Consider the following 71,316-nt stretch of genomic DNA (forward strand, 5'->3'; position numbering starts at 1 on the left):
GCGAGCCCGCGTCGATTCGAAGCCCCTGCTCCGTCGCGCTTCGCTTGCAACCTCATCGCGACCTCCGATTGGTGACCCGACGCCACGGATCCAGTGACCTGACAACCCGGGGTTGCTCTCCGCTTGGCTCGTGACCGACACCAGGAGATTCGAAGCTCCTGCTTTGCCCACGACGTTGCCCGCCGGTCTCACCGTGCCGCCCGCGACGCTCCCTGTTGCCTCACTGCCTCGACGCCGTCTCCGCCTTGCTTTTGCCCGCGCTCGGAGTCCCTTGCCCGCGACGCCCGCACCCAGACCCGCGATGCTCCTTGTTGCCTCGTCGCCGTCGTGCCGCTCCCGGTGTCCTCGCCGGCGATTCCCCCCAAAACCAGCAGCCAAGATTTCCCTTTTTTCTTTAAAAAAAAAAAGAAAAAAATTATTAGGTATTGTTGCTTTACTTTATTAGGCAAGTTTAGGTTTTTTCTGTATTTTTTAATTATTATCTCTTTATATGTTGTTTTCTTTGATTGAAATACCTATCTATGCATAATTGAAAATCCCAATATATCATCCGATTCGCATCATCGCAAATCGCGTTTTTATTTCATCTATAAAACTTTAGGTGAAATATATGATCAAATAAATAAAATTGATATTTTGATCTTTAAGATTTAAGATCAATTTATTGATTTTACTAGCAAAATATTATCCTGATCCGAACTATGATATATATTTGGTAATTTTGAATGGACTTGATTGCTTTATTTATCTTGAAATATGCCTTAGTTAGAATATTGCATGTTTTAGGGTTATTTGCATATTTAGGCTAAGTATTCTATTTATAATAAATTTTCGAAAAAAATCAAAACTCAAATAAATCAATTTAGATTGCTAGATTTTAATTTGGATTGCATGTTTAATTATTTGGCAATTATTAATTTCGAAAATTAATAAAAAAAACAACAACAAAAAAATCATCATGCATATGTCATGTAGAATTATGGCATATTTTGTACGTCATTGCATATTAGGGTTAAATTGCACTTAGTTTAATTTTAGATAATATTTTTTTCATAATTTATTATAAGTTTAGGTATTTTTAGATATATTGCATTTTAGGATTATTTTGGTTAAGATAATATTTTAGTTGAAATTAGGATTTGGCTCAACCTAATATAAATTAAATAGGATCTTAATTTAGTTAGGTAATTTTCACATTTCACCAAATTTGAATTTCATGAAAAATACAAAAAAATGTCATAGGCTAAATTAGTTTTATTATTTAGGATAAAATGCATTCTTTTTGGAAAAAGAAAAAATGTCATATGCACGTCATTAGGGTTAGATTCACTGAAATGCTCATTTAATTAGAAATTACATGTAATTAGAATTATGTTATTTAGTTAATATTGCACTGCATATTGCATGATTTTCATTAATTAAGTGAAAACAAAAAAAGAAATTGCGTGTTAATTAGAAACCGTTGATGTGAATTTTAATTTAACATTAACTTTGAGATAAGTTTTTGTAATTTATTTATTGTTTATCTAGATGTTAAATTGATGGATTGCATACCCGCATGAATTATCTCACATGTTAGGGAAATATATTTAAAATTGATTTAAGTTGTCGCAAAAACATTTTTGAAAATAAAAGAATTCAGAATAAAAGGACATTAGAAAATGGAGCTTTAGTTCCTTTCGGGAAAGGTCTGTAGTTCGAATCCCTCGCGTCGTCCGCCTTGTTGGAATGAACTCACGACTTGTCCGGGCAGAAAGGGTGATGGTGACTCTCCCGCTCCTCAGGGTTTACTCCGCCGCGAAACGGCGCACGGAGGTTCTCTAGGTACCAAAAAAAAAAAAATCTAGTGTAACCAAGTCCCCGTACTCCATAAGCCTCTCTGGTTTGTAGGAGTAAAGTAAACTCATGTTACTTTACTCGGGTTTCTAATCGACTCACCGAAAATAGATTAGTGGCGACTCCTAAATAAAATATATCTACATGTTAAGAATTTGAACATAAGTAGCGAATTGATATGGGTTTGGGAGAACCCGAGTTAAGTCTAAACTTAATAAGCCATTAGCCAAATTTTAGGTGGTTCACCCAAAATTTTGGTTGCGACATTTCTTTTAAAAATGCATGAAAAGTATTTCAAAATAATCAAACCTCAAAGCTTAAATAAGATTAGGTAATGTAAGGTATTAATTAATTGACTGATATAATCAAGTTTTCGATTCTAATTTTTCAATTTCGTAAGAGTAAAGTATTTCTCTTAATACTTTACATAGATTTCTAATCGACCAATCACAAATCAATTAGAGGTGACTTTTATGAAGATGATTTGTAGGTTAGACTTGGTCCATAAGTCACGAATTAGTGAGCTTAGAAGAGCTCTAGCTAAACCTAGACTTAGCAAGCCATTAGTATCCATGCCCACGGGAGTGTTCAAAGAGGTCGTGACAAATCTCACAAAAGAATTCACTTTTATCACTACAAGATTTATGAAGTTGAATATTGAAAGCTCATCTCGAATACAATTCGTGCACAAGGTCCACTTCTTATATGTACTACAATTTGAATTTGATCCAAAATAGGAAAATCCCTTTTGAGAATCCCACTCAGATTATAAAACCTACTTGCCTAAGGATTTCGGGGTTAAACTTGAGACCGTATTCAAGATGACGCAGCTTTCTCATAATTCCGCCGTGTTGAATTTTTCCACCAATTCTCCAAGAAAAGCTTAGGCTCCTCTAGGATTAACATCTCCAAGATCCTAGTTTTATAGGTGGTAGTTGAAGTTTGTGGCCAAGTTAAAAGCCCGAAAAAGATCTCCGACAAACGAAGAGATATGTTGCGTGTATAAGTCGATGGATTCAGCCCATAAATAGGAATGCCGTTCGGTCATGTATACAACAGAGACCAACCAAATTTTTTTTTTATTCATAAGCTTGTAATCCTTTCTCAATATTCCTTTTCACCCTTTGCTGTGTTGTCCCAAAACACTCATACACGCATTGTCACATCAAAATCCATATCAAATACTACCACGGATATCTCACATAATATGGAGCAAACAGAGACTGTAAACTAAAGGTCTGCTTGCATATATTACAAATCATAGAACTAAATTGTTGCAATTCGAACCCATATAAAACAGTGAACTCACACCGTGCTTCAAGCAATGCAGAAGAAGATAAATTGAAAGACTTCTAGGAAGAGCTAGTAAATGCGACAGGTTCAAGACGTAAGCGCTCGGTGGTTCGCTACTTTTGAAGCCGATGGACATGACATGCGACCATTCGGGCGTCAAAGATGAAGGCACGACATATGTTGAGATGGGCAACTTTGATGGGAGAATGGGTGGGGAAGCATCAAAGTTCAAAAAGGTTATCGCTTTGCTTATGGGAGGTTGTTCCTTAGGGTCTGGATGAGCACATTAGAGGCCTACAATTATCAAGCACTCCAATTGTCTCACGTCAAAATTTACATTGAACTTCGGATCTGCTGCATCAAATAGCTTTCCGATTCCGTAAAGGTCTCAGACCCATTCCATGAGTTGAATCTGGTGCTCTCGGTTCGATAGCTCTTCTTCCACATGCCTTGCATGTATAGATACATTCAGGGGCCAAATATCCCATGTCTCGGCCAATATGGTTGTTTGTGATCCTTTGGTGTGATCAACTATCCGAGCTAGGCCAAAATTGCCCAATTTAGCCTTGAATTGTGCATCAAGTAGGGTATTAATAGACTTTATATCCCTATGCACGACACATGGTTTGTTGCCATGGTCAACACGCCATAGGAGTATTTCTTGGGTCCTGTCGACTGTTCAAATCCTTCATCAATTGATTGAAAATCATCTTCTTCTCCATTTGGACCATTTCTATTTCTCCTTGGCCAATAACGGTACCAGCCAAATCCTGCAACGAGGAGAACCAAGACAGAAGAGCGTAAACCTAAGATAGCTCATACCCATGACCTGTTCTTTTTTCTTTGAATCGTACCACCCGTTGGTGTGTCGGGGACTTGAAGAGTGGAACTGAAATTCAATAAGAAAATAGTATGAGACTTGAAATATGTTCCCGTTGCAGCTGAGAAACCGAAATTTACCCATTCTGGCAAGTTGTCCGTCAGATGGGCTAGATGATAGTGGAGGTTGGTTGAATTATTAATAGAACCTGCGAAAACAACACTCAAAATTCTTTTCCGTAGAATTAAATGTCACCTGAGCATGAAGTTGTTCACCGTTGAGTATGCTGTACTTTACCCACGGGACACAAGCGTGATGGACAGAAACCAAGCTATCTACATCGATACCAACATGATAACAGCCTGGATCCAGTCCATTATTTGTGAAAGTATCGAACTCTACTGCAACAAATGCAAGACCGGAGTTGGTAGAGTTCGTGAGGCCTAGAGAGCCTCCTTTTGAGCCTTCAGGAATCTGTGATCCATGGGGGGCGAGAAAAAAAGCCAATCCATCAGCAAATTCCGTGCGGCTCTTAGAATCGATAGCAAAAGTAAATCTACTGGTGAAATCTACCACATTCCCTGTTGACCTATCCCACAGGTGCATGGATTGATCATAGAGAGCTCGACCGACTATTTCATTGCCCCTCATGGCTGCCTTGACTAAAGAACGTTCCATCGTGGAGCCCAGTGCACTCGCATTGCCCCGGAATGTTATGTTTGATTGGAAGGATGTGAATCATTAATTGGGGATGAAAAGGTCAAGCGCGCAATCTGGCGATGATGTCCATGAAAAGAAAATGTTTGAACAAAAAAATCTTTTTTAACTCATTAGATACGATATGCGGGGCAGGAAAGATTTGAAAGAAGCCATCTTCTAAGCGCTTCATCACGATTCGCGATCATTTTCACAGGGAAAAGCCAGCAAAAACCCATTTCAAGTGTGTCCAAGGGTGTACAGAAGTTAGTTCAAGTTCGAGGACTCGTTTCACCAATTATAGTCCAAGGAGTCATCTACCCCAACTTGCACAGCGCAGAGTCATATTCGCGATTTTCCCGGAAACAAATTTTGGGAGTCGTCTGGTTAGGAGGTGCATAAGAAAGAAAGAGAGAGTGCAGAGGTTTTATAATGAGATCACTACGAATCTGCAAAGTAAGGCCAAGATCTGCTTAGTACTTAAACAATATCAAATTGCCAAGCATTGCATTTTCTTTTGTTCATGGACCAAATGTTTCGGTCTTCTGTTCACTAAGAATATTTGCACAAGTACTAAATAGAACCATTTATCGTATTGCATTAATATTACCGCTTTAATCCTGAGATATGGACATGAATGACCTCATGCTATTAGGTAAGGCCAATAATAATTGTAAAACCGAACTCTGCTCCTGTTTAGGTCAATAGATTAATGTCGACAAGTTCAACTATCGAACCAACGAACCAACCATGGCCGATATTCAGGAGTTTCCTGATTCAATATTAGGCCGACATTCCTTACCGCTAACACAAAAATCAATTTAGGGCGTGCATGGAAATGCTCCAAAGAAACGTTTCTGGAACATTTCTGTACGGATTTTGTTAACAAAAAAAAAGAAAAACGTTTGGTTGCGTTTCTGTTTTTTTTTATTTTTGTTCTCGAACAAAATTAGAGTAAAAAAGAAACACAAAAAGTTGTTTTGAGAAAAGAAACACTTATTCGAAGGCAAAAAAAGAACAAAAACGAAAAGAACAAAAACAAAACCGAAACAAAATTGGAGCAAAAAGAACACACCGGCTGAAGCTTCTCCTTCGTGCGTGCTCGTGCTCTCGGCTGAAGCTTCGTTCTAGTGCTCTCCCTTTTCCGGCGTCTCTCCCATCTCTCCGGCGGCTCCCACTCGGCTGAGTCTCCGGCGACTCCTCACTCCGGTGACTCACTGGCTGAAGCTTCCGAATCCAGGTACGTTTCTGGTGCTCCTCCTTCTCCGGTCGACGATGGGCTTCGGCGCGGCAGATCTGGGACGCTTGCTTGAGGCTGCCGACGGCAGATCTGGGATGGCTCCTCGAGCCTCAAGCGAGCGTTGCTCGCCCAGATCTGCCGCAGATCTGGGACGGCTGCTCGCTCTCGAGCGAGCTCTCTGCCAGCTCGAGCAGCAGCTCGAGCTCAAGCCGCAGCTCGCTCGAGCAGCATCTCGAGCGAGGCTCGAGCGAGCTGCAGCTGTAGCTGCTCGAGCAGCAGCTCCAGCGAGCAGTAGCTCAAGCTGGCAGAGCTGCTCGAGCAGCAGCTCCAGTGAGCTGCATTAGATAGTTTTTTAGTCCAAAATGCTATCTTCTGTTTGAAAAATTCATTTCAAATCGTTATATTTGTTTCCGGTATCTGTAATGTCCAGTGACTGTGAGTATGCGATCTTCAATAGTAACTCGAATATTATAGAATGAGTTGCTATTCTGGATAATTGGTTCTGAATCACATGAATATGTGTGTGTGTGTGTGTGTGTGTGTGAGGGCCAGTTACAGTGTATTCAAGTTAAGAGGTCGTGGTGGTAATCATCTTTTGGTCCTTTAACGTCGAAGGATTGTTGTTAGAAATGAAATTTTACTGCAATTAACAACTCTCTTGCATTTTGATTTTGATTAATGCTATTTGCTGCCGATACATCCGGCAGGCTTAAGTATTTTAATTTTGATTCTCAGTGACGAGTTTGAGGCCAAAGAGTGCAGTGAAAGTCACCAAAGATTAAGATGATGATTTGTGGGGATCCATAGCGGCACCGGTTCCAAAGAGCGCCTCGAAACCTGACTGTAAAACCTGCCGTAACAACGGATGACGATCCATGGGCTGCCATAGCCACTCCTCCGCCTACCATCACTGCCAAGCCTTTATCGTCCAGTAGAATCTGAGGAGCTAAACCCACCGCTCCAAAATTGGGCGCACAGAATAAACCGGACATCTTCATCCGGAGTGTAAATCAGACAAATCAAGAAACAAGAACACTAGAAGAATCTGGGAGCCTGTACATTTTTGTCTTCGTGGGGGGTGTGGTCGACCAAATCAATCATAGCAAGAATCGGCACACATTTTGTTCGTGATAAGTTCTTCCTTTCTGGCAAAATTTATCATGTGTATCATTTCATTTGTAACCACTTGTAATGTGATGGCTCTTTTAGGCCGGACAAACATTAGTTACTCCTTAACGAAAGCGGGCGCACAAGTTGGTGCGTGTTTGCGACAATCTGAGTCCCTGTCTGTTCCTCCTGCGTACAGTCATTGAATCGCAACTGCGGTTCAGCTGCTTGCGTGAGCAGCTCTTTCGCGCATTTTGTCTTACGGCATGTGGTGTTGTGCGAGGTGAATTTGATGGAGATGTATACTATATCACAAGAGAAAGAGTTGACGCCACGGAAAATGTGATAAATTTATCGCAAAATAAGTTTTTGACCACTAAAACACAAATTGATACATCCAGTTGATGAGGGCTTGGAGATGGGCTTATAAGGGCACTTTTATTTGCAGTGGAGGGTTCACAAGAGAGCTCGGTATGAAAGCCATAGCCGATGGCAATGCAGACCTGGTATTTTCGTTTAAGGGCGCACATATGACCATGTTGAAAATATTTTTCTTCACTCACCATTTTTCAAAATTAAATTGATAAGCATTTAATGAGAATGAGAAATCAATATCAAGTTTATATGCTTTAAAACTAAAAAATAAAAAAGTACTTGAAAAAATTTGATACAAACTTTAATTACAAAATTTTCTACGAAATATGCCATATGATCATGTTAAAAATGTTTTTTTTTTTTTTTTTTTTTTGGTAAAGAGTTAAAAATGTTTGTCTTCACTAACCATGAACAAAATAAATTTAATGAGCATTTCATAAGAATGAGAATTCAATATCAATTTTAAACTTTATTTAAGAAAATGTTTAAAAAAATTAAAACAGAAATTTTTTTGTCGTTTACCAAACTTGTTTATGTTCTTTTTATATTCTAGGAACAGAAATTGACTGCAAGTTATTAAACGTGTTTCTGTTCTTTTTTTTCATTCCAAGAACAGTTTTTTTTTTTTTTTACACTTACCAAACGCGTTCTTTTGTTCAAAAAACTGCTTCCCGGAATGTAAACACTTTTTTATTTTATTTCTGTTCATAGGAAAAAAAAAGAACATAAGTGTTTCCATGCGCACCCTTAGCAGTTAGCCCATGGTACTCAATCAACCGATAACACTATCAAACAGATAATGTTCATTTGGGAACAAGAAATGAAGCAACGTAAGGCGACAGGGCACATTAAGGGCGCGCATGTTTTTATTTCTATTCCTTTTATGTTCCCTGGAACAGAAATAAATAAATAAAGTATTTATGTTCCGATGAACAATTTTTGAATAAAAACGCATTTGGTAAACTTGTTAGGAAATAAAAATGAATAGAAACACGTTTGGTAAATTTTATTCTTTTTTGTTTCTTTTAATTTTTTAATATTTTTATTTTATTTTTCATTTTTTCCTTTCTTTTTATTTTTTATTTTTTCGGTTGGCAGCGTCGCCAGCCACGGCGAGGCTCGCCGGCCCCCGGTGAGGTCGAGCCTCGCAGTGGTTGGGCGAGGCTCGGCCTCGCCTTGGTTGGGCGAGCTCGGGCTCGCCTAGATCCAGCGAGGCCGAGCGTCACCGGCCCCCGGGCGAGGCTCGACCTCGCCGCAAGACGCCGAGGTCGCCGACCCTCGACAAGTGTCGCCGGCCCTCGACGGGCCGATCGCCGGCCATGGCCGAGGCCGGCGACCGGTGAAAGAAAAAGAAGAAGAAAAGAAGAAGAAAAGAAGAAGAGAAGAAGAAGAGAGAGAAGAAGAAACGTTTCTTCAAAATTGTTTATGGAACAAGAAGTAAGTTTTTTTGTTTCTTTTTTTGTTCTTTTTGTGTTCCAGGAACAAAAAGAACAAAAAAATAACAGAAAAAGAACAGAAACGCAACCAAACGTTTCCAAGGAACAAAAAAACAAAAAGTGTTGTTCATTTTTAGGAACGTTTCCATGCAGCCCCTAAAAATGCAGAATTCTGCGACAACCCAGCAAAATGGCATTAAGAACAAGGAGAAGAGCATGCGACAAAACCGAGAATTCGAAATTAGAACAAAGTATTTCCTTTTATTGCCTACACATTTGGAGCTTGGATCGTGGATGTAGGACTCGTCACAACAAAGCCAATGGCCGCTTCACGGCGAGGACGAACAGAAATGATATAAACCAGGTTTGATTATGCCGCAGATACTTAAGTCAAATCGAGAAACCTAGGCAGTACATGACGGCCAAACCGAAGAAGAACAATCCGGTTCAAGGAGAAGAAATAGTGCTAAGAAAGAGTCTCCATTGAGTATCTTTCTATGGTTGACTGGAATTTTTGTGTCTTCATTCCTAATACATTTCTGCTTCTAGATAGCTATGTTCTTTTTTTCTTCTCGTAGAAAATTCGTACTCGCCCAACCGTGCCACATGTTCCTTTTTCTTTCTCTCTCTCTCTTTATATATATATATATATATATATATATATATATATATATATATATATATATATATATATATATCTTTTTATAGGGTTAATAAACAAAGTCTTCAAAGGTTGCTTGACCTAAAAGTCTAATAATAAAGGATCAATATTCCCTTTTTTCTAGCCGAAAGGCCATCTTACATTGAACGCCAATTAAAATGACATGCTCGCAAAAATTGATACTAAACTAATATCATATCATCATGATTCATCTTTAGGAAGAACATGGACATTCGTGGAATTTGTGAGACTTTTTCAGGAAGATTTTTTAAGATTTCGAAGGTTCAAAATTGAAAACTGAAATTTGTAAGAAATAAAAATTTAGTGATTAACGTTTTTTCCCATGTGATTAGTTGAAGATATTTGTTTTGCAAATAGTATGGATTAGTAGGCATAATTCATTATGTAAATCTAAATAGCTTCTAAATGTGTCCAACTCAACGTGTCAATTTTCACAATGTTAAAAATGATATTATGAGCTAAAGTTAGCCAAGTAATACCCGATGCTTGTCTATCCAGTAAATCTTAATCATTTTGCTTCATTGACTCTAGTTTCTTTCTAAGAGGGCTAAGCGCAAATTTCTCTAGTATAGATAATCCTCAATCTATACCTTCTAGAATTCAAAACTATTCCTATTAAACTTGTTGATTTTCACTTCTTCTTCTTCTTTTTTTCCTTCTGTCACCATTGACTTGCTTTAACTCAATTAAGTTTGGCTTTGATACCAATTATCGCAAAAACAAGCAATCAAACAATAAAATTTAAGAATGAGGAAATAAATGGAACATCATATTTATGCAATTTAGTCGGTGGGACTTACGACATAGGGATATCAGCACAAAATGTTCATCATAGATCAAGTGATAAAAGAGAAATCATAATTATATTCGAGTCACTTGAGCACTCTCAGTGTTTTCTGACCGCAATTACACCAAATGATTCATAGATTACTATATTTAACCCACATAATTCCTCGCCAATCTCACAAAAGAATTCATAGGTATCATGACAAGATTTATCAAGTTGAACACTAAAAGTTCATCTTGAATATAATTAATGAAGAAAGCCCTCTTCATACATGTATTGGAATTTGATCCAAAATAGGAAAATCCATTTCGGCAAATCCATTCAAACTATGAAACTCACTTGCCTCAAGATTTCATTACGGGGGTAAACTTGAGACATATTCTCAACATGATGCAGCTTTCATATAATTCTATCGTGTTGAAGTTTTTCATCAATTCTCCAAGAAAAGCTTAGGCTTCTCTAGGATTAACATCTACAAGTCTCTATTTTTTTTTTCAGGCACCATTACAAGTCCGTAGTTTTACACGTGGTAGTTGAAGTTTGTGGCCAAGTTAAAAACCCAAAAGAGATCTCCAACAAATGCAGAGATATATTGCATGTATAAGTCGGTGGATTCAGCCCATAAAATAGGCATGGCTGTTCGGTCATGTATACAACAGAGACAAACCAATTTTTTATTTATTCATCAGCTTCTATAATCCTATCTCAATATTCCTTTTCACCCTTTGCTGTGTTTTCCCACAAACACTCATACACCACATTTTCACATCAAAATCCACATCAAATACTGTTGGAAAAATATGGCTTCGAATCAATAGAGCAATCAAGTTAGACTTTGAAGTTTGATATCTCTTTCTTTAAGGATTTATTTGCCTCACAAATTGCTAATAGTCACCGGCAAATATCTTCCAAGATACGACAAAGTTCCAAAATAAGAATACTAGATAGCAATTCCAATATTACTCCAAGGTTTATTTAGGAAACAATTGAAAAAAGATGGTTGTAATTTTGGAAAGAAGACCCAAAAAGAAAAATGATCTCAAATTATTCTTCTGGAAAACTAACATGTATCTATAAATCGATTTGAAAGAACATAGGTAACTCTTCTTGAAAAATTGCAAAGTAAACGAAGGTATTCTTTCGAAAAAAAGTTGCCCAAATTAACAAAAGTATCCATTCGGAAGATATTGAAAATGAACAAATGCAACTCTTCGGGAAATGTTGCAAACTGAACGGGTATCATTTTCAAAGGTTGTCTTGAAAAGACATAAATAAAAATTCGGAATAAAAAATAAAAAATTATTATTTACTTTTTTTAATAAATAAAATTTTCAATTTTCATAATTTCTGAAAATTCTCAATAAACAAAAACAACCTTTGAACTAATTAAAGTTAATAATATAACCGAATGGAATAAAAATAAATAAATAAATAACAAAGGGGTTAGTGCTAAGTGTATCTAATAATCACACACTCGTACGCGGGTATGGTGGGTTCTAGTTCACACCTAATCTTTTCTTTAGATACACTAAAGAAACCCCACACTTATTAATTAGCCATTTATTCCCAGTTTTTCTTTCTAAGTGGGTGTGACATCCAGAATTTCTCAACCTATTTTCTACTGAATTAATCGGGCATTTCGTTGATGTGTTTATAGGGCTATTCTCAGAGCCGATCGCTCTTGAGATAACTAGACTGTCTGGGTAAGTAATTAAGAAAATTTAAGGCACTAAACTTGAGAGTTCGATCAAGAATCGGCTTCTCGACTGTGCTCATCTTTAGAGGCCATTGCGGCACAGTTAAAAATCGATTTAAGATCAGAGATAGGTCTATTCGACTGAGATGTATGGCCGATCGTGGGTGACGTCACTAAATTGGAAAATTCTCATCGACTGACACTAATTTGATTTTACTGTCGTTCTGGTACCCTGTGTCCGTAATTGAATCCTCAAGATTTTCACGACAATCGAGAGTCGTCATTGAGTCGAATGGGTTCATAGTGGTTCGAAGAAAATCGACCACGGGTTATTTGTCTTAAAAAGTTCTGAAAACCACCCGGTAGCCTAGGTTACGCTAAAAACGCACCAAATGGAAATTAACCGTCGATTTAAGTCCGATTTCAGAAATTGAAGGTTCTATCATGTCACAATAAATTCTAGGATCCACGACTTAGCCTTATAAGGTTTTTCTGATAACCGAGACTTTTGGGAAAAAGTCGTTATGGCCGTTTTCATTCAATTGAAGCCGGGAATTGATTTTGTTGGCGAAATTGAGAAGCATGGGGATTCTTGGATAAGGAAATTAATCAATTTGATAATGGAAATATCAATTGATTTTTTTGTGAGAGTTAATTGAGAGAAAATCAAGAGGGAATTTGGATGCAGAATCAAAAGTGGGGACCGAGTGCTCTAGTTGGAAATTCTTTTAGGAATAAATGAGCTAATTCAAAAGAAAATGGGATGAGAATTTCCTATATAGGAAATTCTTTTTAATTCCCTCCCATTTCCTTTTTCTCTTTTTCCATTTTTGGCTAAGCACCATTTGGTTCCTTTTATTTTCCTATTCTTCTTTTCCTTTGGCCGAATCTCTCTCTCTCTCTCTCTCTCTCTCTCTCTCTCTCTCTCTCGTGCGAATTACCCCCTCCACCAAATGCTTGGCTGTCCCCTCTTGGCTTTTTCACTTTGACTTTTCAAACTTCTTCACTCTTATCTCTCTTCTCTCTCTTTCCTTTCTCCCCCACTCTCTCATAACCGACTCCTCCTTTCTTGCTCGTGCTAACCAGCGAAGACAGCAAAGTAGAAGCAGAGCCACCGTCGTTTGAAGATCGGAGCTGCTTGCCGTCGCCGCCCATGCTCCGCCACTGCACGCCACCTCACCGAACCGCCAACCGCACCACCGCCTGGCCGTGTGTGCCGCTTTCCCCTGCAACTGTCACACCCCGATCCTCGGCACGCACACATCCTTCTCTTGGTCATTTTTAATATGCGATCCCAAGACTATATATCGCCAACCCTTTAATTTATTAAGCACATGCGAAAGCAGCTTATAACTCCCTGCACAATAAATCGATGGGATAGAAAAGCAGGGCCATATTTTTCATATTGAAACTTATAACCAAACTTTTATACAAAACACAAACTAGAGCACTTCACAACTTTTTACTCTAAACTCTATTCACATCAAAATGGAGATCTCAAAAGAAGATAGAATCTTAGTCCATCTGGGCTGTACTCAAGGCCCCTCTCGGGATTATCTTCTTCTTCCAAAAATCCTTCTCCTCAAGTTTCACCTCCGAGTTCTCCTTCTCGGACTCCTCCTCCTTAGCTCCTCAACGGGGTCCTGAAATGATTTCCCCAAACCAGGATGAGACTATGTCTTAGCTAGTTCTACCCCCACTAAGGCTCGATTAGTAAACTATTATACTATAGGCTGCCTAAACACGCACAGGGTAGAGGACTTACCTTAGTCTCAGATCCCACCTGCAAATCAGCACAATTCACAATAGGCACTCATTTACTCCAAACAAATTGAACTAATCGATTACATGTCACACAAATCATTCCCCACTGAGGAGTAATTAAAAGCTAGGCCACGTGCATTCTCCAGGACGACATTCCAAGTCTCCAAGCCACGTGCCTAGAACCTTGGGCCCACGTGCATTCTCTAAGGCGACCTCTTCGCCAAGGTGGTACATCAAGTCACTGAGCCACGTGCCCTTTTAGATGCTATTTTCGAATACTTGACCCACGTGCATTCTCTAAGGCACTAGTTCACCAAGATGGCGCATCAGATCACCGAGTCACGTGTCCTTTTTACGATGCCCAGGCCCACGCGCCTTCTCTTAGGTGCTAACTCACCAAAGTGATGCATCAATTCACTGAGCCACGTGTCCTTTTAGAAACCATTCAGGAACGTCGGGTCCATGTGCATTCTCTAAGGCACTAGTTCGCCAAGGTGACGCATCCGATCACCGAGCCATGTGCCATTTTAGATGCCAAACTCGTCACCGAGCTATGTGCATTCTCTTAGGCGATCTCTTTGCCAAGCTGACATATTCAACTACCGAACTCACATGCATTCTCCAGGTGATATTCCAATTCACCGAGCCCACGTATTTTCTTTCGGGTAATTACCAACTTACTTTCGATACCGACAACCAATGCCCAACGATTTCTCAATCAAATAATCAAATCAACTAAATAAAGACATTCTAAAATTCACAATTTAAATCAATTCCATACAAATTGCAGCTCAATTAAATAAATGGACTGCACCACAACAATCAGCACGAGATTCCGGCCGTCGGCCATCTCAATCTTAATTTCTGAAAAATAAATAAATAAATAATTAATTTCGAAAATTAATTAATAAATATTAATAATTCAATTTAGCTCAAAATAAAGCCCAATTAAGTAAACGGACTTCAACACAATCACCACCATAAAATTCTGGTCACTGGCCAACCTAGTTGAATTTTCGGAAAATAAATAATTATTTAATTTAATTCCGAAAATTAATATTTCAATACCAAAATTCCCCTTAGGCCCGAAAAGCCTAATTGGAGCCCACTAAGGGTTGGGAAAATCACGAGACACTTTCAATAAATAGTAGACCACGTCTCCTTGCCAATTGCACACTCAATTTGGCTAATTCGCATCACAATTGACTAATAAACACTAATCCATACTAATCTAACCACCTAAACCTAATAAATTAAAAGTAAACCAACCTTAAGCATAATTAGCCAACTAATCAGAGATTAGTGAGATTACTCACCAGAATTGTGCGCAAAATGTATCAATCTGACAGGGACGACACGAGGAACGATTTTTCCCAAAGCACGGCTCGGGTTTGGGGCCCGGAAATGGCCCAAAAGCGGGCCCGAAGGTGCTGGAAACGCACTTCGTGGGTTGCTGTTCTTGGCTGGCCGGAGCTAGTCCGCCGGCCAAAATAGCGAGGCGGAACCGGCGAAGGGTGAGGGGGACGCCGGGAGGTCTCGGCGGGGTCGAACGACGGCCGGAGGTGGTCGGACGGGGCCGGACAGAGGTTGGGCAGTGGCTGGATCGCACGGGGGAGCACGCTTGGGCGCGAGGGACGGCCAGCGGAACGTGAGGCAAGCGGCGGCTTCGGCGAGCTGCTGCTTTTGTTCTTCCTTAGCTTGCTGGTTTGCACACGAAGAATGAAGAAGAAGCAGAAGAATTCGGTCATGTGGGGTGGGAAGAAGAGAGTGAGAAGAGAGAGAAGAGGGAGATAATCATTGACCGGTCAAAGAGGGAAAAAGAAAGAGAAAGAGGGCAGGCGGTGGGGCTCGCACGAAGGGGGAGAAAATATTGGGTAGGTTTTACACTCCATGTAGGCGAAATGTAAGACCATAGAGAAGTCGACATGTGGCAAATTTGAGCCCACCGTCGGGCTCCACTTCTCCGTTAACGCTTCGTCTCTCTCCCCTTTACTCTCTCCTCCCCTCCGTTTCGCAACAACTCTCTCCCTCTTCTCTCTCTACTTCTTTTTTTTTTTTTTCTGCTTGCGACGCTCTCTCTCCCTCTTCTCTCACTACTTCTCTTTTCTCCAAGCACCGTTGGACTCGTCATCGTCCTCAAGCAAGACGATTGTCAAGGCGGTGGCGGCCACTGTGGCCAGCTCGCTAGTCGTCGCCACACCGTTCTTCTTCGCAATCCAAAGGCGGAGATGCCGAAAGGGTCCGGACCATGGATAGGCGAAAGCGGGAGGCTTCAGGTCGATGCCTCGTGGGGACTTTGGGCAATTCGGAGGGCATATGATCAAAGGGCTCACAAGCACGCCGACACTCATACATGGCTGTCACAACCGAGAAAATATTCAGTGGTTAGTGCGCGCCACGTCATCCGCTGACCTGGTGCGCACTAACCAATGCAATACCGCCACGTGTCCCCGAGCGGGACCCGCTGAAAAAGGAAGGTGCTGGTTTTTGATCTCGGCTCGGCTCGGCTCCACCGACGGTCAGCTTATTCCTCCCGCTCAAAATTTTTTCTCTCTCCTCACTCGAATTTGTAGGGTTTTTCTCCGTCTCCTCTCTCGCCTTTCTCACTCTTCCCTCCCCTCCTCTCTCTCTCCGACGAACAAGACGCCTCCGCCTCTCTGTGCCACCCCTCTCCGCCTCCTCTCTGTGCCACCCCTCTCCGCCTCTGCCTCCGCCTCCGCCTCGGTTCCTTTCCTTCTCCGTGCATCCCTCCGCCTCCGCCTGGGTCGCTGGTCATCTGCCTCTGGCATCTCGGTCTCGTTCCCGAGCGGCACCAGGCCCCCCGCCGCTAACCGGGCGCTGTCCTGATGCTGGCACGCTCTGTCGCGAGGGAGATCTCGGTGGACTTGGGCGGGGTCAACGGCGCGGCGAAGAAGGAGTGGCCTGCTGCATTTTCTCTCTTTTCTCGGTGATTTCAGGCTTGACGTCGAAGCGAGAGAAGGAGGAAGAACAAGAACGAGATGAAGGAGCAGAAGGAGAAGATGGGTCCTTGCTTTTCGCTTCTGGGTTTATCTCTTGAAGTTCCCTTCTACCATTTTCCGTCGGGTAGAGGAAAGCCACCGTTTTTCCATCTTTTTTCGTCCTTTTTGGTTCGTTGGTTTTTGATGGGAGGGACGGTGTTTGTTTCTCAATTCTGTGAATTTTTTTTATGTTTGGAGAGGTTGGGTGTTATGAGTTGCTTGTTTGGCGGTTGTTTTAGCGATGATCACTCACCGGTTGTTGGGTTTTGTGATTTGGAGGGATGCTTTGCGTTGGTTTGGATCGATCACCGTTGCTCGGCTCTCAGGTTGTGTCTGTCCGTCTGATTACGACGAGTTTGAATCATTGTGGAATTTTCCCAAGAGTGTGTTCTCACGTTCACTAAGTCTATTGCTGTGTTGTTCCCGTTGGATGGTATACTGAGTGTCAATGCCTGTTGGTGGAAACAAAGCTTGATTTTTGTGGATTTGTCTGGGATCACTCCTTTGTAATGCATCAAGTCTTGTTTTCTTTTCTGTCCCCTATCGCGATCTATCTTGGTTTGTGACACAATGGACTAGTCGAAAATGGTGATTAAGGGATGATGTATACCATAATCACAAATAGTGTTGCCTGTCACTTCTCTTTTCAGCTCAAAGTTCTATGGTTAATGGGGTTAAAAATATTCTTTCACACAGGTGAACTCGATGTCAAGGATGGTTTTCCAATTCTCGTTTTGAATGGAGATATGAGACTAACGCTTCTGCCACCGCTTCCTCCACAAAAAGAATCTCCTGTCCCGAGCCCTCTCACTCACCCCAAGTGCCCGCCCCCCCTTCTCTCTGTCTCGAGCCCTCTCACTCACCCTAAGCGCTTCCCTCCTCGCCGTCATCGACTTTCCAGCTGCGGCTCCAGAAATCGCCGGCTGCCGACTGGCCTCTCGACCTTCTGTCTTCTACTCCTTATTTGGTCCCCATTTCGGGCTCGAGTACGTAACCAAGGATTTTGAAGCAAAAGAGGTTTGCGAGGCTATATTGGTGGCGGTGCTAAGTTTTGGGGTTTCGGCGACGCCATGACAGCCGCGAGGGATATTGTGGTGGAGGAGAGAGAGGCGTATGGGTACTGTGAGACCTCTCTTTGTCCTTTGGCTTTTTTTTCTTTTCTATTGCCTCTGTTTCAGGAAGCATGGAGGCTTGGTGATAGTGGCTGCTTTGGCTTCTAGGTCGAGGCAAAGTTGGATAGCTTATCAGGAGGCTGAGGGGGAGAGTTCTTCATCGGCCCTTTTGACTCCTGAAGCAAGTCGTGTCCCGCCATTCCCACCGGAGTATGTTCTACCGTCATCTTTTTTATCATTAATCTAAGTGGAAAGTTCTAGTGTGGAGGGTTAAGCTTCTTATACTGCTATCTCTTCAATAGTTTGTGAGTTTATTAATTCCGTCCAATAATTTTCATCTGGATGATCGTCGCCGGATGGAAGACGGTAAATACAGGTTATGTTTGATCAAAACTTGATGGCTAAGGGTTGAAATTCTCCTTTTCGTTTTGTTTTACATGGGTAGACACTCAACTCGGTTAGATTGAAAGGCATACTAGCTGTGTAATTCCTTTTGTTTTTTTTAAGCTTTTGCTTGGAAACTTGAATAAGGTCATTATTTCAGTGGTGGTATTGAAGCTATGAATATGAGAAGTCCAAGATATTTGAGTGTTGTGACAGACCATTATTATTATTATAGCTTCTTATTGCATATTCCTTCCATGTGCATAAGTTATTAACACTTTTGTAGTTTTTCAATCCTGTGACATCCTGTTTGGAAGTAAGTTGAAGATATAAATTTGAATCAAACTTGGTCGCTTCACCCATAAGTTGGGAATTATGGTTGAATCTTGAAATTGTGTTATATCATTAGTTGTCTAGGAAGCCTGTACTAAACTGGCCATTCTTTTGATATCCTGCCCAGGTATCTCCCTCTGCATATCTTAAGTTAATTTTAGACTTGGTTCTTGCTAGAAGTGAAAATGAAAATTGTGCATCATGGTTGCTTGACATGCTGTGTTTTGACACTGCTAAAAACCAATTTTATGTATGTAAAATCAAGTAGCCGGAAGGTGTTGACTATGTTCTGATGGCATCCAAATTCTTCCTCTTCATAATCCTGCAATGTCACATAGGATACAGCTACTCAAGATCATTTGTTTATAGCACGGGTTGTCCAAAACTTTTGGCTGGAGTAGTCCATATGGATGCATGCAAACAGCCATGTCCATGTGCATGAGGGTACATAGACTTTTATTACATTTACATTGGCATGGATGAGAACTACTTTTGCTGGAGCAATTAAGAGAGTTGTGATTATATAACCATGGGCAATATGGTGTTCCTTTGCACGATTTTAAGGCAACGGAATAATTGAAGTTAACTATTAGTTTGGTCACAGGACTATCCAGAATCGGAGACATAAAATGCACTTAATAAAAGCAGATGGACACATATAGCAGAAACGTTTCTTGTTTCTTTCTCTCTCTCTCTCTCTCTCTCTCTCTCTCTCTCTCTCTCTCTCTCTCTCTCTCTCAATCTGAATGCCCCAAGCGCCATTCACACATTTTTCTACTGGAGCATCTGACCACCATGCCATAATGAGGATATTTTTCAGTGCTTTTGGAAATTGGTGTACGCAACAGAGAATTCTGTATTTTTCCCCTCTCATAAGTAGGTCTTTCTGTTAGAGGACAAGCTAGGTTGATTTGTCATGGAATAAACTCTCTCCAAAAGTAAGGGGTAAGGATAAGTACATCTAACCATCCCTAGAACCTACAACTTCAGAGCCTTGTGCACGGGGACATCTTAATTTTCCTCTTAAAATAAGTAGGCCTTCTGTTGTGTTGGTCCAATTTTTTAACAGGTTAACCCTTTAATTTTTCCCGCAGGACTACAATGAAGATGGGAAGCTCAAATTCTCCGAATTTTCTGACTTGATGAATGCTTTTGGAAATCAATTGGCTGCTGACAAGGTTAGAGTCAGTTGTTGAACTGCATCAATATTGGCAACTTTTTTCTCCATGTTTCATTTGTAGGACTCATAAACTTAAATTGTTTTCTGTGTCAGAATTATGTTTGGGACGGGAATTGATGTAAGGGTACTTATTGTGCACTAGCATACATACATATGTACTTGCATGCATATTTGTCTGGTTGCATATGTAAATGCATATACATGATGTGCACATAAAAGCAAAATGTGTGATGCAGCACACAAGCATGCATACATGAAAGAAATTGATGGACATATGCAGCGACAACAAAAAAGTTACTTGTTTTAGTCTATGCAACCATCCACGAGGATAACAAGGCTCACTTCCATCAAGAAAAAATAATTATCCTAAGTTTAAAACAAGTAACAGGGAATATTCTACATCAATATATGTATATAATTTTCATAGATTTGAGGTGTTTAGTATTAACAGTCAAATCATGAGCTCCACAAGCAATAACCATTGTAGACACGCCCTATAGAATATCTCTCACATTCTTAATCTAAAACCCATTTAGAACTGATCAGAGGCTGCATATTAGTATTTGATAGCTTGGCCAAATGTAATCAGTGCTTGTGCAAAGATATCTATGTTGGAAATCTGCCTACTAGATGAATTCACACAGAATGATTGTTCTGTAACTATAAGTAAGGAGAAAATATGGGCCTCCATCTTTCAAGATTCTTGCTCTTAATGTTTTTTATGATCACTTCTGTTTTTGTAGGTGGGAGAAATATCAACGTGAGGAGGAAGCAGCTCTTGGTTTAAGAAAGCGTGTCAGAAAAGTTGTTTCGTATAGAGAAGCATATGTAGCACATCCAAGTGAAATGGCCAACGAGGTGTTTTATCTGAATTGCTTTCTCTTATGCTGTTAGGGGTGGAAACTTTAGAATAAGAGAAGCGTATGTCGATTGTTCATTTGATTAAAAGTCACTTTTATTTATTTACTTCTTCCTAATAACTTCAGCTTTAAGCACTAACTATTGTTTTGGACAGTGCAGTTCAATATGATGCAAATTTTGGGAGAAATTTTAAAAGGTAAACTCACTTTCTTGGATAATAATTTTCATAAGAACTTGAGTGCAAGACACCCAAATTTCTAGCACAAAGGATTCAATCCATAAGAATAATTACATGACCAGCTCATTTTTGTCGCAGCAACACATTGTATCTTTGGAAACTCTTATGCTGAATTCATTATGTAATGGCAAGGTTGTTCATGGTGGTATGTTGAGCTTGTAGCTGGAGGAAGTAAAGTTCATGCTTGCTGCAAAACCAAGAGTCAGAACAAAAGTAGGAGTGACCCATATATAAGTGGGTATGGCATTTTCTACTATGACTGAAATATGCACATTTTACAATCTTTTGAAGTCACTAACTTACGTTTGTACAAATTTTTCGACAGATTATTGTGAGTATTCTGCTGCTAGCTCAACTTGTTCTAAGGATAAATGGGTATGACTCATTCTTTTAGAATTAAAGTTAGTTTTCCCTTTATCTGGCTTCTTTATATGATTGGATTTTTTCTTTGAAAAATTTGTAGAGGCCGCAGAGGATAATATCATTGTGCATAATGTTGATAAAGAATTTCAATTTAGAATTGGCATGACATTTGCTAATGAGGAAGAAGCATATAAGACATACAATGCATATGCAATTTCCAAGGGATTTGGAGTGAGAAAAGGAAAAAAGGCTAACAATAGTAAAGGAATATTACGAACATGCACATATCTTTGTAATTGTGAAGGACACTCTCCATTGATCCCACCTCATGAACAAAGAGATGTTTATAGGACTGTGAAGAGAACTGGATGTGAAGCTTGTATAAAATTCAAAATTGAAAATGAAGTATGGATAGTGGACAAGTTTAAGGATGTTCATAATCACCCTTTCATCGATGATAAACAGAAACACCTCATACGATCATACCGGCACATGACGAATACTAATAAAAGTATTTTGACTTCTATGGCTGGAGCTGGTATAAGGGCTACAAAATCATACTCCTATCTTAGTGGTGAAGCAGGGGGACAGGAGAATATTGGCTTTATTTTACGTGATTGTCAAAATTTCTTACAATCGAAGAGAAGGAACTTGATTAGTGCGGGTGATTGTCAAACTCTCATTAACCATTTTAATTGCTTACAATCAAATGGAAGTAATTTTTCTTATACATTTCAACTGGATGAAGAATAGAGATTAACCAACTTTTTCTGGTCTGATGGTGTATCGAAGCTAGACTATGAAAGTTTTGGAGATGTTGTGATATTTGATACAACTTATCGTACAAATAAGTACAATATGATATGTGCTCCTTTTGTTGGATTGAATCATCATTGGAAGAATCTCTTCTTTGGTTGTGCATTTTTATCGGATGAAATAATTGCTTCTTTCGTTTGGGCATTTCAATCTTTTTTAAAGGCAATGGGTAACAAAGCACCCAAGACTATTTTCACCGATCAAGATCATGCCATGGCGAATGCCATTAAGACTGTTTTTCCAAATACTAATCACCGTTTATGTGTATGGCATATTGGGAAAAATGCTACGCATCATATTAGGCATCTTCTTGGAAAGTCGGGTTTTCGTGATAAATATTGGCATAAACTTTTATATCATTGTGAATCTGAATTGGAAATGGAGAATATTTGGAAAGATATGTGTCAAGAATGGAGCTTAGGGGATCACAAGTGGTTGAATAGCATGTACCAATTGCGTAATAATTGGTGTCCTGCGTTTTGCCGAGATACTTTTTCTGCAGGAATCATATCCACACAAAGAAGTGAGAGCACAAATAATATCTTCCAAGATATGGCATGCAAGACTATGACTTTGTCTGAATTTGTCGGTCATTATGAGAAACAAGCAGAAAAAATGCGCAATTCTGAAGTTGTTGATGATTTTGAGTGCGCTCGAGGGAAGCCACAGATTGCAATCGGAACTAGTGGAATTTTGAAACATGCTGCAGATGTATACACACATGTCATTTATAGAAATTTTCAAGATTTCAAGATGCGTTCTTGCATGTTTTATCCGTGTTTATTTATAGATCTGAAACTGATGGACCATTGCACACTTATGTCGTGGCAAATGAAAATAGTGAAAAGAGGCATATTGTTCATTTTAGTCCGAGTGATTTAACCATTACATGTAGCTGCAAGTTATTTGAAATGCGAGGATGGTTGTGTAGGCATACTTTATGCATTTTGGCAAATGTTGTAAATCTTAAAAGTATTCTTGCACAATACATTTTGAAGAGGTGGACAAAAGCAACAAAACAAGGGGTTCATTGTGATGTTGGACAAAGTTCTCATGCTGCGGTAAAGTCTAAAACATTGCGCTTGAAGAGGTTGATGCAATTATCTTTCAGTGTTATGAATATTAATGCACATCATGATGTTACGGAGGAGCTTGCGACTACAACCTTGCTGCGTCTTTACTCTCATATCACAAACAAAATGCAATCTTTGACGGGTAATGATCATATTAATTTATTGGCAAGAAACAATGAATCTGAAGATGTAGAAAACAATGAAATTCAAATATTTGATCCTCTTCAAAGAAGACCAAAAGGTATACCAAATACTCGATTGAAGGGTAGTAGTGAAAAGCGAAAGAGAAAAGTGTCTTCATGCATTGGAGGCACCTCACATAAGGTATGATACTTGTTTAGTTTTATAGAATGATTTCATTAATTAAAAGCATGAAGTTTATGATACTCTCACTTTTGTGCAGGATTGACCTTCGTGACCTTCATCAAACAATTTTTTGGCTAACTTAGACTACACAATCTTTGTTAGTAGTTATCTATTATTTTTTGTTCCAATATCGGGATGAACAGCGAAGCTACTAAAGCTGCTCAAAGGTTTCTTTGTATCTTGTAGCGGCATTTTGATGTTTGTCTGTCAGCTGATGTTGTTGCTCTACTTAAAAAAACCAACAGTTTGCTTTCACATACATGTTCCATTGCATTTTAGGAGGTGAAGGATTTGTTGGCTAACATGGAGCAAGGAGCATCAGAACCTCTGCTAGATTCCTTTCTTCCAGTCATGAAGGCACTAATTTCTGATTCTCTTTTGAAACATTCTGTTGAGGGTATAAGAGTTTCTGTAACATGTTACCTCACTGAGCTTTTGAGGATAAATGCACCTCAAGAAATGTTCAATGATGACCAGATGAAGGTGCAACATCTGTTATCCTAATTTATAATGGCTATGTTGATGTGGCCAACACTATTCAAAGCTCCTGGTAGTGGGGGGAAAGATGAGCAATTATAACAATGCTGTATTAGAGGTATAATCGTAATTTTTGTAGTATAATTTGATTATGTTAATTGGTGCAGTGCTATATTTTTATTATCTTTTCTTCATTAGAAAGCCTTTTTTTTTCCCTTCAATTAAAATACTGAAGTATATCAGAAAGTTTCTATTGAACATTTCTGATGCAATAATCAAACAGTATCGGAACTGCTTCTGCTGCTATTATTATTATTATTAGTAGTAGTAGTACTAGTAAAACTGAAATAGTTTAAAAAGCTCCGCTGAATATTGTGGTTACACTAATTAGATAATGTTGACACGTTTTTTCTTACTTTTTCCTAATTACTACGTGGTTTAATCATTGTGCCCTTTTTTAAAAAAATTTATGTACTCATGTATTTTCTTAATAATTTTCAGGATGCTGGAGTGCTTGCTGAAGGATTAGTTGGACTTGGAATAAAGGCCTGGTGGCCATTTGATGAGATGTGAGCACTCTAGACATTCACTAGCAATACTTGATTTCTGTCTTGGTTGAGCATGTTATTTGTCAATCCTCATCTCCTTCTTTCACAAGGAACTGAAATTAGGAACGAACGCGACCAGAACAGTACACAAGGAACGAACGCGACCAGGATGGCGGACGTTGTCGAAGGCGGGGAATCTTCTCACGATGTTCAGTCCCTCCTGTCTTCTCCAGACAGGGACTTCCTCGTCCGGAACAACGGCGATCAGGTGAAACTCAGTTCTCTTCTTTCACTCTTGCTCTTTCACTGGATGAGGTGAAAGAAAAAGAATTATGGGTCAGCGTCCTTGTCCAAGTTCTCGTGGCCTTCGTCTTCGTGTGGGGTTGTTTCGCTGATCGGTTCTTGAATTTCGAACTGGGGAGTCTGTGGTGACGAAGCCGTCGGTTTGTGATGGCTAAGGTAGCGAATTTAGTTCAAGAGAAGCTAGAGTTGGTCTGATCTAGGATCATCATTTTTCGAGTGCTGTCCATTTGGTTCCTTCAGAAACTGGATGATTGGTAGTTGATGCATTACTTTTTAGAGAAAGACATGTTACTTGGAGTTGGATCGGGTGGGAGCAGTGTATATGGATCCGATATTGCTAGAAGTAATGCTCTTTAGTGTAATGCTCACACCTTCGGTGTGGTATACTTGTTTTGGTGGAGAAGACTGCTGATTTGCTAACTATTTAATGAGCAGTGCGTAAGGGAAGTGCTTCTGCAGTTGGCATTTGGATGTGTATCTTGAGCATTTTCAGGATTTTTGTGTGGTGGTCAAGTGATCTAGTGTGCCTTGAGCGCTGATTACTGTATGAAAGAACTCAAATTAGGAATCTTTTTGTTCTATATCAGGTTAAGGTCGATAGCTTGAAGGGGAAGAAGATTGGCTTGTACTTCTCCGCATCGTGGTGCGGTACGTGCCACCGGTTCACCCCGATTCTGGCGGAGGTGTACGATGAACTTTCCCCAAATGGTGATCTGGAGATCATTTATATCTCTGCAGATAAGGATGAAGGGTCCTTCAGTGGATACTTTTCCAAGATGCCGTGGCTTGCAATCCCCTTTTCCGACTTGGACAAGCGCAACAGCTTGGATGAATTGTTTAAGGTGAGGGGGATACCCCACCTTGTCATTCTCGATGGTACAGGTACGGTCTTAACAGATAGCGGGGTTGCGATTGTCCGTGAGTATGGAGTGGAAGGTCACCCTTTCATCCAAAGAGTTGAAAGACCAGGAAGAAGCTGCTAGGATAAATCAATCAGTGACCTCTCTTTTGGTCCATGGATCTCGTAACTTCGTAGTTTCGTCCAATGGGAATCAGGTAAACCTAAAAAAGATCTTCGATGCATTTGAAACTGATGGTCGCATGTGCTTATGATTCGGTTTTCCATCCTCCTTTTACTAATAGTTATGTGGCTAAACTAGGTTCCTGTTACTGAGCTTGAAGGGAAAACTGTGGGTCCGTACTTCTCGTTGTGCGTGCACAGGGCATGCGTCGATTTCACCCCTAAGTTACTGGAGGTTTATGAGAAATTGAAGGCCAGAGAAGAGAGTTTTGAGATCGTTCAGATACCTCTTGATGATGATGAAGCGTCATTCAACCAATCCTCTGGAAGCATGCCATGGCTTTCATTACCATTCAAAGACAAGAAATGCGAGAAGTTGGTGAGGTACTTTAAGCTGTCGACCCTACCCACTCTGGTCATTATCGGTCAGGATGGGAAGACTGTCCATCCCAACGTTGCCGAAACTGTCGAAGAGCATGGCATCACAGCTTACCCCTTCACTCCAGAAAAGTTTGTGGAGCTTGCAGAGATAGAGAAGAAAAGGGAAGAATCTCAGACCTTGGAGTCGATCTTGGTTTCAGGGGATCTGGATTTCGTCATTGGAAAGGATGGAACCAAGGTAAATTTGTTTTTTCCCCTAGAAGCTAATGACTAGGGAAATTTTTAATGTCTACAATGAGGTCCTAAATATTGTTGTCCCTGGGTTACTTGACCTGAGGAAAGGATTGAAACCAGGTCCATAACTAGGAAAATTCTTTCCATATATGCAGTTTTCACATGCCTTCTCCATTGATTGGCGGTTCATCTAAAAGGTCGTTTCTTAACTTTGATTGCAGATTCCAGTATCGGACTTGGTAGGGAAGACTGTCCTGCTTTACTTCTCGGCACACTGGTGCCCTCCTTGCCGAGCATTCCTGCCGGTGCTTACGGAGGCATATGAAAAGATCAAGGCCACAGACGATGCCTTTGAGGTGATCTTCATCTGCAGCGACAAGGACCAAACTGCCTTCGACGATTATTTTGCTCCGATGCCATGGCTGGCGCTCCCCTTTGGTGTTGAGAGGAAGAATTTCTTGAGTCACGAATTCAAGGTCAAGGGGATCCCCATACTTGTAGCCATAGGCCCAACGGGCCGACGGTGAGTAAAAAAGCAAGGGATCTTATAATGGACCACGGGGCTGATGCTTATCCTTTTACTGCCGATCATCTCAAGGAAAAGTTCAAGGAAAGTATAAAAGGCTGGCCAGAGAAGTTGAAGCATCCTTTGCATGAAAAGCACGAGCTCGTTTCTGCTCAGGGGAGAAGGTACATATGTGATGGCAGCGGTAAGGCAGGGGAGGGGTGGTCGTATTATTGCGAGGAGTGTGACTTTGATCTCCACCCAAAATGCGCTGTTAAAGAAGAGAAAACGACTAAAAACGAGTTAGATGAAAGACGATGAAGCAGCTGGGGAGGAAGCAGAGGAAGGAGGAGATGCCAAAGAGGGATGAATCTGTGATGGTGAGGTCTGTTATAAGGCCTAGAAGTTACTGTCTAGTAGTTTCGTTATATATGACTTCTTTGAAACAGTTCTTTTTTTTTTTTCTGGGTGGATGTTTCCGAGCTTGATCTGCAAAGGGTTGTATGTGAGATATATGGCGTGTATTATGACTTTGACAATTTGCTGTCGTAATATAATGTTCATCGTCGACTAGCCGTGTGCCAAACAGAGTGGTAGGCTTGAATAGTCCGTTTGTCATGCAAGTGTCTCCGTCTCTCCTTTTGATGATGCAGCTTCGAGATTTGCATGCACACTGGACTTAACAGAACATGTTTAATCAATACGCTTTGTATGGATCTTTCCTCAAGTCCTGGTGGTTAGTTCTTGTTCAGTTTATGGTTATGGTAATAGGTCCTCTGTTACATCAGCAGATGGTGACTCTACATCTGGATATGCTGATATAATTTGTGGCAATGAAAAGTTACTCATCCCGCATTAATTCTCCAAAGTCTTGCTTGATGATCCCATGCTCCCGGAATGCATATTGCTAGTCTTCTTAAGGAAGAGCGATCGTAAGAAACAAGACAGAAGAAGTGCTGCAAAAGTAGTTCCTTGCTGATACTCAATAGTGATACTACATGCTTATAGAAGCAGTTCGGTTTGCAAGAACTGTCGGCTTTTCTAGGCCGAATTGTGCAGCTCTCGTTCACGAAATAGCATCTGTGAGCAATGTCTAGTTGTTGGGGAAAGAAGATGGATTAATTCAACTTCCCCTTATATCAAACTCAAATGTAAATGTCAGGAGCATGAGACTTGATGTTCATAAATCTTCCACTTCGTCAAAGAGGTAAAATTTGCAGATTGAACCAGTACATTTGACTTCGATTGTGCCTTCCTTCTTTAGCAGAAAATGGAACTTGGTACATTCAAAGACACCGTATGCTTTCAATTTCAACATTTCCACACTTCTTTTTCTCTTTCTCTGGTAAGAACAAAGAAATGTTGGCATTAACTGCGTTTCAAGACTAAACCTAAATCTATAGATTTTGATTGAGTCTAGAATGTCGAGAAATGTTTGGAGTCCCATGTGATTTACCGTGGCTGAATCATAATCAAGAAAATGAACCAGTGGTTGAAGTTTATCCTTTTGAAGACATGACTCCATCACAATTTTAAAAATTGGTCATGTGTAAGGTTTTACTTTTCTTTGTACGGTAAGTGCACTTGAAATCTTAAATAACATTTAAATTAAGAAATCAAATTTGGATAAAAATAACACCCTTTTAGCTTTATCATTTTTGTTTTGACTACGTTAGCTCCATGTGAGAGAAAAAAATAGTAAAAAAGCTATTCTGTAGTCAAGGGCCAAAAAGAACTTGAACACAGCATTTTGATATTTGAATAACAAAGTTTTCAAGATATCTTCTAACAATACAAAGAGTGAGAATTAAGAACCACCTTATTCTTTATAACAATAATTACAAATTCAATATTGTTCTGATTTGCAAAACTAACTGAAAGTTAAGTAATGTCGATTTTGATTGTATATCTACACACTCAAAAGCTGCAGAAATTCTTTAGATCCTCTTTCTTGGCATATCAGCTTGGTATTAATCTTTGAAATGTGAGGATACAGATCCTTGGAGTTCCTAATCGTCCCCTCGGTGACTTCAGTAGCAAGTGATATATCTGCACAAACATTCGATTATTTATATGCATGTGCTGTCTCAAATGCCATTTACATATGCACCAATACGTAATTAGTTGTTTAAATTGAATAGAATTGGGGAAACTAATACCTTGGGCAACCAGGCTTGATGGTGCATGGGTCCTCTCCTGGGGACAGATCTGGCTTACCTTCCGATGGCTGAACTTCAGGTGTTACAACAGAATTCCCTCCACTCAAAGACCTCTTGCTTGGAAAATGGGAGCCACCAAGCATTCGAATACATATCCCAACCTGAGGGCTACGTGAAACCCAATACATATCCCCATCGAAATCCCCACCAGCTATTTCATCAGCCAAGGAGCGCAGTCCACTAGTAGGGAAAAATATAGCATACTTTGAATTTCCAACTTTTGTTTCCAGAGCTTCCACATATGTAGCGTTCAAAACAAGAATATCCCCGAAGTGCAAACCAGGATTGCAGTATACTAATACCTTCCCTGAAATTTGTCCACTGTCACTGCATTGATGATTCAAGCAAACTATTAAATAGTAAAGACACCCGAAACAGCATTATAACATCAAAGCCCAATAGGTAATTACACCTTTTCCCCAAAGTTGTGAATATCAAACTCAAACGTGGGTTAACAAGAACAGAACCAGAGATGGGTTGTCATCAAAGCAATATAACACCATTGATGTCTAAATCCAAGGACCAGATATGGAGGCATGTAACTAAATTAAACATCTAAGCCCCAGACAAGCATAGCTACAGTTATTCTTTAGCACTTTTAAGAATTCCTGTGGGATCGGCTGTCCCCATTAGATAGTAAGAATCTGGAATAGGAATCCTTCCTCCTTTCAAACTCTTCTTTTCATCGTTCATCAGGATGGACAGACGATTCTGTAGGTATGTTTCGTCCAAAGGAATCCCAGATAAGATCATTCTAGCTGCAGTCAAACCATCCTTCTTGGCATGATTCACCTAAACTGTTCATACGGTAAAAGAACAAAAGGAAAACACAAGGGAAAATGTTTACACATCAAATAGCAATTGAAGGAAATACGCACCTGTGGGAAGTAAAAGCAGCAAAGATGAATAGAGATGCATTTTTTACTTATGCATATTTCGAATCAAGAAAAAAAAAAAAAGAAGAAGCACATCCAAGTATAGAAAAAAAAAATTGGAGAGAAATCTCTTTTTGGACTGTTTTAAGAATAGACATTATTTCAACAGTCCAAATGTTCAGAAGAATACTACCTCTTAGAGCTGCTCGTTTACTAGAGATGACACTATTTGCATCTCCCAGAGCATTCTCCACCATGTCCAAAAGAAATTCATTAGGGACCCCGCCATAGCTTAAAAGTGCAATCAAAATCTTTGAAAGATATGCAGGCTTTGGTTTATTACTGCATCAATGAGGACCAAGGTCTAATCAGTTCTTCCGAAAAGGTAAAATTTGATGGCAGAAAAAGCTCCAAACAAAAAGCAATGGGATTTAGTAATTCACAAGAAAACATGTCCCATGTTCAAATTAAACTGCTGAAAGAACAAGAAAGCCGCTAACTTTTTAGTCTGTTTATGTGAGGGTCTTTTAACCAGCTAACTCCAAAGGAAAATCTTAACACAATGATCAACAAATCAATAGCCATAATATGCTGCTATCACTGGATGCAGTATGAACAAAGATGATATATATGTGCAGTAGCCAGCAACTACGTTTTAAGGGCAAACTCAGGTTTAATGAGATCATGACAACTAAATTCAAGTTATTTTGCCAAGATACCACCAAATTAGGAAAAACCAAACCTTTAAGCTGTTCAAACTGCACTCCTCACTTTTCAGTTTTGACAATTCTTGTCTTTTGCAAGAGCTACTTTAGCCCGTTCCACCTCCTGTTTACATATGGCAACACCCTCCTGGTACACAGCAATTTTTTTCTTCAGCTCATCTCGTGCTGCTTTTCCAGCTTCCCGACATGTATTCGGGCAGTTCACTTTATCACCGTATTCGTCACTCCCATCACAGCAGTCTGAGTATCATGGAGCAGGCAAAGAACATATGTTAGGAGGAAACATTAAGAGGAGGCAGAAAAAGAATGACCACCTGCTAGTTAACCTTTGTCCAGCAGATGCTAAAATCAGTGTTACAAGAACTAGAACAATCTAGTAATAAATCACAAGGAAAACTTGTATACTAGAATTGACTGTTCCAGTCAACTGTACACATCTGACGTATGGAGAGAGGACAATCAATACAAAAGAACAAGAGGTGGAGAGAGCTTGTACTGTACAATTTAATATTGATTCCATTATTTATACACGCATCGACACAACACATTGTCAAAATTGCCTTCTATTTCTGAGGTATTCTATTTCTATCTACACCTTCATGAGTAAAAGAAGAAAAAAACCGGCGGAGGCTAAAACCATCTCCCATTACCGATGCGCCTACCCAGAAATAGAATGCAGAGAGTTCCATACCCTCCAAATCGTGCATCAATCCACTAGTCATGTAGCTACTCCCATATGGGTCTCGTAAGTTCCTTTTTCATGGCGGCTTCTCTTGGATAGAACATAATTGCCAGCACCAAAGAGAATGTAAGGCCAACTATCCTGCCGAATGGTTGGAAAGGATGAGTCCCCGTTATCCAAATGGGGAAGTTGGGGTTGTAGATCAAAAAGCCACTTGATTGGAGAGTGCAACTTGAGACTAATATCCCTGTGCGGAGCCCAATTGGAACACAGGCTACCTTCACCGATTTGTCGAAGCCCGGCCAAGCTTAGTGATAAGAGCCACAGCCCAGGTATTGCCCATGGAGACCTGAAATGTGGCGGATAAGTCAATTATCTTTGATGTTGACTCAAAGGGAAGATCAAGTCAGAAGCAAATTGATCAAGTGCATGACGGAAACATGAACCAGGTTCCAAGCAGACGTTTTAACCTAAAAGGGAAAGGATGAAAGATCACGCTAAGAAGAAAGAACGTTGTCCTCATTGTAGCGGCTAAATGTGACATGACACAAACAGATCTAAGCCTTTCAAGAAGGCAAGTTTGGCAAGTCATAAGTTTGCCTTCATCGTCAGAATGTTTATTATGTAAACTTCTCTCGATAAAAAAACAAAAAATTTGCAAGCATGTTCAATCTAGAACCAAGATTTCAGTAAGAACAGGTTAGCAGTGTTGCGTGATTACTTTAAAATAGAAAAGGGTGGTCACCAAGTTAAAACCTGATTTCCAGGAGTGCTGATTTACTTGTCATATTTTGAGTAACATGCTTTTCCTGGCCCCAATAGACATTTTCCCACAACAAATGAAGAACAGAAAACTGAAGGAGAAAATCCAAGGACAAAAATGAGTTAAAAAGTTGGAAGGAACATGACTTAATTAAAGCAATGTACCTCCAGAACAGGGAGAATGCAAGCCCTGACAAAATAATTCCCGGGTGATATCCAAGATCAGCAGCAATGTCTTCAATTAACCATGATCTGAAAAGCAACTCTTCCACAAGGGCAACAGAAGTTGCTGTAACAGCACCTCGAATTTGCCCATATGACTTGAGCCTTGTCATGGCATCTAATGACGATGAATGAAGACTTGGAGGCCAAGAAAAACTCACACAGCCTAATAATGAATTAACATACTGTACATCATCAACAGGGGCTTTGCTTAAGCAACGAAAAAGAAGGCAAGGCATATATGCCTTGGCATGGACATACAACACCAGTCCAGCAACTGATGACAGCACAATTGTTTTTCCTCTAACCACAAACAGCACGATTTTTTGAATCATATAAAAATCTATTGAACAACTACAAGAAAACATATTTTTACTAAATCCAATAGACACAAGGATGGAATGGGTGCCCTTATGGCTTCAATACATCCATGACAAGTCTTGCCTGAAAGAAACAGATTCTGCAGCACCTTGAAGGCCCCTTTCTGAAATCTGAGGACAATCTTCCACCACAAGCAACTCTAACTTTTGTGATCCCACAAGTGGCTTCAGGCCATCATCGGTGACTCCTAGGCACTTTACCAATCGCAAGGTCCGCAAAGAAGGAAAGTGGATAACATGCTGCAGTCCCTCGTCACTTACCTCTTGGCATCTGACAAACTGCAAGAACTCCAAATACTGAGCAGAGCACAGTGCCTACGAGCTTGCTTTTCTACTTATCCATGTTTCTACCACCCCACTCAACAGTTTCTTTAAGTGTTCCCCATTCCTTGAGCAGCTTTAGGGCACCCGACAGCCCTAACCCCACTGCAGCTTCATGAATTGTCTCATCCAGAACAACTTCCTCCTCACCCTCATTAACAGGACCTTCATCATTACCAAATTCTTTAAATTCTGTCCAGCGTCCAGGCTCATCTTATACTTCATTATCTGCTTCGTCTTCATCCATGAAGACATCTTCTGTGTCAGGTTTATGAGAAACTGGAACGAGGGGTAATGGCACAATTTCAGTAACTCACTTGATAAGAAAATAACATCACATATTCTTTCAGACACCAAAGACCATATCAAGCAATTGGTGGATATAACACCGATTTGAAGAGGAAGTAACTTCAATTACATGAATGAAATCTCAAAATTGCAATGCAAGCCCAATATGCATGTCCCTCTCCCTTTCTCAGTAGAACCAACATCATTCTTAGCCAGCATATATCCTGAAAAGTAACCGTGGTTTTAAAACTAAGCAACTCCAATATGGCCAATACAGTTGAATAAGTCCACTGCTCTTCAAGACAGCAATCCCCTCGACCAGCGATTAGGAATTTAGTTTGGAAGTTAAAATGCATCCCAAATAAACAAGCTACTGTGACTGCATGAGCAACAAACTGCAAGTTGTATGTGAAAAGTTCACTTGTTTGCAAGTGGTCCAGGATGTTGTTCAATGAGGCGCATCAAGTGCACTGCTTGTTCGCACATACACAGAAGGCAAACTCTAAAATAAGTCACTTACAAACAATCTTTCAGTATGCATACAGTGAAAGAACAAGAAATGTTGCTCATTGACCATCCAAACAATACCAGGATTCTAAACTAAACAGCCAACTTAAACTAGTTTTGACCCAATAAGCAGCAATGCTACCCAAATTAGCAAAAGGCAGTAATTTGAAAAATCTGGAGAACAAAATAAGGGTTCCACGGTTCAGAAAGAAAATGTGATCGCAAATTGTCCAGGCCAACACAGAATTAATCGAATGTATACCTTCATCAACCTCGAGGCCTGAAACAAAACCTTCTATTTCTGTCATGACAACCCTGCTTTCCTGTGATTCTCCAATCACAACACTCTGATTTTCTGCATTGTGTGCACTGGGAATACTACTGGCATGAAGAGCTATCTCTTTAGGACCAGAAGCCCCCTCCTCTTCTTGCTTCTTTAGAGCCAATTTCCTGGCTCTCTCTAAAGATTTATAAAGATCTTCATCGTCATCAGCAACGACCATGTTTTCGTCATTCTCCGTCTTAACAGGAAGAGTTTGCTCCACCCGCAGTAACCTAGATGCCTCCTCTGCTTTAGCATAGGCCAATTGGTAGGCATTCTTTCTCATCCCAGCCTCAATTTTCTCTTGTTCCTCTCTGCTAGCCTGCCTCCTCCCATCCTTACGTGATCCAAGATCTCCAACACCCAACCGTGCTGAAACTGCTTCCACTTCAAGGGCATCTAAGTCCAACTTCTCTTTCTTCCGTAAGGATTTCTTTTTCTTGGGCTTTCTGAATCGAAGCAATTCTTATTGAGTGTATTAATTGGACGAGGTCTTGGCAGATGAGGTGAGATCTTTACAATGACTATTTGAAGAAGCACCCTGTAGCCTCCTTCTTAGCTGTATATGAAGTACATGAAACTTTTTTAGAACGACCAAGCAGACCCCATTCCTATTCTAACTAATGCTGAACCACAATATGCATAAAAACTAGTTACCTCTTCCAATTTCCTTTCAGCTTCATAGGTCAAACATCCACTTGAGTCAAGAGTTACTCCTGAAACCATCAAAAGAAGTGGGAACGCAATAGCTAGATATGACACTTGTAATCAGAAAAGAGAAAAAAAACTAACCTCATCTTGAGCCGGATCATCATATTGTGGTAGTACTTTCTTCTCTAACGCAGGGTCATCACTGAATCTAAAAATGACAGTGCTAATAATAAGTTGAGTGTATGCATATACCAATAGGGAAATCGAGATGCAAGTGTGGGACAAAGACATGTGACATGCAATACACAGTTAATGCACCTGCCTAACATCTGGTCTATGTTTGTCAAACATATGAACTTGATTGAATCCATACCTTCTGCATTGACATCAAATCCAGCCCATATTGCTTAAGGGGATATTCATACCCACCGATCCGCTTGCCCCATAACATAACAAGTATCGTAAGAGCAATGTAAAGGCCAAAAATGCAAGCAAAATCAGCAATTCCGGAGGAGCTATGCGACATCCAGCTCTGCACAAGTGTTGGAAATAGAGGAACAACAACAGGCGACCAGAGAACAAGAACCATGGCAACGAACTCCCCAATCCTAAGAATATACCGGCAAAAAATTGCTCAGAATATATAGCAAATTGCAGAATAGACTTGGGAACCCATTCAAACTACAGAAACTAGAAAAAGTGATATAAAGAACATGTGTTTTCAAAAGAATTCTAAGATATCACATTCCATGTGCAATATCTGTTCCAGGCCAGGGAAGATTATTGTTGATTTCTTAACATGTGTTACCTTTGCATCAAAAAATACAGATCTCTTATTTGAAAAAAACTATCTGGAGGAGCTGTTCAAGATGGGAAACAATGTGAGAATCTGACTAAGTTCCATGGATTATTTTGCCTGTCAGACCACATTTACCAGAAATCTTAAGCGACTAAGGGAAGATTATTGTTGATTCCTCAGCTCACACTTTCTGGAGCGACTAAGACAATGTTCACATTTACCAGAAATCTGACACAGGCAACTATGATAGCAAAACGATAAAAAAAAAAAAAAAAAAACACAAGGAACTACATCCTCTCTTACCACACGGAGAGCAACAACGAACGGAATTCCAGAACTGACCTTACCGCTGACCACGTCGGCAGCGAAATTACAGACGGCGTCGAGCGTGCTCTCAATCTGCACCTTCAGGATCCAGTTGGCGCGAGGTCCGACTTCCTCAACCAGTGGTGCCCGACCATGGGCCCTCGTCCGGGTTCGCCATCGCACCCTTCTCCAGCTCCTCCATCTCCTTGAACACGGCCTGGAACTGGGGCTCCATCTCCTCCATGAACTCGTCCGTGAAGCCGATCCGGCTCACGTCCAGGAAAAGCCCTAGCTCCCGGTGCTGGTACAGTCGGTTCACGTACCTCCTCCACAGCAAGCGGCAATCCTTCTCCAGCCCGCGCCTCTCCTTCTTCTCCGTGCCGTCGACCCCACCCAGGTCCGCCGAGATCTCCCTCGTGACCGAGCGGGCCAGCGTCAGGAACAACGGCCAGTCAGCGGCAGGGAGCCTGGTGCCGCTCGGGAACGAGACCGAGGCCGCCTCCCTCTTGCCGGAGGCCGATGGCTTCGCGGCAGAGGCCGGCGGGAATCCTTCTCCAGCCCGCGCCTCTCCTTCTTCGCCGCGCCGTCGACCCCGCCCAAGTTCGCCGAGATCTCCCTCGCGACCGAGCGGGCCAGCGTCAGGGACAACGCCCGGTCAGCGGCGGGGAGCCTGATGCCGCTCGGGAACGAGACCGAGATGCCAGAGGCAGATGGCCAGCGACGCTTTTGGGCAGGTGCAGGCCGAGGCAGAGGTCCGAAGCCGGAGCGAGAGCCGGAGACGGAGGCGGAGGAGGTGGGATGCGCGGAGAAGGAAACAGAGGCTGTGAGCGTTTTTTTTTCTTTTACGAGGAGAGGAGAGAGAGAATCCGCCCATTTAAGTGAGGAGAGAGAAAAAATTTTGAGCGGGAGGAATACACTGATCCTCTTTCGAGCCGAGCCGAGCCGCCCTAAAACCAGCCCTTTTCTCATTTTCGAGGGGGTCCCGCTCAGGACAGGTGTCGGTATGTGAGTGGTTAGTGCGCACCAGGTAAGCGGATGACGTGGCGCGCACTAACCACTGAATATTTTCTCGTCACAGCCTGTGCGGGGGGGGAACGCAAGGACTTGCTCCAGAAGATTAGACCCATCTCCCAAATGTTCTCTAGGACGACAACCGAACAGGTAGACGGACAAGGATAGATGAAATGAAAAATAAAAACCCAAACTTTCTTGAAGAATTTCAGCAAAGCGAGGTCGGACGCGGAACTAGGAGGAGGAAATGAGCAAATGGGTATTGTAAACGGACACGTAGGCATGTCGGGTCGGCCGGTTTCCTTATTTAATGCGATTTCATCACGTGGGTCGTCCTCGCCTGTTCTTGGGTATTGTTTTTTCCGGTCCACCATGGACGACACTCGCAGCCAACCATGGACAACACTCGCATGACCTCAAACTCGGAGCTTTGGTTAGCGCTCGAGTTTCGAGCTCGGCCTCAAGCCATCTCACCGCAAACGAAGCTCAATGAGGTCTCCATCTAGTAGCGCATTGTCCCTCCTCGACCTGAAGTGGCAATGAGCGGACTTGAGCTCGAGCCATGGCGGACGAGAAAGAAAGAAAAGAGAAGTGGAGAGAGAAGAGGGGGCGCCGAGGAGTTGTGCAGAAACGGAGGGGAGGAGAGAGAGTAAAGGGGAGAGAGACGGAGTTAAGGGAGAGAGTGGGGGCTGACAGTGGGCCCAAAATTTGCCACGTGTCGATTTCTCTATGGTCTTACATTTCGCCTACGTGGATAGTAAAACCTACCCAATATTTTCTCCGAAGGGGAGGAAAAGGGGAGAGGAGAGAGGAGAGAGAGAAAAGAAAAGAAGAGAGAGAGAGAAAAAGAAAAAAAGTAAATAATATTACGTCTCTTATTCTATTTTCTTTTCTCTTTCCCTTTTTATTTTCTTTTGGTCTTCAATAATTCCTCCGATAATTTCTTTAATGAAATTTTGGACTCGTCAATAATTTGACGGACGATGAGACAGATCCAAAAAATGAATTGTGACATGCTCGAATATTCGATTCCCGATACTAATTTAAATTTCATGGTTAGAATCAATCAAATGCGATTTTAGTCCAATCTAACCAATTGAGTAGCTTTTAGGGATTTTATGAGATACATCCCCTAATGGCTTCACCCAATAGGTTAGTTAACTCGTGAGTGATCGCATTTCGAGAGAAAAAGGACCATAGGCACGTTGACAACATGCCCATTTCACTTTATTGAAACGTGATCAAATTTCAGGATGTCACACCCACAAAGAACCCGCCCCCGCAACTTCGCTTGGCCTCCGTTCGCCCGTCGCCCAACTCCGACCGGCCGCCAGTGTGGACCCCGGAGCTCCGCCCATCCTTCTCGACCCCTTGCCGCCCCCATCCCTCTCTCTTTCTCTCTGTTTGCAGCCAAACCAACAACCCACCGAGTGGGTTTCCAGCCGGCTCGTGGGCCGCTTTGGGCTGTTTCCGGGCCTCGAACCCGAGCTGTGCTTTGGGAGGGATTGTTTCTCGTGTCGTCCCCGTTGGATTGATACGTTTTGCGCGCAATTCCGGTGAGTAATCTCACTAATCCTTGCTTAGTGGACTAATTGCACTTATGAGTTGTTTAGTTTTAATTAATTAGGTTTAGGTGGTTATATTAGTATGGATTAGCGTTTATTAGTCAATTGTGATGCGAATTAGATAAATTGAGTGTGCATTTAGCAAGTAGACGTAGTCTACTATTTATTGAGGGTAGCCCGGGATTTTTCCCGACCCTAATCGGGCTTCAATTTGATAATCCAGGCCTAAGTGGAATTTTTGGCATTTAAATATTATTTTTCGGAATTAAATTAATTAATTAATTATTTTCCAAAAATTCAACTGGGATGGCCAGTGACCGGAATATTATGCTGATGATCGTGGCGAAGTCCATTTATTTAATCAGGCTTTATTTTGAGCTAAATTGAATTTTTAATATTAATTATTTAATTTTCGAAATTAATTAATTATTTATTTATTTTTCAGAAATTAAGATTGAGATGGCCGACGACCGAAATCTCATGCTGATTGTCGTGGCATAGTTCATTTATTTATTTGAGCTTTGAATTGTGCCAAATTGATTTAATTGTGGATTTTAGGGGATTTTTCCCAAATTGATTTGATTTGAGTAATTGACCGTTGGACAATTTAAAGTTGATTGTCAGTGGCAGAGGCATGGTGGTAGACTACCAATTTCAGTAGAAATTGTGGAAATGAAAGAGAAAATGTGAGAGGTATGTTGGCTCGATGACCAAGAACGTCATTTGGGATGAATCATCATGAAAGGCACGTGGCTCGGTGAATAGTATATCATCTCGGAGAATGCACGTGGCTCGGTGATTTGGTATATCGCCTCGGAGAATGCACGTGGCTCGATGAATAGTACATCATCTCGGAGAATGCACGGGGCTTGATGATTAGATATGTCGTCTCGGAGAATGCACGTGGCTCGGTGACGAAGTGTGTCACCTTGGAGAATGCACGTGGCTCGGTGATTGGTTCTATCAGTTATGACTGAATAGCAATAGCTTGAATGACTGAGAAATGGTCAGGTCGACATGTAATCGACTAGGTCGATTGATCATTGCTTTGATTTGATGTTGTGAATTGATTGACTTAATGGAAATGACCGTGAGTGGTCTTGTTAGCATGTAATCGACAAGGTTGATTTGATCGATGTTTCGATCCGTGATGTGATCGCTTGGGTGTTTATTTGATCTCGTGCTCACATGCAGGTGGGATCTAAGGCCAAGGTAAGTCCCTCGACTTGTGCTGTACTTAGGCAACCATGTGGTGTATTGGTTTCCTAATTGAGTCTTAGTGGGATAGAACTCGCTGAGACGTAGTCTCATCCCAGTTTGGGGAAAACATTTTAGGACCCCGATGAGGAGCTAAGGAGGAGGAATCTGAGAAAGAGAACTCTGAGGTGAAGTTGAGAAAGAGAATGATCTGAGTGAAGAGGGGTCAGAGGAGGATCAAGATGATCTTGAGTATGACCCAGATGAGGATTGAAATCCCATCTCTTCGTGAACCCTTTGTATATGTGTAGATAGAGTGAGACTTTGAGGTTGTGAATAGTTGTGAAGTGCTCTGTCTAATGCCATGTATCAAGGCTCGGTTGTAGATTTCAATATGAAAAATATAGCCTGCTTTTCTTCCCATTCTTTTATTATCTGGGGATTTATAACTGCTTCCACATGTGCTTAATAAATAAAATGGTCGGCGATACATAGTCATGGGATATCGCATTCTAAAATCGACCAAGTAGAAGGATGTGTGCGTGACCGAGGATCGGGGCGTGATAGTGGGACAAGGAAATATACACTTAGTTTGTTTTACAAACAAACTTCCAACAAATACTACTTCCAATATCTCACATGATAAGGATAAAATAGAAACTAGAAACCAAAGGTCCACTTGCAGACATTACAAATCATAGAACCGAATAGTTGCAATCCGTAACCCATATAAACAGTGAACTTACATTGTATTCTGAAGCAAAGAAGATGAATTGGAAGACTTATTGGAAGAGCTAGTAACTGTGAGTGCTCTGTGGTTCACTTCTTCTGAAGCTGCTGGACGAAACATGCAATGGTTCGAGCATCGAAGATGGAGGCACGATATATGTCAGGATGGGCAAATTTGGTGGGAGAATGGGTGGCGAAGCATCGAAGTTCAAAAAGGTTATCACTTTGCTTATGGGAGGCCGTTCCTTTGGGTCTGGATGAGCACACCAGAGGCCTACAATCATCAAGTGCTCCATCTGTCTCCCATTGAAATTTTCTCCTAACTTTAGATCTACCGCATTGAATAGCTTTCCGATTCCATAGAGCTCCCAAACCCATTCCACAAGTTGAATTTGGCCTTGCGATGCCCCCGGGTTCGATAGCTCTTCTTCCACATGCTATTTCTAAGAGGACGACTCCAAAACTATAGACATCGGATTCCTTGCTTGCCTTACCTGTATAGATACATTCAGGAGCCAAATATCCCATGGTCCCAGTCAATAGGGTTGTTTGTGACCCTTTGGCATGGTCGATTATCCGAGCCAAGCCAAAATCGCCTAATTTAGCCTCAAATTGTGCATCAAGTAGGATATTGCTAGACTTTATATCCCTGTGCACGACACATTGTTTCAAATCCTCGCGCAAGTATTTCAGCCCTAAGGTGATGCCTTGAGCGATATTGTACCTCTTTTCCCATGGCAGCGGCATTTTATCTTTGAACAAATGAGAGTCTAAGCTACCGTTAGACATGTACTCGTACACAAGGAGGAACTTGTTTCTCTCATGACTCCAGCCGATGAGCTCCACCAAATTTTTGTGCCTGAGATGTCTAATTGTCTTCACTTCAGCGGCATACTCCTTGACACCTCGTTTGGACTCTGGAGTGATCTTCTTGATGGCGACGTGGGAATTTGTATCAGCGAGGTGGCCTTCATAGACTCCTCCGAAACCCCCTTCCCCAAGCAACCGAGTATTCGCAAAGTTGTTAGTGGCGACGGCCAAGACATTATAGGAGTACTCCTTGGGTCCCCTTGACTGTTCAAATCCTTCGTCAATTCCTGGAGCATCTTCTTCTTCTTCTCCACTTCGATCATTTCTATTTCTCTTTAGCTTATAACCATACCAGCCAAATCCTGCAACAAGGATAATAAGCACCAAAGAGCTTAAGCCTAAAATAGCCCCCTTCACCCAGGACTTACTCTTTTTCCCTCGTGTTGGTGTGTCAACGGGAGTCACATTGGTCGTGCCATTTACATCGTCAAGGATTTGTAGACTAGAGTTGAATTCCCATGAGAAAATTGTATGAGCCTCAACCAACTGCCCTGTCGTTGCTGAGAAACCGAAGACCACCCATTCTGGCAAGTACTCTCTCAGGTTGACTGGCTGATAGTAAAGGCTGGTATAATTGTCATCATCATCTTGAAAACAAAACTCAAGTTCATTGCTGTAGAATTGTATGTGACCTGAGCATGTAGTTGTTGACCATGGAGTATCTTGTCATTCATCCACGAGACACAAGTTTTACTGACAGAAGCCAGGCTGTTTACATTGATACCGACATGATTACAGAGCGGATCCCATGTATTTGTTGAATGGTCATAGAAAGTGTCAAACTCTACCGCAACAAATGCAGTACTAGAGTTGGTAGAGTTTAAATTTGAATCTGTGAGGCCTAGAAAGCGTCCCTCTGAGCGTTCAGGGATCTGTGATCCATTGGGAGCGAGAAAGAAAACCATTCCATCAGCATGGGAGTATTTCATACCGAATCGATAGAGAAAGTAAACTGACTGACAAAATCTGCCACATTCCCTGTTGAAATATCCCACAGGTGCATCGGTTGATGATATAATGCTCGGCCAACTATATATGTGGGTTCCTCCGAAGGCGCACCTAGAGTGAGTTGGATGATGGAGTTCAGCACGGAGGCATTGCCCTGGAAAGTAATTCTCTGATCGTTTAATTGAAAAGACGGGAGATTGAAAGAAATGTTGTCAAGGATTCGGAATTGCCAGATGGAATGCTTAACGAAAGGATGAAAACTGTTTGTGCTAGAGCCTCTTTCATCCGATGCATTCTCACTGAGCCATGAGCTATCATTGTATTAAAGATTCAGAGGCTCGTCTGGTTCTTTCACCAGCTTCTGTTCATCGCAGAAAGCACCTGCAGTGCAGAAGTCTGAAAGTTTAAGTCATTGATGAAAAATTAAACAGAAATACAAAAGATAAATGCACAATCTTAGTGATGGAAGCTATGAAGAGAGCATCGCTACTGTCTCTACCGTCTCCAGATCTATTAAAGTTCATCAAGTTGGCAAGTTGACCAACTTACTAGGTGAAGAGACGCTTCGCCACTTTTAGATATCTCGAGTTTCCAAGTTATGCAAAAGATAATTAAGATAGGAAGATATTTATTTTAGAAGAATATTGTAGAAAGCCAGCAAGGTTATAAATAGGAGCAACTTGCTCGGAGTAGAAAGGCTCCTGTGCGTTGAGTGTTATTCTAAAATAATAAAGAGAACGTTTATTATATTCGCGTTTTTGAAACTCAACAAGTGGTATCAGAACCACCACGTCTTTGAAGTTCGACAATTGTTTTCAGAGACCAAGTGCTAGGGAACATATCAGAGCTAGTCGCCCAAAATTGGAGTATCAAAGCCAGGTTATCAAGGGTCAAATCAAAGCGAGGGGCCAGGGACCGTATCAAAACAAGTGGTCAGGGTGTAGTTTGTTGGGAACCATGAATCTAGCGACAAGTGATTGTAGTACAATGTTCATCGTATGAGTAGTTCAGGCATTGTGAACCCAGCCAGCACGAATTGTAGTACACGAAGACAGTGGAATAAGACCATTGTACGAGTACGTGATCGGGGACCACTGTGCCTAAGGGTGGAGTATGCCGAAGCTCCGCTAGTGCACAAGTTAGGGATTGTGAAGTTGGTTGGGTGAGGATCAGGCTTACTTGGTATCGTGTGGACCATTATAACAAGTCACATGGCAGACATCTCTAAGTGAGCCGTGTTGAGAAGCTCAACAACTGGAATTTCCACGTACTGTTTCACCTGTTGCCCCAGAAGAAGTTGGGCACGGCAAGCAGGACAGATTCATTTGCTGGGTCAAGACTGAGATATCATTGGAGGAAGAAACAACACATCATCCTCGAATGACAGTGATAGAAGAAATTTAAATAAAAAGAAGCCGATAAGGGAGCGGAAGAGTTTGAAAGAAATATTGGCAGCATGGTTGCTAGACCCGCATCGTAAGAGAGAGTGGGCGGTGAGGGGGAGCGTTGAAGAGAGCACCACCACTCTCTCTCCCTGCTCCAGATTCTTCTTGGAAAGTCCATCAAGTGAGCATGTTGGCCAACTTGATTATTGAAGAGAAGCTTCGCCACTTAGATTTCTCTAGTTGCGAAGTTGTTATACAATAAATAATTAAGATAGGAAGATATTCATGTTAGAATATCGTAGAAAGCTAGCAAAGTTATAAATATCAGAGTCCAAGGGCCAGGGACCATATCAGAGCCAGCGGCCCGAGATCGAAGTATCAAAACCCAGGTTGTCGAGGATCAAATCAAAGCAAGTGATCAGGGACCTTATGAGTACAAGTGGTCAGAGCCCAAATTGTTTGGGACGTGAATCCAGTGAGAAGTGACATGGAGATGAATGATCTCATGTTATTTGGTAAGGCCAATGACAATTGTAATGCCGAACCCTGTTCCTATGTAGGTCAATAGATTAATGTAGACAAGGTCAATTAACGAAGCAATGAACCAACCATGGACGATATTCAAGAGTTTCCAGATTCAATACTAGGCCGACAGTCCCTTCAGCTAACACTTCAATTTAGCAGTTAGCCATGGTACTCGATTGACCAATCACACTATCAAACAGATAATGTTCACTTTGGAAAAGAAGAAATGAAGCGATGTAAGGTGATAGGGGGCACATTAAAAATGCAGAATTCTGCAACAACCCAGCAAAATGGCATTAAGAACAAAGAGAAGAGCATGCGACAAAACCGAGAATTCTGAAACTACAAGAAAGTACTACATTTTATTGCCTTTACCTTTGGAGCTTGGATCGCGGATGTGGGACTCTTCACGACAAAGCCAACAAACACTTCATGGCGAGGACGAACAGAAATGATATAAACCAGGTTTGATTATGCTGAAGATATTTAAGTCGAATTGACCAAGACCTAGGCAGTAAATGACGGCCAAACCAAAGAAGAAGAAGTCCTGTTCAAGGGAAAGAAATAGTGCTAAGGAAAGTGTCTCTATTGGGGCATTCTTCGATGGTTGACTGGAATTTTGAGTCTTCATTCCTAATTCATTTCTCCTTCTAGATAGCTACGCTCTTTTTTTCTTCTCCACTCGCGTGCTGAGAAAAGAGGGAGTCCTAATCCTAACCGTGCCACGCGTTTCCCAACGGACCACATGTTCCTTTTTCTTCTTTTTTTTGACTTTTTATAGGGTTAATAAACGAAGTCTTCAAGGGTAGCTTGACCTGACCAAAAAAAAAAAAAAGGTTGCTTCACCTAAAAGTTTAACGATAAAAGGATCAATATTGCCTTTTCCTAGCCAAAAGGCCATCTTGCATTGAACACCACTTAAAATGACATGCTGGCAAAAATGGATACTAAACTGGTACAATATCATCATGATCCATCTCGAGGAAGAACGTGCACATACATGGCATTGGTGGACTTTTTTAGGAAGTTCGTTTTAAGATATAAAAGGTTCAAAATTGAAAACTAAAATTTGTCAGATATTAAAAAAAAATAAAAAATTGGTTAGTGAGGTATTTTACCATGTGATCAATTGAAGATATTTAAAGAGGAAAAAAAATGATTGACATCCCCTAAAGGCAACATGTCATCTTTGTTTTATATAATGGTATGGATTAGTAGACATTAGGCAAATCTAGCTTCTCAGTGTATTTGAATCAATGTGTCAATTTTCATAATGTTAAACACAATGTTACAAGCTAAAGTCAGTCACACCCAATGTTTGTCTATTTATCAAATCCCAATTAGTTTGCTTTATTGACTCTGGTTTTGTTCCAACATGGCTAAGTGCAACATTTCTCTAGTATAGATGATCCTCAATATATATCTTCTAGAAATTAAAACTATTCCTATTGAACTTGCCAATTTTCACTTCTTCTTTTTTTCCTTTTGTTGCCATCGATTTGCTTTAACTCAATTGAGTTTGGCTTTGATACCAATTATTCCAAAAACAAGTGATCGAGCAATAAAATTTAAGAATGAGAAAATAAATGGAACATCATATCTACGTGATTCAATTAGTTGGGCTTCTTGAATGAGGATTAAAGCACAAGATTTCATGATAGATCGAGAGATAAAATAGAGATCATAATTATACTCAAGTCATTCTGTGTTTCCCAATTCCAATTACACCAAATAATTCACATAGAACAATATTTAACCCTCATAATTTCTTACCAATCATATCAATACCTAAATTTTGACTAAGCATTTATGATTAAATTGCATAAAATTAAAGGACTAATTCGACCTTAATAAAAAAATATTTTCACATCACATAGGCATTAATATTATTTGCACATACTAAGTTTTGTTTTTATTTTATTTTACTACGTTTCGGATAAATACGTATTAAATTAAAAATTAATTATTAATTTTTAAGAAAAGAAAGCAAACGCCCGTAGGGGCTCGGGTTTCTCTTACCTCATGCGGCCTGAGCCCAACTCACCCAGCTCATTTCCGCAGCCCGACCCTTCCTCTTCTCTCATTCTTCCTCCTTCCACATGCCACCGAGGACAAGAGAGTAGCCGGCGCAGAGTAGCAAAGAAGCAGAGCAGAGCAACATGACCGGGGTAGGCGGGCGATGTGACTGGAGCAACTCGCCGGCGGCAGGCCCACCTGCCCCACGTACGGTCGGACGAGTCGTCCGACCCCCATAAAAGGAGGAAGGGGGGTGGTTTTCCATTTCGAAGGGGAGGTTTTCGGAGAGAAGGAGAGAGGGAACCGGGAGAGAGGGCCTGAGTCGGTGAGAGTTGGCCGAGAAAGAGACAGCGAGAGCTGGGTAGGGCCGCCTCCGGCGACTATCTCGCTACCCCTTTTTCTGCCCTGTTTTCTTCGGTCATAGCCCAATTGCGGCAGAGGCTTGCCGTCGCTCACGTACACTTAATCCCAAGCGTCATCAAGCCTTCCCCGGTCGGTCACTGCCGGGCGCCGCTTGTGGTCTCGTGTCGACCGTGGTTGCGTTTGCGTATTCGAGCCTTAATCGGCTCGGTTCTTCTCTCCCGGTCGGCGCCCGCCAGGTGTTCGATAATATGCCTGAGTTAGATCTGCTTTCGCGTTCTTGGTTTGGGGCTAGATCGACGTTACCTTTGTGTCGTTAATCCTACCATCCGCCGCGATCCCGAGCTTGGTTGTCGACCTGCAGCTCCGATTCCCTTATTCTTAGGTTTGGGCTTTGTTTTTATTACGTGTATTTTGTGGGTGTTGCCAGAACGGGCTCATTCATGGAGCCCAGTCTGGCTGAGGGCCCGACCTGGGTCCGGTTGTTTATGTTATAATAGTATAGTATTATTTTTTTGAAAAATAAATAAAAATATGAAAAATCTGAGAATAATTTATATTTTCTAAAAATTAGGAATAGCTTAAAAAAAAGGGTTTTTGAGTAGTTTTCTTTAAAAATGCATGAAAAATATTTCTAAATAATCAAACCTCAAAGCTTAAATAAGATTAGGTACTACCGTACTAGAAGGGTATTAATTAATTAACTAATATAATCAAGTTCTCGATTCTAATTTTTCTAGTTGCGTAAGAGTAAAGTATTTCTCTCAATACTTTATATATGTTACTAATCGACCCATCACAAATCAATTAGATGTGACTTTTATGAAGATGATTTATAGGTTAGACTCGGCCCATAAGTCACGAATTGATGGGCTTAGAAGAGCTCTTACTAAACCTAGACTTAGCAAGCCATTAGTCTCCATGCCCACAGGAGTGTTCAAGAGGTCGCGACAAATCTCACAAAAAGAATTCACTGTTATCACTACAACATTTATGAAGTTGAATATTGAAAGCTCATCTCGAATACAATTTGCGAAGAAGGTCCACTTCTTATATGTACTACAATTTGATCCAAAATAGGAAAATCCCTTTTGAGAATCCCACTCAAATGATAAAACCTACTTGCCTCAAGATTTCGGGGTTAAACTTGAGACCTCTATTCAAGATGACGCAGCTTTCTCATAATTCTGCCGTGTTGAATTTTTCCACCAATTCTCCTAGAAAAACTTAGGCTCCTCTAGGATTAACATCTCCGAGACCCTAGTTTTATAGGTGGTAGTTGAAGTTTGTGGCCAAGTTAAAAACCCGAAAGCGATCTCCGACAAACGAAGAGATATATTGCGTGTACAAGTCGATGGATTCATCCCATAAATAGGGAAGGCCGTTCGGTCATATATTGCTTGTAATCCTTTCTCAATATTCCTTTTCACCCTTTGCTGTGTTGTCCCAAAACACTCAAACACGCATTGTCACATCAAAATCCATATCAAATACTACCACGGATATCTCACATAATATGGAGCAAACAGAGACTGTAAACTAAAGGCCTGCTTGCATATATTACAAATCATAGAACTAAATTGTTGCAATTCAAAACCCATATAAACAGTGAACTCGCACTGTGCTTCGAAGCAATGCAGAAGAAGATAAATTGAAAGACTTCTAGGAAGAGCTAGTAAATGCAGACAGTTTAGTACATAAGCGCTCGGTGGTTCGCTACTTTTGAAGCTGATGGACATGACATGCGACCATTCGGGCGTCGAAGATGAAGGCACGATATATGTTGGGATGGGCAACTTTGGTGGGAGAATGGGTGGGGAAGCATCAGAGTTCAAAAAGGTTACCGCTTTGCTTATGGGAGGCCGTTCCTTAGGGTCTGGATGAGCACATTAGGGGCCTACAATCATCAAGCACTCCATTTGTCTCGCATCGAAATTTACACTAAACTTCGGATCTGCTGCATCAAATAGCTTTTCGATTCCATAAAGGTCTCAGACCCATTCCATGAGTTGAATCTGGCCTTGTGATGCTCTCGGTTCGATAGCTCTTCTTCCACATGCCTTGCCTGTATAGATACATTCAGGGGCCAAATATCCCATGGTCTCGGCCAATATGGTTGTTTGTGATCCTCTGGTGTGATCGACCATCCAAGCTAGGCCAAAATTGCCCAATTTAGCCTCGAATTGTGCATCAAGTAGGGTATTAATAGACTTTATATCCCTATGCACGACACATTGTTTGTTGCCATGGTCAACACGCCATAGGAGTATTTCTTGGGTCCCGTCAACTGTTCAAATCCTTCATCAATTGATTGAAAATCATCTTCTTCTCCATTTGGACCATTTCTATTTATCCTTGGCCAATAACGGTACCAGCCAAATCCTGCAACGAGGAGAACCAAGACAAAAGAGCCTAAACCTAAGATAGCCCATACCCATGACCTGTTCTTTTTTCTTTGAATCGTACCACCCGTTGGTGTGTCGGGGACTTGAAGAGTGGAACTGAAACTCCATAAGAAAATAGTATGAGACTCGAAATATGTTCCCGTTGCAGCTGAGAAACCGAAATTTACCCATTCTGGCAAGTTGTCCGTCAGATGGGCTAGATGATAGTGGAGGTTGGTTGAATTATTACTAGAATCTGCGAAAACAACACTCAAATTCTTTTCCGTAGAATTAAATGTCACCTGAGCATGAAGTTGTTCACCGTTGAGTATGCTGTACTTTACCCACGGGACACAAGCGTGATGGACAGAAACCAAGCTATCTACATCGATACCAACATGATAACAGCCTGGATCCAGTCCATTATTTGTGAAAGTATCGAACTCTACTGCAACAAATGCAAGACCGGAGTTGGTAGAGTTCGTGAGGCCTAGAGAGCCTCCTTTTGAGCCTTCAGGAATCTGTGATCCATGGGGGCGAGAAAAAAGCCAATCCATCAGCAAATTCCGTGCGGCTCTTAGAATCGATAGCAAAAGTAAATCTACTGGTGAAATCTACCACATTCCCTGTTGACCTATCCCACAGGTGCATGGATTGATCATAGAGAGCTCGACCGACTATTTCATTGCCCCTCATGGCTGCCTTGACTAAAGAACGTTCCATCGTGGAGCCCAGTGCACTCGCATTGCCCCGGAATGTTATGTTTGATTGGAAGGATGTGAATCATTAATTGGGGATGAAAAGGTCAAGCGCGCAATCTGGCGATGATGTCCATGAAAAGAAAATGTTTGAACAAAAAAATCTTTTTTAACTCATTAGATACGATATGCGGGGCAGGAAAGATTTGAAAGAAGCCATCTTCTAAGCGCTTCATCACGATTCGCGATCATTTTCACAGGGAAAAGCCAGCAAAAACCCATTTCAAGTGTGTCCAAGGGTGTACAGAAGTTAGTTCAAGTTCGAGGACTCGTTTCACCAATTATAGTCCAAGGAGTCATCTACCCCAACTTGCACAGCGCAGAGTCATATTCGCGATTTTCCCGGAAACAAATTTTGGGAGTCGTCTGGTTAGGAGGTGCATAAGAAAGAAAGAGAGAGTGCAGAGGTTTTATAATGAGATCACTACGAATCTGCAAAGTAAGGCCAAGATCTGCTTAGTACTTAAACAATATCAAATTGCCAAGCATTGCATTTTCTTTTGTTCATGGACCAAATGTTTCGGTCTTCTGTTCACTAAGAATATTTGCACAAGTACTAAATAGAACCATTTATCGTATTGCATTAATATTACCGCTTTAATCCTGAGATATGGACATGAATGACCTCATGCTATTAGGTAAGGCCAATAATAATTGTAAAACCGAACTCTGCTCCTGTTTAGGTCAATAGATTAATGTCGACAAGTTCAACTATCGAACCAACGAACCAACCATGGCCGATATTCAGGAGTTTCCTGATTCAATATTAGGCCGACATTCCTTACCGCTAACACAAAAATCAATTTACCGAACTCTGCTCCTGTGATGGGTCGATAGTAATCCTCAATCTATACCTTCTAGAATTCAAAACTATTCCTATTAAACTTGTTGATTTTCACTTCTTCTTCTTCTTTTTTCCTTCTGTCACCATTGACTCGCTTTAACTCAATTAAGTTTGGCTTTGATACCAATTATCGCAAAAACAAGCAATCAAACAATAAAATTTAAGAATGAGGAAATAAATGGAACATCATATTTATGCGATTTAGTCGGTGGGACTTACGACATGGGGATATCAGCACAAAATGTTCATCATAGATCAAGTGATAAAATAGAAATCATAATTATATTCGAGTCACTTGAGCACTCTCAGTGTTTTCTGACCGCAATTACACCAAATGATTCATAGATTACTATATTTAACCCACATAATTCCTCGCCAATCTCACAAAAGAATTCATAGGTATCACGAAAAAATTATTAAGTTGAACACTAAAATCTCATCTTGAATATAATTAATGAAGAAAGCCCTCTTCGTACATGTATTGGAATTTGATCCAAAATAGGAAAATCCCTTTCGGCAAACCCATTCAAACTATGAAACTCACTTGCCTCAAGATTTCATCACGGGGTAAACTTGAGACCTATTCTCAACATGATGCAGCTTTTTCATAATTCTGTCGTGTTGAAGTTTTTCATCAATCCTTCAAGAAAAGCTTAGGCTTCTCTAGAATTAACATCTACAAGTCTCTATTTTTTTTTTTTTTTTCAGGCACCATTACAAGTCCGTAGTTTTACACGTGGTAGTTGAAGTTTGTGGCCAAGTTAAAAACCCAAAAGAGATCTCCAACAAATGCAGAGATATATTGCATGTATAAGTCGGTGGATTCAGCCCATAAAATAGGCATGGCTGTTCGGTCATGTATACAACAGAGACAAACCGATTTTTTATTTATTCATCAGCTTCTATAATCCTATCTCAATATTCCTTTTCACCCTTTGCTGTGTTTTCCCACAAACACTCATACACCACATTTTCACATCAAAATCCACATCAAATACTGTTGGAAAAATATGGCTTCGAATCAATAGAGCAATCAAGTTAGACTTTGAAGTTTGATATCTCTTTCTTTAAGGATTTATTTGCCTCACAAATTGCTAATAGTCACCGGCAAATATCTTTCAAGATACGACAAAGTTCCAAAATAAGAATACTAGATAGCAATTCCAATATTACTCCAAGGTTTCTTTAGGAAACAATTGAAAAAAGATGGTTGTAATTTTGGAAAGAAGACCCAAAAAGAAATATGATCTCAAATTATTCTTCTGGAAAACTAACATGTATCTATAAATCGATCTGAAAGAACATAGGTAACTCTTCTTGAAAAATTGCAAAGTAAATGAATGTATTCTTTCGAAAAAAAAAGTTGCCCAAATTAATAAAAGTATCCATTCGGAAGATATTGAAAAAATGAACAAATGCAACTCTTCCGGAAATGTTGCAAACTGAACAGTATCATTTTCAAAGGTTGTCTTGAAAAGACATAAATAAAAATTTGGAATAAAAAATAAAAAAAAATTATTATTTACTTTTTTAATAAATAAAATTTTCAATTTTCATAATTTCTGAAAATTCTCAATAAACAAAAACAACCTTTGAACTAATTAAAGTTAATAATATAACTGAATGGAATAAAAATAAATAAATAAATAACAAAGGGGTTAGTGCTAAGTGTATCTAATAATCACACACTCGTACGCGGGTATGGTGGGTTCTAGTTCACAACCAATCTTTTCTTTAGATACACCAAAGAAACCCCACACTTATTAATTAGCCATTTATTCCCACTTTTTCTTTCTAAGTGGGTGTGACATCCAGAATTTCTCAACCTGTTTTCTACTGAATTAATCGGGCATTTCGTTGATGTGTTTATAGGGCTATTCTCAGAGCCGATCACTCTTGAGATAACTAGACTGTCTAGGTAAGTAATTAAGAAAGTTTAAGGCACTAAACTTGAGAGTTCGATCAAGAATCGGCTTCTCGACTGTGCTCATCTTTAGAGGCCATTGCGGCACAGTTAAAAATCGATTTAAGATCAGAGATAGGTCTATTTGACTGAGATGTATGGCCGATCGTGGGTGACTTCACTAAATTGGAAAATTCTCATCGATCGACACTAATTTGATTTTACTGTCGTTCGGTACCCCGTGTCCGTAATTGAATCCTCAAGATTTTCACGACAATCGAGAGTCGTCATTGAGTCGAATGGGTTCATAGTGGTTCGAAGAAAATTGACCACGGGTTATTTGTCTTAAAAAGTTCTAAAAACCACCTGGTAGCCTAGGTTACGCTAAAAACACGTCAAATGGAAATTAACCGTCGATTTAAGTCCGATTTCAGAAATTGAAGGTTCTGTCATGTCACAATAAATTCTAGGATCCACGACTTAGCCTTAGAAGGTTTTTCGACAACCGAGACTTTTTGGGAAAAAGTCAGGTTATGGCTGTTTTCATTCAATTGAAGCCGGAATTGATTTTGTTGGTGAAATTGAGAAGCATGGGGGATTCTTGGATAAGGAAATTAATCAATTTGATAATGGAAATATCAATTGATTTTTTTGTGAGAGTTAATTGAGAGAAAATCAAGAGGGAATTTGGATGCAGAATCGCAAGTGGGGAGCGAGTGCTCTAGTTGGAAATTCTTTTAGGAATAAATGAGCTAATTCAAAAGAAAATGGGATGAGAATTTCCTATATTAGGAAATTCTTTTTAGTTCCCTCCCATTTCCTTTTTTCTTTTTCCATTTTGGCTAAGCACCATTTGGTTCCTTTTATTTTCCTTTTCTTCTTTTCCTTTGGCCGATCTCTCTCTCTCTCTCTCTCTCTCTCTCTCTCTCTCTTTTCCCTCGTGCGAATTACCCCCTCCACCAAATGCTTGGCTGTCCCCCTCTTGGATTTTTCACTTTGACTTCTCAAACTTCTTCACTCTTATCTCTCTTCTCTCTCTTTCCTTTCTCCCCCACTCTCTCATAACCGACTCCTCCTTTCTTGCTCGTGCTAACCAGCGAAGACAGCAAAGCAGGAGCAGTAGCCACCGTCGTTTGAAGATCGGAGCCGCTTGCCGTCGCCGCCCATGCTCCGCCACCGCACGCCACCTCACTGAACCGCCAACCACACCACCGCCTGGCCATGTGTACCGCTTTCCCCTGCAACTGTCACACCCCGATCCTCGGCACGCACACATCCTTATCTTGGTCGTTTTTAATATGCGATCCCAGGACTATATATCGCAAACCCTTTCATTTATTAAGCACATGCGAAAGTAGTTATAACTCCCCAGACAATAAATCAATGTGATAGAAAAGCAGGGCCATATTTTTCATATTGAAACTTATAACCAAACTTTTATACAAAACACAAACCAGAGCACTTCACAACTTTTTACTCTAAACTCTATTCACATCAAAATGGAGATCTCAAAAGAAGATAGAATCACAGTCCATCCGGGCTGTACTCAAGGCCCCTCTCGGGATTATCTTCTTCTTCCAAAATCCTTCTCCTCAAGTTTCACCTCCGAGTTCTCCTTCTCGGACTCCTCCTCCTCAGCTCCTCAGCGGGGTCCTGAAATGATTTCCCCAAACCGGGATGAGACTATGTCTCAGCGAGTTCTACCCCACTAAGGCTCGATTAGTAAACTATTATACTATAGGCTGCCTAAACACGCACAGGGTAAAGGACTTACCTTAGTCTCAGATCCCACCTGCAAATTAGCACAATTCACAATAGGCACTCATTTACTCCAAACAAATTGAACCAGTCGATTACATGTCACACAAATCATTCCCCACTGAGGAGTAATTAAAAGCTAGGCCACGTGCATTCTCCAGGACGACATTCCAAGTCTCCAAGCCACGTGCCTCAAACCTTGGGCCCACGTGCATTCTCTAAGGCGACCTCTTCGCCAAGGTGGTACATCAAGTCACCGAGCCACGTGCCCTTTTAGATGCTATTTTCGAATACTTGACCCACGTGCATTCTCTAAGGCACTAGTTCACCAAGATGACGCATCAGATCACCGAGTCACGTGTCCTTTTTACAATGCCCGGGCCCACGCGCCTTCTCTTAGGTGCTAACTCACCAAAGTGATGCATCAATTCACTGAGCCACGTGTCCTTTTTGAAACCATTCCGGAACGTCGGGTCCACGTGCATTCTCTAAGCCACGTATTTTCTTTCAGGTGATTACCAACTTACTTTCGATACCGACAACCAATGCCCAACGATTTCTCAATCAAATAATCAAATCAACTAAATAAAGACATATTCTAAAATTCACAATTTAAATCAATTCCATACAAATTGCAGCTCAATTAAATAAACGGACTGTGCCATGACAATCAGCACGAGATTCCGGTCGTCAGCCATCTCAATCTTTATTTCTAAAAAATAATTAATGAATTATTAATTTCGAAAATTAATTAATAAATATTAATAATTCAATTTAGCTCAAAATAAAGCCCAATTAAGTAAACGGACTTCAACACAATCACCACCATAAAATTCCGATCACTTTGGCCATCCTAGTTGAATTTTCGGAAAATAAATAAGTATTTAATTTAATTCCGAATATTAATATTTAAATACCAAAAATTCCCCTTTGGCCCGAAAAGCCTAATTGGAGCCCACTAAGGGTCGGGAAAATCCCGAGACACTTTCAATAAATAGTAGACCACGTCTACTTGCCAATTGCACACTCAATTTGGCTAATTCGCATCACAATTGACTAATAAACACTAATCCATACTAATCTAACCACCTAAACCTAATTATAAAATTAAACCAACCTTAAGCATAATTAGCCAACTAATCATAGATTAGTGAGATTACTCACCAGAATTGTGTGCAAAACGTATCAATCCGACGGGGATGACACGGGCAACGATTCTTCCCAATGCACGGCTCAGGTTTGGGGCCCGGAAATGGCCCAAAAGCAGGCCCGAAGGTGCTGGAAACGCACTTCGTGGGTTGCTGTTCTTGGCTGGCCGGAGCTAGTCCGGCGACCAAAACAGCGAGGCGGGGCCGGCAAAGGGTGAGGGGGACGCCGGGGGAGGTGCAGGCGGGGTCGAACGGTGGCCGGAGGTGGCCGGACGGAGGTTGGACAGGTTGGGCAGCGGCCGGATCGCACGGGGAGCACGCCAGGCGCGAGGGACGACCGGCGGAACGTGCGGCAAGCGGCGGCTTCGGCGAGCTGCTGGTTTTGTTCTTCCCTAGCTTGCTGGTTCGCACGCGAAGAATGAAGAAGAAGTAGAAGAATTCGGTCACGTGGGGTGGGAAGAAGAGAGTGAGAAGAGAGAGAAGAGGGAGATAAGCATTGACCGGTCAAAGAGGGAAAAACAAAAGAGAAAGAGGGCGGGCGGTGGGGGCTCGCACGAAGGGGGGAAAATATTGGGTAGGTTTTACACTCCATGTAGGCGAAATGTAAGACCATAGAGAAGTCGACATGTGGCAAATTTGAGCCCACCGTCGGGCTCCACTTCTTCGTTAACGCTTCGTCTCACTCCCCTTTACTCTCTCCCCTCCGTTTCTCGCGACAACTCTCTCTCCCTCTTCTCTCTCTACTTCTCTTTTTTTCTACCTGCGACGACGCTCTCTCCCTCTTCTCTCACTACTTCTCTTTCTCCAAGCACCGTTGGACTCGTCATCGTCCTCAAGCAAGACGATTGTCAAGGCGGTGGCGGCCACTGTGGCCAGCTCGCTAGTCGTCGCCACACCGTTCTTCGCAATCCAAAGGCGGAGACGCCGAAAGGGTCTGGACCATGGATAGGCGGAAGCGGGAGGCTTCAGGTCGATGCGTCGTGGGGACTTTGTGTAGTTCGGAGGGCATATGATCAAAGGGCTGACAAGCACGCCGACACTCATACATGGTTGTCACAGCCTGTGCGGGGGGGGAACGCAAGGACTTGCTCGAGAAGATTAGACCCATCTCCCAAATGTTCTCTAGGACGATAACCGAACGGGCAGACGGACAAGGATAGATGAAATGAAAATAAAAACCCAAACTTTCTTGAAGAATTTCAGTAGGCGAGGTCGGACGCGGAACCTGGAGGAGGAAATGAGCAAATGGGTATTGTAAACGGACGCGTAGGCGTGTCGGGTCGGCTTCGGTTTCCTTATTTAATGCGATTTCATCACGTGGGTCGTCCTCACCTGTTTCTAGGTATTGTTTTTTCCGGTCCACCATGGATGACACTCGCAGCCAACCATGGACAACACTCGCTTGACCTCAAACTCGGAGCTTTGGTTAGCGCTCGAGTTTCGAGCTTGGCCTTAAGCCATCTCACCGCAAACGAAGCTCATGCGGTCTCATGCTGCCTGGCAGCGCACGGTCCCTCCTCGACCTGAAGTGGCCATGAGCAAACTCGAGCTCGAGCCATGGCAGACGCAAGAGAAAGAAAAGAGAAGTGGATAGAGAAGAGGGGGAGCCGAGGGAGTTGTGCGCAGAAACGGAGGGGAGGAGAGAGAGTAAAGGGGAGAGAGACGGAGTTAAGGGAGAGAGTGGGGGCTGACAGGTGGGCCCAAAATTTGCCACGTGTCGATTTCTCTATGGTCTTACATTTCGCCTACGTGGACAGTAAAACCTACCCAATATTTTCTCCGAATGGGGAGGGAAAGGGTAGAGGAGAGAGGTGAGAGAGAGAAAGAAAAAGTAAATAATTTTACTTCTCTTATTCTATTTTCTTTTCTCTTTCCATTTTTATTTTCTTTTGGTCTTCAATAATTCCTCCAATAATTTCTTTAATGAAATTTCGGACTCGTCAATAATTTGACGGACGATGAGACAGATTCTAAAAATGAATTGTGACATGCTCGAATATTCGATTCCCGAGACCAATTTAAATTTCATGGTTAGAATAAATCAAACGCGATTTTAGTCCAATCTAACCAATTGAGTAGCTTTTAGGGATTTTACTGCAGATACATACCCTAATGGTTTCACCCAATATGTTAGTTAACTCGTGAGTGATCTGCTCAGAGAAAAAGGACCATAGGCACGTTGACAACATGCCCATTTCACTTTATTGAAACGGGATCAAATTTGAGGATGTCACAGCAACCCGGCCCCGTAGCTTCTGTTTGGCCTCTGTTCGGCCGCCTCTAGCCGTCGCCCAGCCTCCGCCGGGCGTCGTGCAGCCTCCCGGAGCTCCACCCATCCTTCTCGACCCCTTGCTGCCCCCATCCCTCTCTCTTTCTCTCTGTTTGCAGCCGAACCAACAACCCACCGAGTGGGTTTCCAGCCGGCTCGTGGGCCGCTTTGGTCTGTTTTCGGGCCCCGAACCCGAGCTGTGCTTTGGGAGGGATTGTTCCTCGTGTCGTCCCCATTGGATTGATACGTTTTGTGCGCAATTCTGGTGAGTAATCTAACTAATCCTTGCTTAGTGGACTAATTGCACTTAAGAGTTGTTTAGTTTTAATTAATTAGGTTTAGGTGGTTATATTAGTATGGATTAGCGTTTATTAGTCAATTGTGATGCGAATTAGATAAATTGAGTGTGCATTTAGCAAGTAGACGTAGTCTACTATTTATTGAGGGTAGCCCAGATTTTTCCTGACCCTAATCGGGCTTCAATTTGATAATTCAGGCCTAAGTGGAATTTTGGCATTTAAATATTATTTTTCGGAATTAAATTAATTAATTAATTATTTTCCAAAAATTCAACGGGATGGCCAAGTGACTGGAATATTATGCTGATGATCCCGGTGAAGTCCGTTTATTTAATCAGGCTTTATTTTGAGCTAAATTGAATTTTTAATATTAATTATTTAATTTTTGAAATTAATTATTTATTTTGAATGACCGAGAAATGGTCAGGCCTAACATTTAATCGACTAGGTCGATTGATCATTGCTTTGATTTGATGTTGTTAATTGATTGACTGAATGGAAATGACCGTGAGTGGTCTTGTTAGCATGTAATCGACAAGGTCGATTAATAAATAAAATGGTCGGCGATACATAGTCATGGGATATCGCATTCTAAAATCGACCAAGTAGAAGGATGTGTGCGTGACCGAGGATCGGGCGTGACAAAGGGGGGACAAGGAAATATACACTTAGTTTGTTTTACAAACAAACTTCCAACAAATACTACTTCCAATATCTCACATGATAAGGATAAAATAGAAACTAGAAACCAAAGGTCCACTTGCAGACATTACAAATCATAGAACCGAATAGTTGCAATCCAGAACCCATATAAACAGTGAACTTACATTGTATTCTCAAGCAATGCGAAGAAGATGAATTGGAAGACTTATTGGAAGAGTTAGTAAATGTGGACAGTTCAAGATCTTTGTGAGTGCTCGTGGTTCACTTCTTGAAGCTGCTGGACGAAACATGCAATGGTTTGAGCATCGAAGATGGAGGCACAATATATGTCAGGATGGGCAAATTTGGTGGGAGAATGGGTGGCGAAGCATCGAAGTTCAAAAAGGTTATCACTTTGCTTATGGGAGGCCGTTCCTTCGGGTCTGGATGAGCACACCAGAGGCCTACAATCATCAAGCGCTCCATTTGTCTCCCATTGAAATTTTCTCCTAACTTTAGATCTACCGCATTGAATAGCTTTCCGATTCCATAGAGCTCCCAAACCCATTCCACAAGTTGAATTTGGCCTTGCGATGCCCTGGGTTCGATAGCTCTTCTTCCACATGCTATTTCTAAGAGGACGACTCCAAAACTATAGACATCGGATTCCTTGCTTGCCTTACCTATATAGATACATTCAGGAGCCAAATATCCCATGGTCCCAGTCAATAGGGTTGTTTGTGACCCTTTGGCATGGTCGACTATCCGAGCCAAGCCAAAATCGCCTAATTTAGCCTCAAATTGTGCATCAAGTAGGATATTGCTAGACTTTATATCCCTGTGCACGACACTTTGTTTCAAATCCTCGCGCAAGTATTTCAGCCCTAAGGCGATGCCTTGAGCGATATTGTACCTCTTTTCCCATGGCAGCGGCATTTTATCTTTGAACAAATGAGAGTCTAAGCTACCGTTAGACATGTACTCGTACACAAGGAGGAACTTGTTTCTCTCATGACTCAAGCCGATGAGCTCCACCAAATTTTTGTGCCCGAGATGTCTAATTGTCTTCACTTCCGCGGCATACTCCTTGACACCTCGTTTGGACTCTGAGTGATCTTCTTGATGGCGACGTGGGAATTTGTATCAGCGAGGTGGCCTTCATAGACTCCTCCGAAACCCCCTTCCCCAAGCAACCGAGTATTCGCAAAGTTGTTAGTGGCGACGGCCAAGACATTATAGGAGTACTCCTTGGGTCCCCTTGACTGTTCAAATCCTTCGTCAATTCCTGGAGCATCTTCTTCTTCTTCTCCACTTCGATCATTTCTATTTCTCTTTAGCTTATAACCATACCAGCCAAATCCTGCAACAAGGATAATAAGCACCAAAGAGCTTAAGCCTAAAATAGCCCCCTTCACCCGGGACTTACTCTTTTTCCCTCGTGTTGGTGTGTCAACAGGAGTCACATTGGTCGTGCCATTTACATCGTCAAGGATTTGTAGACTAGAGTTGAATTCCCATGAGAAAATTGTATGAGCCTCAACCAACTGCCCTGTCGTTGCTGAGAAACCGAAGACCACCCATTCTGGCAAGTACTCTCTCAGGTTGACTGGCTGATAGTAAAGGCTGGTATAATTGTCATCGTCATCTTGAAAAACAAAACTCAAGTTCATTGCTGTAGAATTGTATGTGACCTGAGCATGTAGTTGTTGACCATGGAGTATCTTGTCATTCATCCACGAGACACAAGTTTTACTGACAGAAGCCAGGCTGTTTACATTGATACCGACATGATTACAGAGCGGATCCCATGTATTTGTTGAATGGTCATAGAAAGTGTCAAACTCTACCGCAACAAATGCAGTACTAGAGTTGGTAGAGTTTAAATTTGAATCTGTGAGGCCTAGAAAGCGTCCTCTGAGCGTTCAGGGATCTGTGATCCATTGGGAGCGAGAAAGAAAACCATTCCATCAGCATGGGAGTATTTCATACCGGAATCGATAGAGAAAGTAAACTGACTGACAAAATCTGCCACATTCCCTGTTGAACTATCCCACAGGTGCATCGGTTGATGATATAATGCTCGGCCAACTATATGTGGGCTCCTCCGAAGGCGCACCTAGAGTGAGTTGGATGATGGAGTTCAGCACGGAGGCATTGCCCTGGAAAGTAATTCTCTGATCGTTTAATTGAAAAGACGGGAGATTGAAAGAAATGTTGTCAAAGGATTCGGAATTGCCAGATGGAATGCTTAACGAAAGGATGAAAACTGTTTGTGCTAGAGCCTCTTTCATCCGATGCATTCTCACTGAGCCATGAGCTATCATTGTATTAAAGATTCAGAGGCTCGTCTGGTTCTTTCACCAGCTTCTGTTCATCGCAGAAAGCACCTGCAGTGCGGAAGTCTGAAAGTTTAAGTCATTGATGAAAAATTAAACAGAAATACAAAAGATAAATGCACAATCTTAGTGATGGAAGCTATGAAGAGAGCATCGCTACTGTCTCTACCGTCTCCAGATCTATTAAAGTTCATCAAGTTGGCAAGTTGACCAACTTACTAGGTGAAGAGACGCTTCGCCACTTTTAGATATCTCGAGTTTCCAAGTTATGCAAAAGATAATTAAGATAGGAAGATATTTATATTAGAAGAATATTGTAGAAAGCCAGCAAGGTTATAAATAGGAGCAACTTGCTCGGAGTAGAAAGGCTCCTGTGCGTTGAGTGTTATTCTAAAATAATAAAGAGAACGTTTATTATATTCGCGTTTTTGAAACTCAACAAGTGGTATCAGAACCACCACGTCTTTGAAGTTCGACAATTGTTTTCAGAGACCAAGTGCTAGGGAACATATCAGAGCTAGTCGCCCAAAATTGGAGTATCAAAGCCAGGTTATCAAGGGTCAAATCAAAGCGAGGGGCCAGGGACCGTATCAAAACAAGTGGTCAGAGTGTAGTTTGTTGGGAACCATGAATCTAGCGACAAGTGATTGTAGTACAATGTTCATCGTATGAGTAGTTCAGGCATTGTGAACCCAGCCAGCACGAATTGTAGTACACGAAGACAGTGGAATAAGACCATTGTACGAGTACGTGATCGGGGACCACTGTGCCTAAGGGTGGAGTATGCCGAAGCTCCGCTAGTGCACAAGTTAGGGATTGTGAAGTTGGTTGGGTGAGGATCAGGCTTACTTGGTATCGTGTGGACCATTATAACAAGTCACATGGCAGACATCTCTAAGTGAGCCGTGTTGAGAAGCTCAACAACTGGAATTTCCACGTACTGTTTCACCTGTTGCCCCAGAAGAAGTTGGGCACGGCAAGCACGACAGATTCATTTGCTGGGTCAAGACTGAGATATCATTGGAGGAAGAAACAACACATCATCCTCGAATGACAGTGATAGAAGAAATTTAAATAAAAAGAAGCCGATAAGGGAGCGGAAGAGTTTGAAAGAAATATTGGCAGCATGGTTGCTAGACCCGCATCGTAAGAGAGAGTGGGCGGTGAGGGGGAGCGTTGAAGAGAGCACCACCACTCTCTCTCCCTGCTCCAGATTCTTCTTGGAAAGTCCATCAAGTGAGCATGTTGGCCAACTTGATTATTGAAGAGAAGCTTCGCCACTTAGATTTCTCTAGTTGCGAAGTTGTTATAAAATAAATAATTAAGATAGGAAGATATTCATGTTAGAATATCGTAGAAAGCTAGCAAAGTTATAAATATCAGAGTCCAAGGGCCAGGGACCATATCAGAGCCAGCGGCCCGAGATCGAAGTATCAAAACCCAGGTTGTCGAGGATCAAATCAAAGCACGTGATCAGGGACCTTATGAGTACAAGTGGTCAGAGCCCAAATTGTTTGGGACGTGAATCCAGTGAGAAGTGACATGGAGATGAATGATCTCATGTTCTTTGGTAAGCCAATGACAATTGTAATACCGAACCCTGTTCCTATGTAGGTCAATAGATTAATGTAGACAAGGTCAATTAACGAAGCAATGAACCAACCATGGACGATATTCAAGAGTTTCCAGATTCAATACTAGGCCGACAGTCCCTTCAGCTAACACTTCAATTTAGCAGTTAGCCATGGTACTCGATTGACCAATCACACTATCAAACAGATAACGTTCACTTTGGAAAAGAAGAAATGAAGCGACGTAAGGTGATAGGGGGCACCTTAAAAATGCAGAATTCTGCAACAACCCAGCAAAATGGCATTAAGAACAAAGAGAAGAGCGTGCGATAAAACCGGGAGTTCCGAAACTAGAACAAAGTACTACATATTATTGCCTTTACCTTTGGAGCTTGGATCGCGGATGTGGGACTCTTCACGACAAAGCCAACAAACACTTCATGGCGAGGACGAACGGAAATGATATAAACCAGGTTTGATTATGCTGAAGATATTTAAGTCGAATTGACCAAGACCTAGGCAGTAAATGACGGCCAAACCAAAGAAGAAGAAGTCCTGTTCAAGGGAAAGAAATAGTGCTAAGGAAAGTGTCTCTATTGGGGCATTCTTCGATGGTTGACTGGAATTTTGAGTCTTCATTCTAATTCATTTCTCCTTCTAGATAGCTACGCTCTTTTTTCTTCTCCACTCGCGTGCTGAGAAAAGAGGGAGTCCTAATCCTAACCGTGCCACGCGTTTCCCAACGGACCACATGTTCCTTTTTCTTCTTCTTTTTTGACTTTTTATAGGGTTAATAAACGAAGTCTTCAAGGGTAGCTTGACCTGACCAAAAAAAAAAGAAAAGGTTGCTTCACCTAAAAGTCTAACGATAAAAGGATCAACGTTCCTTTTTCTTCTTTTTTTTTTTTTGACTTAGATCTGCTTTTGCGTTCTTGGTTTGGGGCTGGATCGACGTTCCCTTTGGGTTGTTAATCCTACCATACCGCCGCGATCTCGAGCTTGGTTGTCGACCTGCGGCTCCAATTGTGTCTTTATTCTTAGGTTCAGGCTTACTCCGCGGGTTGGGCTTTGTTCTTATTACGTGTATTTTGTGGGTGTTGCCAGACCGGGTTCATTCCTGGGGCCCAGTTTGGCAGAGGGCCCGACCACTCGGGTCATCTGACCTGAGCCAGTCCCGACCTGGGTCCGGTTGTTTATGTTATAACAGTATATTATTATTTTAATATTAAATTTTTTTGAAAAATAAATAGAAATATGAAAAATCTGAGAATAATTTATATTTTCTAAAAATTAGGAATAGCTTAAAAAAAGGGTTTTCAAGTAGTTTTCTTTAATAACGCATGAAAAATATTTCTAAATAATCAAACCTCAAAGCTTAAATAAGATTAGGTACCGGAAGGATATTAATTAATTGACTGATATAATCAAGTTCTTGATTCTAATTTTTCTAGTTACGTAAGAGTAAATTATTTATTTCAATACTTTACATAGGTTTAGAGGTGACTTTTATGAAGATGATTTGTAGGTTAGACTCGGCCCATAAGTCTTAAATTGGTGGGCTTAGAATTCACTGTCATCACTACAAGATTTATGAAGTTGAATATTGAAAGCTCATCTCAAATACAATTTGTGAAGGTCCACTTCTTATATGTACTACAATTTGATCCAAAATAGGAAAATCCCTTTTGACAATCCCACTCAAATTATAAAACCTACTTGCCTCGGGATTTCGGGGTTAAACTTGAGACGTGTATTCAAGATGACGCAGCTTTCTCAAAATTCCGCCGTGTTGAATTTTTCCACCAATTCTCCAAGAAAAGCTTAGGCTCCTAGACTCCTCTAGGATTAACATCTCCAAGTCCCTAGTTTTATAGGTGGTAGTTGAAGTTTGTGGCCAAGTTAAAAACCCAAAAGACATCTCCGACAAACGAAGAGATATGTTGCGTGTATAAGTTGATGGATTCAGCCCATAAATAGGGAATGCCGTTCGGTCATGTATACAACAGAGACCAACCAATTTTATTTATTTATTTATTTATTTATAAGCTTGTAATCCTTTCTCAATATTCATTTTCACCCTTTGTTGTGTTGTTCCAAACACTCATACACACATTATCATATCAAAATCCATACCAAATACTACCACGGATATCTCACACAATATGGAGCAAACAGAAACTAGAAACTAAAGGTCTGCTTGCATACATTACAAATCATAGAACTGAATAGTTGCAATTTAGAACCCATATAAACAACGAACTTACAGAGTGTTCTGAAGCAATGTAGAAGAAGATAAATTGGAAGACTTCTAGGAAGAGCCAGTAGCAGATAGTTCAGTACCGTAAGCGCTCGGTGGTTCACTACTTTTGAAGCTGATGGACATGACATGCGACGATTCGGGTGTCGAAGATGGAGGCATGATATATGTTGGGATGGGCAACTTCGGTGGGAGAATGGGTGGGGAAGCATCAAAGTTCAAACAGGTTATCGCTTTGCTTATGGGAGGTCGTTCCTTAGGATTTGGATGAGTGCACCAGAGGCCTACGATCATCAAGTACTCCATTTGTCTTGCGTCGAAATTTTCACCTAACTTCGGATCTGCTGCATCAAATAGCTTTCCGATTCCATAAAGCTCCCAGACCCATTCCACAAGTTGAATTTGGCCTTGTGATGCCCTCGGTTCGATAGCTCTTCTTCCACATGCTATTTCCAAGAGGACGACTCCGAAGCTATAGACATCAGATTCCTTACTTGTCTTGCCTGTATAGACACATTCAGGAGCCAAATATCCCATGGTCCCAGCCAATAGGGTTGTTTGCGATCCTTTGTTACGGTCGACTATCCGAGCCAAGCCAAAATCGCCCAATTTAGCCTCAAATTGCACATCAAGTAGGATATTGCTAGACTTTATATCCCTATGCACGACACATTGTTTCAAATCCTCATGCAAGTATTTCAGCCCTTCAGCGATGCCTTGAGCGATATTGTACCTCTTTTCCCATGTCAGCAGTGTTTTCTCTTTGAATAAATGAGAGTCTAAGCTACCATTAGACATGTACTCATACACGAGTATGAACTTATTTCCCTCATGACACCAGCCGACGAGCTCCACCAAATTTTTATGCCTTAGATGTCTAATCGTCTTCACTTCTGTAGCGTACTCCTTTATGCCTTGTTGAGAATCTGGAGTGATCTTCTTGACGGCAACACGGGAATTTGCATCAGCGAGGTGGCCTTCATACACTCCTCCGAAACCCCCTTTCCCAAGCAACCGGGCATTGGCAAAGTTGTCAGTCGCGACAGCCAATACCTTGTAGGAGTACTTCTTGGGTCCCTTCGACTGTTCAAATCCTTCATCCATCCCCGGAACATCTTCTTCTTCTCCACTTCGATCATTTCTATTTCTCTTTAGCTTATAACCGTACCAGCCAAATCCAGCAATAAGGATAAGAAACACCAAAGAGCTTAAGCCTAAGATAGCCCCCTTCACCCAGGACTTACTCTTTTCCCTTGTCTTGGTGTGTCGATAGTAGTTGCATTGGTCGTGCCATTTACGTTGTCAAGGATTCGTAGACTGGAGTTGAATTCCCATGAGAAAATTGTATGAGCCTCAAATAACTGCCCTGTCGCTGCTGAGAAACCAAAAACCACCCACTCCGGCAAGTACTCTGTCAGATTGACTGGCTGATAGTAGAGGCTGGTATAATTATCAGCATCATCTCTAAAAACAACACTCAAGTTCATTGCTCTATAATTGTATGTGACCTGAGCATGGAGTCGTTGACCAAGGAGTATCTTGTCATTCATCCATGAGACACAAGTATTACTGACAGAAATTAGGCTATTTACATCAATACCCACATGATAACAGAGCGGATCCGATTGATTTGTTGAACGGTTATAGAAAGTATCAAACTCTACCGCAACAAATGCGGTACTAGAGTTGGTAGAGTTTGGATATGAACCTGTAAGGCCTAGAGAGCCTCCTTCTGAGCCTTCAGGGATCTGCGATCCATTGGGAGCGAGAAAGAAAACCAATCCATCAGCATGGGAGTTGCTCCTATGGGAATTGATAGCGAAAGTAAACTGGGTAACAAAATCTGCCACATTCCCTGTTGAACTATCCCACAGGTGCATAGGTTGATGATATATTGCTCGGCCAATTATGCGTGTGGGTCTCTCCGATGGCGCCCCTAGAGTGAGTTGGATGACGGGGTTCAGGACAGAGGCATTGCCCTGAAAAGTTATTCGCTGATCGTTCGATTGAAAAGATGGGAAATTGAAAGAAATGTTGTCAAAGGATTCGGAATTGGCAGATGGAATGCTTAATGAAAGGATGAGGACCATTTGTGTCAGAGCCTCTTTCATCCGACACATTCTCACTGAGCCGTGAGCTATCATTGCTCCAAAGATTCAGAGGCTGGTCTGCGTTCTTTCACTAGCTTCTGTTCGTTGCAGAGAGCACCTGCAGCTACCAAAATCTGAAAATTTGAGTCATTCATGAACGATTACATAGAAATACAAAAGTTACATGCACAGTCTCAGTGATTGAAGAGCTAGTAGAAAGAAAATGTCTGAGGTTTGCCTAAAGACACTTTCAAAATCATTCAATGCCCTGAAAAGGAATTGGAAGAAGTATGAAATGGATATTATAATATTATATCCCTGTTGTTATCCATAACATTCATCTAGTTGAGAACATAGCAGCTCGCAAATAATTTGACAGTGCTAGGAGTGATGGGAGCCCTAGTTGTTTAGGAGGTGCATTAGGAAACAATGAAGAGTATGATCATCATTGACAAATGTACAAAATATTGGCCGCCAATATGCACATCAATTGTACGGTAGTCCACATCGACTGACTCTTGACTTAATAAGTCACTTTAGTTCTGCCTATCATGTAGCCGTGATCCCATAGAAGCCAAGTGATTCAAATGAATGGATAGACTTGTGAGAAATTTTTGTGGGGTCGGATTGAAATTGAACATGGTGCAACAGCTGAAAAACAGATGTAGCTCAGACCTTTATAAATCAAAGTTTTGTACTAGCTCTGGTTGATCTTAACCAAAATGGGAATTCATCGAATAACCTATGAAAACTTGGTGTCAGTTTCTTTAACGTGGACCCCTCATTCGCTCAAACCAAACCGTAAGTCTCTCTCTGTATTGCCTTGACTTCAATCTGTCGGGCCTTTCTGAAATCTAAAAATGCACATCAGGTTCTTTAAAACTGCAGCTCCTCCACCACGTCACATGAACGGCCTTGACCCCAGCAACTATATACACTTCTTTAGCCATGCGTCGGCAGACTCAAACAGTCACGACTTGTATCGGTTCAATTGAAACGTCCTTGGGAAGGATGATTTGAGACTACATTGGATTAAAGCATCTAGTGCGGAAAGCTGAATTACGGGGACTTCGTGATGGACTCAACCTAGTGAAGAGCAGCTAAATTAGAGATAAGAGTTGCACAACGTATTGCAAATGTCAATACTGATTGGCATCAAAATGCATGACTTGTTTACGAGTACATGTCAGTTGTTGCTCGTTACATAACTGACACGTGACCGGTGCATCAACTTAAATTTTAAAATATACAGATAAGGTCTACAAGGCTGCTGCTCGTAACACAATACCCTGTTAGTTAAGCATTCGCCGATAAGTTACTGTATGGTCTACAGATCATGTGAACTCATATTATCCAAATCATAAATTATATGTTTCTCACTATGGAACCCTGACTATTAACTGATCCAGATGTACTTGATCTGCATGGTCCTTGGACCATATATTGTTCTCTCCATAGCCGGAGAATATGCTATCTAAAATCCGAGTTGGCGAGCATGTCTTCCCCGCGCTAGTGTTTGCAAATAACTCTGTTTACCCTTCTTTTATGCAACTTGCCTTTCAAGCAAATGCATAAAAATTCTTGATAGTGCTACTCCATCGCAAAAGAAGAAAGAGACGTGTCTGTAGTAAGTCAACTAGAAGTCAGTCTCCCAAGTTAGGATGAAGAACACTACACGTCCTGATGTCCAACTCCACACTAACTTGGCTAAGAAACATGCTATTTTCAACATCTTTAATCACTTTTCAGTGTTTCGTCTTTTGCTTTTTTTTTTTCCACCTTTTTTCAGGTTAGAATCATTGTACGAAGTCACACCCCACTTGGACGGACTCATCAAAGAGAAACTTACCAGCTTTTCTCATAGGACCAATTGAAACTTTATGTCCCAAAAAATCTTCCCATCTAAAATGCCCTTCTTTGCTTTAAATGAAATCTTTTGATGAAGTCCAACTTATGCGTTGTCAACTGATAACCATTTAATCCTTTTTATCGAAAATTTAGAGCAACATATTCCTCTTATTTTTTCACTTGGTATTGCGCGGAACTCCACAAGTCTAGAATCCCATCTACCAAGATAGGACCCTCTCTGCCTTTTCTAGGAGAAATTACCAAAAAAATCATAAACATATTGCAATTGTGTCAATTCATAAATAAACTTATTTTTTTTTTACTAATTGAGTCTAAAATCTTTTGCAGTTGTGCCAATTCAGTCATTTCGACTAAATTTGGCCGACTGGCGCTGACGGGACGTCGGCTAGCACCGATGGACAATATTTTAATATTACTTTATATTTTGAATTTTTATTAATTTATTAATTTATTCTTTTTTTCCTTTTTTTGATCTTTACTTTTTCTCTCCCTCCCTACTTCTTTTGGCGATTGGCCAAAGGGGAGGGCCGGTCGCTAGATTGAGGCGGCCGGCCAAGCCCCACTGAGGGCGAGCTCACCCTACCGTCGCCAGGTGATGGCCGCCTAGCCATCGGCGAGGCAAGCCCTTGTTGGATCTGGGCAAGGGTGAGCCTTGCTAGTGGATCGTCGAGCTTGCCCTTGCCTAGCCACTGGCAAGGCGAACCCTTGCCAAATCTAGTAGGGGCTTGCCTCGCCAGTGGCTAGGCAAGCTCAACTGCGAGGTGAGCCCTCACTGGATTTGGAAGAAGGCAAGCTCACTAATCCCTAGCTAGTGGATCCGGTGAGGGGGCACACCCTCGCTTGATTTGGTGAGGGCTTGCCTCACCCATGGTTGGGAGGCCCTCACCTAGCAACGGTAGGGCGAGCTCACCCACAATCAGGCTTGGTCAACCGCCTTAGTTCAGCGACCAACCCTCCTATTTGGTCGGTCACCTGAAGAAGGAGGGAGGGAGAAAAAAAAAAAAAAAAAGAGAGGAAAATTGGAAAAAAAGAAAAGATAAAAAAATTAATAAAAATTCGAAATAATAAAATAATATTAAAATATTGCTTGTGGCACCGATCAACATCCATGTCAACGCCGGTCGGCCAAATTTCGCCGGAAGGACTAAATTGACACAATTACAAAAATTTTAGGACTCAATTGGCAAAAAAAAAAAAAAAAAAAGGTTTAGAACTAAATCGGCACAATTGTAATAGATTTAAGATTTTTTTGGTAATTTCTAGTGTCGCAATAAAAGCTGGTGCATGACACTGAGATGAACATTGTACTAATGTATAGTAGCAACCGTTAATGGCTACTTGTTCGCGCAGAAGAATGATATGAAATTGTTAATGGCTGCTTGTTAGCACCTTCACTAAACACTGTTCGAAATCCTTTGACAAACCAACAAAAATACCATAACGCTAGGCACACGCGCAGAGAGTGAGAGAGAGGAAGAGAACCTGGATCTTTGGATGAAAGTTGAGCTATAGCCAGCCACAAAGCCGGTCAGAAGAAGAAGAGACTGAGAAGGAGAGGGAAGATAATATCTCTGTTTTGTTAATTATATTGGATAGAAGTGGAATGTTCAAAAAATACAAGTGGGATAAAGAACGGCCGCTTCCAAGTCAAGGTCATGCTTTGGGAGATAATCGACCGGTGGAGGACCAGGCGACATTTTCATGTGCCCTTTTCCATCCTCTTTTCCATCCTCCAATGAAAAACTAAAGAAGAATCCATCAATCAAACTAACGCCAAAATCGTAAGCATAGTCAGCAGACATGAAGATCTGCGAGAGGCATTGATGTATGTATGGTATTCTCAAGTAACCTGTTTGTTTTGGACATAGATAAAAATAAAAGGTACTTTTTCTCGTTAAAGTTTTTTAATATAATTGGAATTTCAGAAAATCTTTGAAAAATTATATATAAATCATTTTGTCAATTTATGAGTGTTTTAGAAGAATCGGACTTATAGAAAGTCAAAATGCATAAGTCGCAAAATTTAAGTTGAACGAAGACTAAAAATGTAAAAACCGATTAAAATAGACCCATTAGAATAGTATGTTATAGCAACTAAGTGTTGGCAAAGAAAATAGAAATCGATCCTAAAAGTGATCTGTAGTGACAAAAATCTCGATGTTCGTTTAAGAGGAAACCTTTAATGGCGAAGCTTGTTTTCATGGTAAAAATTCATCTTTAGGGATGGAAATGCAAATTCCGTCGATAAATGTTGATTATCGACAAATGAAAATTTTTCATCACTAAATACTTGACTTATGCTGGCAAAATTCTAGTTTTGTCACCAAAAGATCTTGAGCAATCAAAATATTCATCACTAAGAAGAATTTAATTAACAAAATCATCATGCAAGTACTTCATGTGACATCTTGATTTTCAATTCTGTCTTGATAATATGATTTGGGCTTTTCATCGACGCACCTATAGTCTTTTTCTATGAGCCGATCACTCATGAGATAACTAATCTATCAAGTGAAGCCATTAAGGAATATAAATGCAACTAACTTGAGAATTTGATCAGAAATCGATTGCTCGATTGTGGTAATCTATAAGGGTTA

At 41.2% G+C, this 71,316-nt stretch overlaps 4 protein-coding genes, 3 long non-coding RNA genes and 2 pseudogenes across 15 annotated transcripts; 3 read left to right on the top strand and 6 right to left on the bottom strand.

Annotated features, from left to right (window-relative positions):
* Positions 1-5,686: 5,686 nt before the first annotated feature.
* Positions 5,687-7,244, top strand: LOC104452935. The gene is made up of 2 exons (XR_005552967.1): positions 5,687-5,885; positions 6,621-7,244. It is a non-coding gene; the product is annotated as an uncharacterized LOC104452935 (long non-coding RNA).
* Positions 7,245-17,691: 10,447 nt separating this feature from the next.
* On the top strand, positions 17,692-22,097 carry LOC104452937. 3 transcript variants are annotated; one of them, XR_005552661.1, is made up of 7 exons: positions 17,692-18,053; positions 18,899-19,004; positions 19,655-19,738; positions 20,484-20,661; positions 20,761-20,797; positions 20,918-21,077; positions 21,165-22,097. It is a non-coding gene; the product is annotated as an uncharacterized LOC104452937 (long non-coding RNA). The 3 variants fall into 3 exon arrangements; XR_005552660.1 differs by lacking the exon at positions 18,899-19,004 and having other exon boundaries at positions 21,165-21,214; positions 21,303-22,097; XR_001989223.2 differs by lacking the exon at positions 18,899-19,004.
* Positions 22,098-24,598: 2,501 nt separating this feature from the next.
* On the top strand, positions 24,599-27,499 carry LOC120295309 (annotated as a pseudogene).
* Positions 27,500-28,710: 1,211 nt separating this feature from the next.
* LOC120296336 (probable RNA-dependent RNA polymerase 5) lies at positions 28,711-32,489 on the bottom strand. Of its 5 annotated transcripts, none has more exons than XR_005553282.1 (6): positions 32,355-32,489; positions 31,437-31,776; positions 30,763-30,985; positions 30,214-30,362; positions 29,086-29,472; positions 28,711-28,975 (listed from the first exon to the last, which is right to left on the bottom strand). XR_005553282.1 is itself a non-coding variant. In XM_039318183.1 (6 exons), exons 4-6 carry the CDS (start codon positions 30,275-30,277, stop codon positions 28,957-28,959), a joined length of 450 nt encoding a protein of 149 aa, XP_039174117.1. In that variant the 5' UTR covers positions 30,278-30,362; positions 30,763-30,985; positions 31,437-31,776; positions 32,355-32,489; the 3' UTR covers positions 28,712-28,956. The 5 variants fall into 5 exon arrangements, 2 of the variants coding, with proteins under 2 accessions (XP_039174117.1, XP_039174118.1); XR_005553280.1 differs by having other exon boundaries at positions 29,086-29,942; XM_039318183.1 differs by having other exon boundaries at positions 28,712-28,975; positions 29,086-29,452.
* Positions 32,490-32,600: 111 nt separating this feature from the next.
* Positions 32,601-36,961, bottom strand: LOC120296337. 3 transcript variants are annotated; one of them, XR_005553285.1, is made up of 6 exons: positions 36,027-36,961; positions 35,254-35,316; positions 35,022-35,088; positions 34,887-34,945; positions 34,170-34,788; positions 32,601-33,391 (listed from the first exon to the last, which is right to left on the bottom strand). It is a non-coding gene; the product is annotated as an uncharacterized LOC120296337 (long non-coding RNA). The 3 variants fall into 3 exon arrangements; XR_005553284.1 differs by having other exon boundaries at positions 35,254-35,488; XR_005553283.1 differs by having other exon boundaries at positions 35,254-35,488; positions 36,022-36,961.
* Positions 36,962-40,325: 3,364 nt separating this feature from the next.
* On the bottom strand, positions 40,326-42,286 carry LOC104455169 (L-type lectin-domain containing receptor kinase IX.1). The gene is given in 3 exon segments (XM_039317592.1): positions 40,326-40,903; positions 40,905-41,989; positions 42,094-42,286. Coding segments are annotated over 3 exon segments (1,629 nt in total). The 3' UTR covers positions 40,326-40,552.
* Positions 42,287-58,878: 16,592 nt separating this feature from the next.
* Positions 58,879-60,503, bottom strand: LOC120295961 (annotated as a pseudogene).
* A 4,175-nt stretch (positions 60,504-64,678) lies between these two features.
* LOC120295548 (L-type lectin-domain containing receptor kinase IX.1-like) lies at positions 64,679-66,004 on the bottom strand. The gene has a single exon (XM_039316779.1). The coding sequence runs from the start codon at positions 65,862-65,864 to the stop codon at positions 64,812-64,814; it is 1,053 nt and encodes a 350-aa protein (XP_039172713.1). The 5' UTR covers positions 65,865-66,004; the 3' UTR covers positions 64,679-64,811.
* Positions 66,005-66,007: 3 nt separating this feature from the next.
* LOC104455170 (anti-H(O) lectin 1) lies at positions 66,008-70,299 on the bottom strand (the record flags this gene model as incomplete). The annotated part of the gene is made up of 2 exons (XM_018876922.2): positions 70,202-70,299; positions 66,008-66,984 (listed from the first exon to the last, which is right to left on the bottom strand). A coding segment is annotated over exon 2 (897 nt), but the record flags the coding sequence as incomplete, so codon positions are not given.
* Positions 70,300-71,316: the final 1,017 nt, after the last annotated feature.

This window comes from Eucalyptus grandis, chromosome 7 (assembly GCF_016545825.1).
Source record: "Eucalyptus grandis isolate ANBG69807.140 chromosome 7, ASM1654582v1, whole genome shotgun sequence".
Classification (NCBI taxonomy): Eukaryota; Viridiplantae; Streptophyta; class Magnoliopsida; order Myrtales; family Myrtaceae; genus Eucalyptus; species Eucalyptus grandis.

Coding starts and splice junctions, on each gene's coding strand:
- LOC120296336 (XM_039318183.1), bottom strand. CDS start 30,277: ATGGTGGAGAATGCTCTGGGAGATGCAAATAGTGTCATCTCTAGTAAA. Junction 29,453..30,213: donor TAAACGAGCAGCTCTAAGAG/GTAGTATTCTTC, acceptor GACAAATTTCAG/GGAAGGTATTAGTATACTGC.
- LOC120295548 (XM_039316779.1), bottom strand. CDS start 65,864: ATGGATGAAGGATTTGAACAGTCGAAGGGACCCAAGAAGTACTCCTAC.